At 55.1% G+C, this 69,248-nt stretch overlaps 3 protein-coding genes across 11 annotated transcripts; 1 reads left to right on the top strand and 2 right to left on the bottom strand.

The window, feature by feature from the left end:
- Window positions 1-12,307: 12,307 nt before the first annotated feature.
- On the top strand, window positions 12,308-12,829 carry GP9 (glycoprotein IX platelet). Its single transcript, XM_057706312.1, has one exon. It carries the CDS (start codon window positions 12,308-12,310, stop codon window positions 12,827-12,829), a length of 522 nt encoding a protein of 173 aa, XP_057562295.1.
- Window positions 12,830-14,168: 1,339 nt separating this feature from the next.
- RAB43 (RAB43, member RAS oncogene family) lies at window positions 14,169-40,616 on the bottom strand. 3 transcript variants are annotated; one of them, XM_057704975.1, is made up of 4 exons: window positions 32,407-33,018; window positions 31,652-31,709; window positions 20,258-20,441; window positions 14,169-17,900 (listed from the first exon to the last, which is right to left on the bottom strand). In XM_057704975.1, exons 1-4 carry the CDS (start codon window positions 32,484-32,486, stop codon window positions 17,650-17,652), a joined length of 573 nt encoding a protein of 190 aa, XP_057560958.1. In that variant the 5' UTR covers window positions 32,487-33,018; the 3' UTR covers window positions 14,169-17,649. The 3 variants fall into 3 exon arrangements, with proteins under 3 accessions (XP_057560958.1, XP_057560957.1, XP_057560956.1); XM_057704974.1 differs by lacking the exons at window positions 31,652-31,709; window positions 32,407-33,018 and adding an exon at window positions 40,319-40,616 and having other exon boundaries at window positions 20,258-20,435; XM_057704973.1 differs by lacking the exons at window positions 31,652-31,709; window positions 32,407-33,018 and adding an exon at window positions 40,319-40,615.
- A 5,640-nt stretch (window positions 40,617-46,256) lies between these two features.
- On the bottom strand, window positions 46,257-63,709 carry ISY1 (ISY1 splicing factor homolog). 7 transcript variants are annotated; one of them, XM_057704966.1, is made up of 12 exons: window positions 63,287-63,709; window positions 61,740-61,762; window positions 61,160-61,211; window positions 60,147-60,212; window positions 59,921-59,963; window positions 56,718-56,830; window positions 53,603-53,720; window positions 50,937-51,059; window positions 49,324-49,454; window positions 48,958-49,055; window positions 47,136-47,222; window positions 46,257-46,817 (listed from the first exon to the last, which is right to left on the bottom strand). In XM_057704966.1, the coding sequence occupies exons 1-12, from the start codon at window positions 63,287-63,289 to the stop codon at window positions 46,634-46,636; spliced, it is 1,041 nt and encodes a 346-aa protein (XP_057560949.1). In that variant the 5' UTR covers window positions 63,290-63,709; the 3' UTR covers window positions 46,257-46,633. The 7 variants fall into 7 exon arrangements, 6 of the variants coding, with proteins under 6 accessions (XP_057560949.1, XP_057560950.1, XP_057560955.1 ...); XR_009048709.1 differs by lacking the exons at window positions 46,257-46,817; window positions 47,136-47,222 and adding exons at window positions 47,370-48,079; window positions 48,299-48,532; XM_057704967.1 differs by lacking the exon at window positions 48,958-49,055 and having other exon boundaries at window positions 63,287-63,517.
- Window positions 63,710-69,248: the final 5,539 nt, after the last annotated feature.

Below are 69,248 nucleotides of genomic sequence, written 5' to 3'. Positions count from 1 at the left end.
TATGATGGCACTCACATACGGAATCTGAAAATAATACAAATGAACGTATATGCAAAAACAGACACAGATATAAAAAATAAACTTGTGGTTACCAAAGGGGAAAGGGTTAGCAACAAATTAGGTGCATGGGATTATCAGATACAAACTACATATGTATAAAATAGATAAGCAACAAGGATATACTATATAGCACAGGGAATATACCCGTTATAATGATGAGATAATATCTTATAATAACCTATAACATATAATCTGAAAAAATAATTACTACGCTGTACACCTGAAACTAACACAATATTTTAAATCAACTATACTTCAATAAAATGAAAATTAGAGCAGAAATCAATAGAATTAAAAATAGGAAAACAGAGGGAAAAAAATCAATGACACCAAAAGCTGATTCTTTGAAAAGATCAATAAAATCAATTAGCTTCTAGGCAGGCTAATTAAGAGAGAAGACACAAATTACTAATATCAGAAATACCAGCAGCAACCTTACTATAGATTCCACTGACGCTGAAAGGATAATAAAGGAAAACTATGAACTCTAAGCCCACAAAGCTGAACCTAAATGAAATGAACCAATTCTGTGAAAGACACAATCTGACAAAACCCACACAAGAAGAAATCTGAACAGACATAAATCTATTAAATAATTGAATCAATAATTAATAATCTTCCAAAAGAGAAACCACAGGCCCAGATGGGTTCACGGGTAAATTCTACCAAACATCCAAGGAAGAAATTTCTCCAATGCTTTACAACCTCTCCCAGAAGATAGAAGCAGAGGGAACACTTCCTAACTCACCCTATGAGGCCAGCATCACCCTAATACCAAAACTGTACAAAGACATTATAAGAAAAGAGAACTGGGGACTTCCCCAGCAGTCCAATGGTTAGCACTCGGCACTTTCACTACCTTGGTGCAGGCTCAATCCCTTGTCGGGCAGCTAAGACCCCACAAGCCACATGGTGCAGCCGAAAGAAAAAGAAAATAAGACAGTATCTCTCACGAACACTGACTCCAAAACGACAAAGGCAAAAGGCATACAGATTAGGAAGAAGAAATAAAACTGCCTTCATTTGCAGATGACATGATCATCTATGTAGAAATCCAAAAAAAATCAATGAGAAAGGGAATTAAAATGCAAATACAGTAAGATTGCGGGATATAAGTTTACTATACAAAAGTCAAGCGCTTTTATAATACTGGCAATGAACAAGTGAAATCTGAAGTCAAAACACAACGCCATTTACATTAGTATCCTCAAAAATGAAGCACTTGGATGTGAACTAACAAATGTATACAAGATCTATGTGAGGAAAATCAGAAAATCCCCATAAAATAAATAAAACCAGTAAATGGAGTTATATTCCATGTTCATGGACCAGAAGACTCAGTATTGTCAAGATGTCAGGTCTTCAAGCTGATCTCTCCACTCCATGCATTTCTGATCCAAGTTCCAGCAAGTTATTTTGTTGACCCTGATGATCTGATTCTAAAGTCTATATGGAGACGCCAAAGACCCAGAGGTGCCAACTCAGTGCTGAAAGAGAAGGACAAACTTGAAGGCCTGACAGTATCAGACTTCAACACTCACTCTACAACTACAGTCATCAAGACAGCTTGGAATTGTATTACCTCAACCAGTCAGAACGGCCATCATTAAAAAGCCTACAAATAACAAGTGCTGGAGAGGGCGTGGAGAAAAGGGAACCTGTGGGAAGACATTCAGGAGCCTTTCTGAAACCTTGAAAATGTTAAAGTATGTGGGCCGAGCGATGGGATTCAGAATGTCCTGCTTGAGCAGTGGAGGAGCTGAGGGTGCGGGGCGTGGAGACTATGGGGGCATAGGCAGAGGATTGGCTCTCTCTGGGGGCACAGCCCCTTTCTCACTGCACACCTCATATCACCCTGTTTGGCCCTGAAGGATGGCTGGTTAGCCAGAAACGGGTAAGATTCCTCAAGGGAGGAACAACCTAAGACAGGCACAGTTGCAAAGGGGCCAACAGGGGTGGGGCACAGACCCCTCATATCTGAGAGAGGTCTCCTGCCCCCAGGGCTGCTTTGCTCTCCACGCCCAGCTCAGATCCACACCTGCTCAACTCGGACCCAGGAGGCAAACAAAGATCATTGCCCCAGTCATGTGAGGCCTTTGATTGTTTATGGGAGTAACCTGGGAGTGTTAGCCAAGAACTCAATAAAAGCCATGTGGGATGAATCAGCAAGGCTCTTGATCCTAGAGGTCTTGAGTCCCCCGGTCCCATCTTTCTCTTCAGTCTGTGTCTGTGTGTTCTTCAAGCTTGCGGCACCCGTCACTCACCTCGAGTCGCCGAGCTGGTCTCGGCAGGAACCCTTCTACCCTTCCGGTGGGAATGTAAATTGGTGCAGCCACTGTGGAAAACAGTATGCAGGTTCCTCAGAAAACTAGAAACAGAACTACCATATGATCCATCAATCCCACTCCTGGGCATATATCCAGAGAAAACCATAATTCGAAAAGAAACACGCACCCCAATGTTCACTGCAGCACTATTTACAATAGCCAGGACATGGAGGCAACTTAAGTGTCCAACAACAGAGGCACGGATAAAGAAGATGTGGTGTATATATATATATATATAATGGAATATTAGCCATAAAAAAGAATGAAATAATGGCATTTGCAGCAACATGGATGGACCTAGAGATGATCATACTAAGTGCAGTAAGTCAGACAAAGAAGACAAATGTCATGTGATATTGCTTATATGTGGAATCTAAAAAAAGGGTGCACATGAACTTATCTACATAATAGAAATAGAGTTACAGATGTAGAAAACAAACTTGGGAGGGAAGGGATAAAAAGGGAGATTGGGACTGACATATACACACTACTATATATAAAATAGATAATAAGGACTTATTGTATAGCACAGGGAACTCTACTACATACTCTGTAACAACCTATATGGGAAAAGACTAAAAAAGAGTGGATGTATGTATATGTATACCTGATTCACTTTGCTGTACACCTGAAACTAACACAGCATTGTATATCAACTATACTCCAATAAAAATTTTCTAAAAATTAGACACAGACCTTATACCCTTCATAAAAAGTAACTCAAAGTGGATCATAGATCTAAATGAAAAATGCAAAACTTTGAAACCCCTAGAATACAACACAGGAGAAAATCGAGATGACCTTGACTATGGCTATGATTATTTAAACACAACAAAAGCATGATCCATCAGAAGTAGTTGATAGGCTGGATTTCATTAAAATTAAAAATTTCTGCTCTGAGAAAAATACTGTCAAGAGAGTAAGCCATAAGACCAGCCACAGACTGGGAGAAAATATGCACAAAAGACATACCTGATAAAGGACTGCTACCCAACATATACAAAGAACTCAAACTCAATAAGAAAACAATCTGATTTTTTTTTAAACAGGCAAAGACTCTGAACAGCCAAACCACTGAAGAAGATACAGAGATGGCAAATATGCAAATGAAGAGATGTTCGACATACGCCATCAGGGAAATGCAAATTAAAACAATGAGCGATCACCGCACATCTGTTAGGATGGCCAGAATCCCAAACACCGACAGCACCAAGTGCGGACAAGGCTACAGAGCAACAGGAACACGCATTCACTCACTGCTGACGGAACGCCAGTTTGCTGGTAGAAATGCCACAAGCAGCGAGAGCCACTTTGGAAGACAGTTTGGCAATTTCTTAAAAACTAAACATGTTCTTCCTGTATGATCCAGCAATCGTGCTCCCTGGCATTTACCCAAACGAGCTGAAAAGCTATGTCCACACAAAAACCTGCACATGGATGTTTACAGCAGCTTCATTCACAGTTGCCGGAACCTGGAAGCAACCAAGAGGTCCCTCAGTAGGTAAATGGATAAACTGTGGTCCATCCAGGCAACGGGATATTATTCAGCACTAAAAAGAAATGAGCTAACAAGCCATGAAAAGACATAGAGGAACCTTAAATGCAAATTATTACGTGAAAGAAGCCCCCCTGAAAGGGCTACAAAGCTGTATGATTCCAGCTATACGATATTCCTGAAAAGAAAAACTATGGAGACAGTGAGAAGAGCAGCAGATGTCAGGGGCCAGGTGAGGACGGAGGGAAGCACAGGTGAAGCACAGAGGAATTTAGGGCAGTAAAGATACCCGTGTGATACAGTGACGCTGGATATATGCCATTATACGTTGGTCCAAGCCCACAGAAGGTACAACCCCAAAAGAGAGCCCTCCACAAACTACGGACTCAGGGTGATGATATAGGTCCAGCCGTTGTAACAAACACGCCACGTGGGTGGGGGCGGTTCACGGCAGGGGAGGCTGTGGGCCTAAGGGCGGGGGTAACAAGGAACTCTGTACTTTCCACTCGGCTTTGCTGTGAACCTAAAACTGATCTAAAAAGTAAAGTCTATTAGAAAAAAGTAAAAAGGGAGAATGGGTACAGGATGTCTCCCGGCTGTCTTGGGGCGGTCTGCCCTGGCATCAGGCGCTTCCTGGACCCTCAGCCTTGCTGACCTGCAGCTTGGTGGCCTTCCCTTTTACCCAGTGGGGAGAGGCTAGGACCCCCTCAATCCCAGACCTTGACCTTGGATGTGACCTAAGCACCCGTTTGATGCTCTGCCCTGACCCAAGGTCAGGCTGCTGCTCCCAGGCCGGCAGAGCCTGGCTCAAGGCCTCAAGGAGACGGGTCCTGAGGAGACCACAGACTTCCCTAGAGAGAGGCCTGGGTCTGTGACCAACAGAAGCCAGGCATGGGGTTTCCTCCCACCTCCACCCTGACTGAGGAGGACACTGATGCGGGGCCATGCCCACAGCCACGCTGCCCACCCACTGAGCTGGGATTCAGGCCCCAGCCTGTCCGACCCAAGCCTACGCTTATGACCACTTGACCACCCTGTTGCCACGGTGAACATGCAGGGCCCCACTGAGCGCCAAGGCCTGCGGTCACTGGCAGGGAAGAGGGTCGGGGGTACAGCGTCACAGAAAGGTGGGGGCCGCCCCTGCTGAGCTGCAGGCTGGGGTGATGTCTCCAGGGAAAAACGTGGAGCCAGGGAGCTGACATCACAGCAAACAGGATTTCCTTGAGTGAGAAGCAGAAAAGGGCACAATTCCTGTGAAACTCACCAAAAACAGGGCCTCCCTGACATCTGGGCCCGAGAACCAGTCACGACCTGGACCCGGAAGTTTCCCCAAACTCGAGGCTCCCAGGAGCTCCGTTAACCAATTAATCCCTTTGCAGGTGCTTCTCAGGTAAAGCTGCACAGGTGTCCTGCAAGAGGCCATGCAACTATTTGAGTTTTAAAATTTCCTGATAAAATGTATACAAAGTCTTCGATGCTCTCCCTTTGAAATATAAAGCCAATTCCCTTCGGGTGTGAGCTAGACTTAGCGACTCCTTTGTAACAGAGAACAGCGGAATTGCCGGGATGCCCTCGGACGCCAGGTCATGAAAGGCCTGGGCAGCCTCCTCGCTCCTCATGTCAGGAGGACACCCAGACGTCCTACAGAAAAGGCCATGTGACAGGACATCAGTGTCCTCTGTCCATTGCCAGCAAGGAACCAAGGCCTGCAGCCAGCAGCCTGGCTCACACCTCAGAAGCGTGTCCTCCAGCCCCCGTCAGCTCTGCAGACGCGTGCAGCCCTGGCTGAGGCCCTGCCTGCAGTATCCAGAACGAGACCTGCCCAGCTAAGCCACTCGCCGGGGCTTGACCCACAGGAAGGGAGATGACCAATGAACGCATGTTACTGTTTGAAGCTGCTCCTCTGGGGGCTAATTCCTTACACAGCGGCACAGGTAGATACACGTCCTGGTGAAAACCATGCCTCCTCGGCACACAGCGGGACGTGGGACTGTTTCAGCAGGTGTTTCAGATGTAACCATCGGAGGCCTGACACGAGTAACCAGCACGTGAGGAGGCCGAGGCCCCCGGACACAGGGCCAGGGCCGGCCGAAGCAGCACTCGGGGGGAAGAGGCAGGCCTGACCGTGCCCCCTGCCACCAGCCGCAGACTGACACAGCGCACCCCGGCCGAGGGTCGGCTGGGGGCCTGGGGGGCCGGGGGCCGGCTGCCAGCAGTCCCGGAGGGGAGGGGAGGAGAAGAGTGTGTAGCCGGGGTTCCCCGTGCCGGGTGGGGTGCGCACAGTGGCGTCCCGCTGGACCTCACTCACAGGACCGCGCCCAGCCGCCGCCAGCACCAGCGTCAGGACAGCGGCCGCAGAGCCCCAGCCCCACGCCCAGGGCCCCGCCGCCGGCCCCGGGGAGGCAGCACCCCTGCCACGTTTCCGCAGAAACGGGAGGCGATGGGGTATCTGTGAACAGCCTCCACGCCCACCGCTCTCCGCTGGCCTTCTTCTAGAAAGGCTTCTTTGGGAGCGTTCAAATGGGCCGCACCTCGTTAAAAACGTTTTCTAGGAACTTCTAACTGACGTCCTCTCTCACCTGCTGGCAACAAAATCATGCTGTTCACCTGAAATCGGCCCCCCGCCAGGAAAGCATCCTGTGGTTTCACAGGCTGGCCCTGAAGAGCGGAGTCAAGGTGAGAGGGTCCAGACCCCCAGAGCAGGCGGCGGAGGGGTGGCTGGCCTCGCTCCCCTCCTTGGGGACGTGCCACGTCCCCCCACCACCGGTGCTCCTACCGACTGTCCATCTTCCCCAGAATCAGCTCGCTTTTTAAATGTATGTAAGTGACCTTAAGAGGGAAGGGCGTGTGCTAAGGTAGCTGAGATGACGGCCTCAGGCAGGGGGGCCCGGGTCGGGGCTGCGGGCCGCGGCCGAGCTTCGCGTCCCCGCACCGGCGCCCTCCGCCTCCCAGCCGCCCTCCACGCCGGCGGCACTCACGCCGCACGCCTCCTTCTCCCCATTTTACAGACGCGCACACTGAGGCACAGGGAGGCGGACACTCCCCAGACCACAGAGCTGGCACGAAGCGCAGCGGGCTCGGGGGCCCGGCCGCACGCAGAGGCGCGTGTCTGTAAGGACGCGGCGAGGGGCGGTCAGCCCGGGCACCCAGGCCCGCGTGCCCGGCGCGCAGCGAGCCCAACGCCGAGACGCCAGGTTGGCAGCAGAGAGAGGGCTTACTCACGAGCCGCCCGGGGAGACGCACATCCCAGCCCGCCTCCCGGACGGCGAGGGGCTGGGCGTCCACGGGATACAGCCGGGCGGCGCCGGGGACGGCGACTGCGCACGAGGAGACGCCGCGGTCCTCCCGCTCCGGCCTCCCCAGCGCACGCATGCTCAGAAAAAGGCCGCGGGCGCATCTTCCGAGGGCGGAGTTCGGCGCCTCTGATGTCAAAGGTCACGGAGCCGACCCTCTGCGCAGGCCCTGTCGGAGGGTCGGCGGTCCCAACCAGCCTCAACGGGCTCCAGCTCAAGCTGGACGCGGCCGCCTCCGAGGTCCTGAGAAAGCGACGGGGCGAGGCCTGTGCAGGCTCCCCGCGGCCTGGGGGACGGGCCAGGCGCCGGGCCCAGGCGACGATCGCCCTCGGACTCACAGACAGGGTTCCTGGGGGGGGCACCCCATTCCCTGGGCGCACACAGCCTGAAAGTTAGAGTCACAGACTTTTTTTTTTTAACTTTTATTGAGATACAGTTAAGAGACAATAAATGCGTGTATTTAGAGTGTACAATTTGGTATCCCAATCTCCCAATTCCTTCCCCGCCAGCCCTCCCCGCTTCCCCCACTTGGTGTCCATGTGTTTGTTCTCTACATCAGAATCACAGACTTTTTATCTCCTGAATGCGGGAGAGGGAAAAACTGCTTGGGGGTAGCGCAGGGTTCTGGGCCCCCAAAACAAAGGTGTCCCCAAGCACACCCCCCCTACAGTACAGTGAAGGGACGAAGGCTCTCCCTCCAGGTCAGGGGAGGGAAACGGGGCCCTATCCCTGTGTTTCTCATTATGTGTGTCTTGGGCACAAACCGCCTGAAACCGCCAGAGAGCCCCCCCAACTTTCAGTCACGCCCGCTCTGTGAACGGTGCCCAGGACACGTCCCGTGGGCTCCAGGGCACCCTAGCAGCTGCTGGGCTGATGGGCAGACACAGCAAACAGCAGCACCACCGACTCTGCTGGGGGAGCCGTCCAGGAGAGCTTCCTGGAAGAGGTCATGCCCCAGGTAGATCTGAAAGGATGGAGAGTGCCCGGCAGGTGTTAGGGGCGGGCTCCAGAGAGAGAAAGGCCTGCGGTGGAAGGAGGGGATGAGGATGACCCACCATGAAGCTTCCCATCACCAGGTGATGACAGGGACGCTGGAGAGGAGGCTGGAGAGGAGGCTGAGGAAGACCCTGCTCAGGAGCCGATTTTAAATGTTCTTTTTTTTAAAATATTTTATTTATTTGCTTATTTATTTGGTTGCCCTGGGTCTTAGATGTGGCAGGCAGGCTCCTTGAGTTGCGGTTTGCTGCCTCCTTAGTTGTGGCATGCTAACTCTTAGTTGCAGCATGCATGTGGGATCTAGTTCCCCGACCAGGGATCGAACCCAGGCCCCCTGCATTGGGAGCACGGAGTCTTAACCGCTGCGCCACCAGGGACGTCCCAGGAGCTGATTTTAACCCGAAGACACGGAGGATAAGGTCAAACCTCTGTCGCCAGAGGCAGAGCCCGGCACCCAGGAGATGGCCGTCCTAGAGAGAAGCGGATTGGCCGGAGCCAGAGGAGACGTGTCGACAAAGCTGACAAACGCTTGTTACACCTGCTCCGTGCCAGGCAGGCGTGTGTCCTAAATAGCGGTTAATGGCACAGAGTCCCTGCCCTTCTGAAGTTCACATCCATTGGGAGGAGACATTTCATAAATGCATGCAAAATATAAACATAAGATAATTTTAGGTCCTGCAGAGTGCTGTGGAAGAGGCAGAGAAAGCAGTGGCATTTGGAGGAAGATGTGAACTTAGGAGTGGGCTTTCCAGAAGGCCTGTGTTCTAGGCATCTGTAATCTGATGGTAAGGGTCCAGTGAAGGAGGAAGGGTGATGGGAGGGGGCCTCGCTGCAGGAGCCATGACCTTGAACCCGTGAAAGGGGCAGAATTCAGAGCTCAAGAGCAGAGTCCCTTGTGTTGGTTTTCTCTTGCTGTTGTAACAAAGCCTTGCAAATGTAGAAGTGACAGCAATGACGTCCCCTTCTGCTGCGTCTCTAGTTTCCTCTTCTGCACTAGCCGCAGAAGGCTCCCTGCAGCTGAGGGCTCCCACGTTCAGATCAAGCCTCCTGGAAAACCTCCCTCTTTTAGGGTCAGCTGTGCAGTGAGACAGCACGGGAACAGCCCTGAGGTCACATCAGATCCTCCGGGTCTGGGGATCAGGCTGTGGGATAGTGGGGGCCGTCCTAGGAATTCCTACAGGAGCAGGACCCCCGTGGGCTGTAGCAGGTGGGAAGGCAGGACGTGGGGGCCTGTGCGCGCGCACACATGCACACAGGACTTTTCAGAATAAAGGAGGCGTGAGCATGTTTACAGACAGGAACCAGAGCAGGGGGCCTCCGCCCACAGGGAGGGCACCCAGCAGGGGGCCTGACAGCTTGGAGCAGGAGCTCCCCGCCTCCCCCCAGGGAAACCGTGCGGTCAGCCAGGCCGGCCAGCGCGGGCGCCCTGGGACGGGGAGCCCCCCTCAGGAAGCCCAGAGGCCGCCCCCCCCCCCGGCCCGGCGCCACAGCGGCCTGTTGGGGGGAGATAAGGAGAGCAGGCCAGCCCCTCGTGCCCAGCATCCCGAGCAGAGCCACGCGACCGCTGGTGCCCTGCGGGGCATCCACAGGCGACAGCAGCTCCCCCGGGGCGGACCCTGCCCGGCCTATTTGCCTAAGGAAACGGTGCTCACGGGAGAGAAAGGACAGGACGTCTCGCTGGGCGTTGCGGGCGAGGACAGTTTTTATCATCTTCTTCCTGCTCGTCTGTAGAGTCCGGTTTTTCCATAATGAAGATGATTTCTTATTTGTGTCTTTTTTTGGGGCGTTGTTTTCAGTTGCACATGTTGAAAGTAAGAAGGAAACCTCAGAGGCCCAGGAGGAGGAGAGAGCGTGGGCCCAGCCAGAGGAGGTCAGGGCAGCTGCGGCCTGGGAGTCTCAGGACCAGCACGGGCCCCCCGTCCTGAACGTGAGCAGCACTCCTGGGGGCCTGGGGTGCCGGTGGGGCGGGCACAGCGCCCTCAGCTGCCTGCCGTCGACTTCCCGTGCAGCGGCCCTGCTTTAAGAACAAGGATCGGCTGGAGGGGGTGCGGGCTCCCTCCGTCCTGGCTGGGGTGATACCTGGCCCTGCTCACGGTCCAGTGTCCCCTCAGCACGGCTGCCCTGGGCCTCAGTTCCACTCTCCAGCCCGAACCCTCTGAGTCTTAGAGGGTCTAGGACCCCGCAGACTGCGGGCCTGAGGCCTTCTCCCCAGCTCTGACATTCTTGGCTGGCACCAGCCACGACCACGGGGGATGGCCACGGGGGATGGCCACGGGGGATGGCCACGGATCCCTGCCCTCAGCAGCCCCCCACTCCGGGCTCCCCTCTTGCGCCCTCTGGTGTTAGAACACCTTCTGCCTGTTCTCAGAGCATCGCTATACCCCAGGGGTTCCCGGCCCTCAGTCCCCCCAGCCACCGTGGGTGCAATGTTTGCCATCTCTGCAAATCCCTTATTGACTAAGTTAATATTTCATATTGCTGACACTTTTATAACTTATAATAAAAGGCATACATTAAGGTTTTAATTTTATAATACAGTTGTAATATTTTACTGTGTGGCTTGATTTTAATTCATATTTTATAATGTTAAAAATATAATTAAAGATGCATTTATCTTTTAAAGAGAACTTTATATGACTAACTTAGACAGGAAGCTGATGTCACTCCCCTGAGTAGAAAGTCGCTCTAGAAATAAATACAGTGCGCATACGACGATGGTCTTGACCTCTAGCTTCTGCAGAAGGATCCAAAGGTGTTAAAAGGCGCTGAAGATGCAGTGGTGCCCTCCTCCCGGAAGCCCTCCCCACACTCTGGGACCAGGGCTCCCTTGGTCCTCCCAGACGCCCTGGACCAAGGCTCACGGGGTCACTGCGGATGCAGTGGGATGCTCTGTGCCCTTCCATAAATTGGGGTTGACCTGCCGTTCTGTGTGCAAGTTCCTGGGACCCCGAGGGCCCCCACCCCTGGAGATAGGCTCTCTCGGGCTGCACGCAGGGATAAGCCAGGCTATTTTCACCATTTCCTTCCTCCCACTCAGGAGGGGCCACCAGCTGCTGCCTCACACAGGGCGGCCACCGCAGCCTCAGCCGGGACAGTTCAGGCCAGAGAAAGGGCACCCGGACTGCAGGCCTGACAGGTAAGCAGCCCTCATCACCCAGCACTGCCTCCCACCATGCAGGCTCCTCCTGGGGGGTGCGGTGGACCAGGTCCAGCAGGGAGAGAGGAGGCTGGCAGACGGGTCCAGCCACCGTCCCTCCTGGGGTGTGGGGCAGCGGGGATTCGCTCTGAGATACTGGGTGCTTGGCTGAGTCAAGATTCATTCGTTTATTAAACAAACATTCATTGGAAGCCTGCCGTGGGCCAGGCCCTGGTGGGAGCTTATCTTCGGAGGGGGAAACAGCCCCCACTGAGTCCTGGAGGGAGGGAAGGCCGTGAACTAGGCAGAAGACTGGGGCTCATGAGACTTGAGTGTGAGTCTGGTCTCTGACACGGAGCGCTGGGCAACCCTGCACAAGTCACTCTCCCTCTTTGGGCCTCAACTGTCCAGCTCCAAGTGTGAGCCTTGATCAACGGCTTTGCAGATGGAACCCCTTCTGGGTCCCTTCCCTGTCCCCCCACCCGCATCCTCAGCCAGCTGCTTTCCACACCAGGGACCGTGTGAGCGTTCACTCTGCTGTGGCCAAGCTGTTTGGAATCCGTGGCCGAGATGTGGTCTGTGGCGTGTGCGCCATGCACCGCAGCCCCGTGTGGGTGGGGGGAGTGTTGGGAGCAGCCTGGGAGGCCCTCGCCAGAGCCCTTCCAGCCTCTGGGGGCAGCGCCAGGCCTGGGATCAGTTAGCAGGCATCTGCTCCCCCCACCCCCGAGCAGAGGCTGGGGTCTGGGACGCACTAAGCCCGCTCCCCGCCCCCACCACAGCCACCCTCGCCGTCCTGCCTTCGGAGCATCAGGGGAGGGCCAGCCGGCCTGGGCCCCGCACGCGTCACTCCCTCGTCCCCACCAGCCATTTCACGGAGGAGAACGCCGAGGCCTGAGAGGGAGGTGAGTGGTCCCCTGTCTGGCCAGGTCCCGCCGGCCCTCGCGACGGGTGCGGGCCGCCGGGACCTCACAGCCCCCGTCCCCGCAGCCCGCTCCGCCTGATGTCCGTCTGGGCGGCCCTGCTGCTGCTCTGGGCGGCCGCCGGGGCCTCCGAGGACTGCCCGGCCCCGTGCGCCTGCCGCGCGCTGGACACCATGGGGCTGCAGGTGGACTGCAGCGGCCGCGGGCTGGAGGCGCTGCCCGCCCTGCCGGCCCGCACGCGCCACCTCCTGCTGGCCAACAACAGCCTGCGCTCCGTGGCGCCCGGCGCCTTCGACCACCTGCCGCAGCTGCAGACCCTCCTGGCGGAGCACAACCCCTGGCGCTGCGACTGCGGCCTCACCTACCTGCGCCTGTGGCTGGAGGACCGCGCGCCCGAGCAGCTGCTGCGCGTGCGCTGCGCCGGCCCCGGCCGCGCCTCCGGCCGCGCGCTCGGCCAGCTCAGCGGCTCCGAGCTGGGCGGCTGCGGCTGGAGCCTGCCGGGGCCCTGGGCTGAGCCCGGGCGCTGGTGGGACGCGGCGCTGGTCGTCGTGGCCGCGCTGATCCTGGCTCTCCTGGTGGGCCTGCTGTGCGCCGTCTCCTGAGCCCGGGGCCCCCGCCCGGGCGCCGGGCATGCCAGCCACCGGGAGCTCAAAATAAAGCAGGCGCTCAGCCTTCCTCCAGGCTCGGAGGGCTTTCCCTCGTAGCACCCGGGTCTGTCTCACCCTGGAAACCTGCGTCCACGTTTGTTATGACAGATGCTGATGAGAGCGTCTCTCTCCCCCAAGTTCCTAGTAAGATGGTGTGTCCCCACTTCCAGCCACCCCCAGGGCCACCATCTCTGCCCCCACCCACCCCCGGCCCTTCCCCAGCACCACCCCTTTCCCAGTTCCCAGGAATCCCGTTCTCACACCCTCCTGGCGGCTGCCACACGCAGCTGGGGCTCCTCGCACTCAGTGAGGGCAGGGGGTTCAGATGACAGGTGTTTCTTGTCCCTGGAAAGATGCGTGGCAGGTGCCCGGCGTGCGGCCCACCCGGTCCGTTCCCCCAGGGTCTCACGGTGGCTCCCTGAGATGGGATGCAGGCAGCACGGGAACCTGTCCCGCGTCTGAGGAAACCAGGGCTCTGATGGAAGAGTGCCTCATCCAAGGTCACACACCAGCCCGGGCAGACCTGGGGTTTGAGTGGAGGCTGGTGTGACCCCCCAGTGTCCGCCTGTCTCGGGGAAGACGGGGCGGGGGCCGCACACCTGGCGCCTGAGTGGCCGTGCCCTCCCGTCAGCGGAGGGTCCAGGGACAGAGCCTGATGACCTCGGGGGACTGTGGATTCGCGGGCTCCCTGGAGTCAGGGCCCTGATCCAGGTGCACAGCAGCCCTTTGGGCGCCTGCTCTGTGCACAGACCCAGCCCCGTGCTGGAGCACAGAGATGACCAAGGCCCATCCTGCCCTCCCGGGGCCTCGCAGACCCTGACTTGGAATAAGAGCTGAACGTGCTCGTGGCCGCAAGGCTCGGGCAAGAAACTCCCTCCCCTGAGCACGTCGGCTCATCTGAAACAGTCAGGGGTTGAGGGATGGTAACGCGTCCCTCGCAGGTTGCGGAAGCATAAGGGATGCTGGGCTGGTGCCCCTGGCGATCACCAAATTGCACTCCCCAACCTGCACGACTCGCCCAAGGTCGCACAGGTATCCCTGGCAGAGATGCGACCCCACCCCAGCTCCTCCCCGCCCGAGGCAGCGTCCACGCCTCCATCCAGGGGTCCCACGTTGGTCTGGGGCAGAGAGATGGCCTTAATGGGGCTCTGGGCAGCGGTCGGGCAGTGGGCAGTGTGTGGGCCTGGAGGCCAGTCGGGAGAGCAGGTCAGGCAGGTGGGACCTCTGTGGAGGTGTGGCCGCTGGAGCCGGCTCCGAGCTCCAAGCCAAGAGAACCAGTCTGGGCACTGCTGGCTTGTTGCAGAAACGTTTAATGGTTTAGGAATGTGTACACTCTGGCTCGCTAAGTCTCCATAAAGGCAGCTTTTCCATGTTTTAAAAAATAGATTTGCTATAAAGATTTATATATTCATAAATAGGCAATGTGAAAAATTCCCAAATACAACGGCATCCTTCGGCTGAGGCCCTCCCCACCGCCAGCCCAGGTGCCGGCTCAGGGGTCCCTGAGGCCCCAGTTCGGGGAGCCCTCCCAGGAGACGTAACTGAATTCAATATGAATTAGGAGCTTCCTCCAGCTCCGTGCCTGCTGGGCCTGTGTCCTTGAGGTCAACCCCCAGCCGCCCCTTCCAGATGGGACCCACCTCTCTGGCGCAGGGGTCAGGATCCCTGTCCCCTGCCTGCCCGCCCCCTCCTGTGAGCATAAAACACCAGCCTTCCTCTGGTCCTCCTGCAGCCCAGGCCACAGACAGCCCTCCTCCGCCTGGTAGCTGGGACACTTCCTGGCCCTCCTACCCGGCTTCCTCTCCCACACCCTGGCCCCTGACCCCACCTGCTCCTGTTCTTGGGTAACTTATAAACAAAGGAAGACATCGCACTGCCCTCCACGGGCCCAGAGGCGCTGGGAGACAGAAGAGGCGGGGCTGTGTTGTCTTACACACGTCCCCCTTGTCTCCTACCCGAGTCCAGGCCCCCTCTGACAGAGGACTAAGGCCCAGAGAGGTAGTGAGACCCCTGCCTGCCAGGGCACCCCAGAGCGGGCACCCAGCAGCACGCCCAGGCAGGCCCTGAGCACTGGCATCTGTGTCTGAGCACGAGACCCGGAAGCCTCCGTAGGAAGTGGCTGCAGCCCAGGATGGGGGAGCTCGCAGGCCGAGGGCGGGGAAGGAACTCATTCTTGCCGGAGTAGGAGGAGCCAGGGACCAGCCGGGCCGGTCCTCAGAGCTGTCCAGCCGGTCATCAGTGGGATTCCACGTGACACGGACTTAAGGGCAGGGTCGGTAGGTGGGGGGGCAGGAAGCGGTCTGCCTGGACAGAGGCTGCTCCTGGCGGCAGGAGGGTGCAGGCGAGGAGGAGGCGGAGCTATGTGAGGCCTTGGACACCCGCCTGAGGATGGACTGTGTCCCGAGGGCCCTGGGGCGCCTGGAAGATGTCAGCGTGGGGGAGGGACCTTTCATAGCGGCCCCCCTCACAGCAGCGCCAGGGCGCTTGGGGTGGTGGAAGCCCAGGCCAAGGAGGTCGGGGAGGCGTCCAGGGGAGGGGATGGGGCCCACCTGGGCAGGGGGTCTGGGAGCACGGTGGTCGGGTAGGGACAGAAGCGGGGAGCCAGAGGTGACCCCTGAGTTCTAGGCTACAGCCCCGGTGCGAGGCTGCTCCGTGTAGCGGATGGGTGGCAGGAGACCCGCTGGGCCCTGGGATTGTGAAAGGAGAGAGTGAAGCGCTGCCTCCTTGGTTCTGGGTGCGGAAGGGCCTCCTTGAGGCCACCTCCCCGGTGCAGGCAGCTCCTTCCCCTTGTGAGCCAGGCCTGTGAGGGTTCCGGGCTCCTGGCACGGGCCCGTCACGGGCCAGCTTCCGTCTCCTGTGCCTGTACCCGCCCTGGACGCTCCCGGCAGCCCAGGGCTCTCGCTGGGGGAGGCGGGGTGGAGGGCCTCCCTCTTTCCCTGAGCCCTGGGTCAGCACCTGTGCTTGCTGGAACTGGGAGCGCAGTCCCGGTCGCTGCTCCTTGCGTGCGCCTCTACCCACCCCCACCCCCGCCCCCCGAGCAGCAGGTCTGTGCGAAGCGGTCTTTGTGAGACTTCTCTCCCGGCTGGCGCTGGCCGGAACGCCCAGCTCTGACCAAACATCAGCCCCCACCCAGCAGAGAGGTCGTGGGGATGGAGGACCTCTGCCCTTGGCCTGAAGGGGGCCCCCGGGGAAACCCTCGGTGCAGGCACTTTGTTGTGCAGGTGGAGGGGCCGGGCCCATCCCATCAGCAGGGCCAGAGGAGGGAGGCCAGGCAGCCCTCTTGCTCCCGGCTCCCACCCCACTCCACCCTGCGAACAGGGGGCTGGTCCCCGCAGGGCAGAGCCCTGCTCAGCAGCTCCTGGCCCACGCAGGCCGGCACCCTTCCCCTCCAGGACCGGCTCAGCCTCCCCGGCGGGGAGGGAGGCGGCCGTTCTGCCCGGCCCCACCTCCCGGGGCTGCCCTGAAAGGTCTGGCTTCTGGCTTCGGCCAGGTCTGCCCGGGAGGTGTGGACGCAGACCAGGTGCCGGGGTGGAAGGTGGGGAGCCCGACGGCAGCTCTGCGGCCACTTCTGGGCTCTGAGAGGCCCTGGGCTGCGTCCCCCTGACGTGGCCTTGCCCGTGGCTCTGAGAGCAGTTGATTTCCTGGGGCCCCACACCGGGGGAGCCTGCGGGGCTGAACGGGGCTGATGGGAGGGACGGGGACTGGCGTGGGAAGATGACCCGCTCCCCCAGCCCGGTCGCTGTGCTCCTCTGAGCCGCCCCTGAGAGAACGGCGCTGCTTCCCAGGGCCCCAGTGATCCCAGTCCCCTGCTGTCCCACCGCGGCCCCCAGTGCGCGCAGGGGCCGTGGGGCAGGGTGGGCCCAGTCCCAGGACTGCCAGGGCCTCGCCTCTGCTGTCTGGGAAGTGGTGGGGTTGCTGGCACCCTGAACATGGCAGGAAGGATCTCTGCGGCGGGGGGGTGGGGGGGTCGGGGTGAGACAGGGTGGCCTCATGGGTGCACGCTTTTACTTTTCCCTTAAATGTCCACACTTCTATCTCATTCCTACTACCCTCGAGCTTCTACGAGCCAGCACTCAAGAATTCGCTGCTTTTGCAACCTGAGTGGCAAAACTTTGGGCCCCAAGCCAGAAGACACGCGCCGTGGGCCGTGACCCACCCTCGTCCCGATGGGAGCAAGACTCTCCGTGGAAAACGGGAAAGGGAGGGCCTGCTAAGGCAGCAGCCGGGCCTGGGCGCCCAGAGCCGAGAGCTGGCAGTGGAGGCAGGGAGGAGGCAGGGCTCCCCCGGGGCCCAGCTTGGACCGAGCCTGCTGGGCTGCTGCTCCCGCTCTGGGCTGCACAGGAGGCCCTGCAATGACCCGCGAGGACCTGGGGCGCAGCCACATCCCTGGAAAGCAACACCCGGTCGCAGCCTTGGGTGTGAAAAGGTCCAAACTAGTAAGCGCAGAGCAGGGGAGGCCCACTCCCGGCCCCTTGGCCGCGGTCCATGCTGCCGGGCTGGGGCCAGTCCCAGGACACGATGCTCTGGGTGGGGACAGCCACCAGCAGGCAGGACAGACCCCACCCCCTACCCTGGGCCAACAGGCCTCCTGCGAGAGGAATCCTGCTTCTTCCTTTCTGGAGGGCAGCGTCCCCATCGAGCATCCAGGCTGCAGGATGGGTAACTGCAGGCCTTCATCTTGCTGGCGCCCTGGAGGCCAGCGCTGGAGGGCTGGGCGAGGCGGCCCGAGGGCGGGAGGAGCTGGGGCGGCCCCGCCTGCCCGCCCTGCACCCCGGTCAGCACCCGCAGCCCCAGCTCTCGCCCACGTCCCTGCTGTCCAGCTGGATGTGGTCGGCACCCTTCTCGCTGAGCAGAGGGCCCCCGTGCCGCATGACCAGCTCCGTGGCCACCCTCACGAAGGCCTCCTCCACGTTGCTCGAGTCCTTGGCGGACGTCTCCAGGGCGCACAGGATGTCGTAGTGCTCCGCCAGGCTCTGCGCCTCAGCCAGTGGCACCTCCCGCAGCTCCCCGAGATCCGACTTGTTCCCTGCGGGGGAGCCAGGGCAGCGGTGAGGCCCAGTGCCCAGGCAGGCGCGGCTACCACGCCTGGGAGTCTACCTTTATTTTAATGCTTTCACCCCATCCTTTAGTCCCTCATCTTATCTCTTCCTTATCTCTGCCAGGGACTTGTACATTTTAATGCTTTTCCCTAAGAAATAGAAGGAGGAGGGTTTGGTGAAAAGAACAGGGCACTTAGAGCTGGAAGAAGACATGGGTAGAAATGCCAACTTCCTGTCACCTGCTGCGTGACCCTTGGGTAATTCACTCCATCTCTGAGTCTCAGCCTCCCCATCTAGGACGCCACCTTCTGCACAGCAGGGATTAAATGACAAGGTGGACATGAGCTGGCACCTGGCAGGCACTCCATCAGTGCTGCAGGTAAAGAAATCTGGGCTTGTTAATTTTTTTTTTTTTGGCTAAAATTGTGTTATCATGCTTATTATTTATGCTCTCCAATTTTCCTTTGGAATTTTTTAATTCTCTCTAAGATTACGGGTTTTGATTATTTTGCTTTCCTGATGGTAAGCGCACAGACCACAGCTGCCCCGAGAGCGCGCCTTTGCTTCTCCTGTGAGGTGCAGGTACGAGAGGTTTCACCGTGTTTCAAATAACCTGCTCAGTTGCTCCTCGGCCCAGTTTCTACGAGAATTTTTTTTAAGTCTCTAAGTGATTGACTTTTATGATGTGATCGTAGGGACAAAAAAAAGAAAATAGACACGCATCTATGAAGATCTAGGGACTTCCCTGGCAGTCTAGTGGTTAGGACTCAGCGCTTTCACTGCTGGGGCCCAGGTTCAATCCCTGGTTGGGGAACTAAGATCCTGCAAGCCACACGGAGCAGCCAAAAGAAAGTATCTAAACTTTCTTTGGTAACCGTGAGCAAGGCAGCAACCAGTTCCAACGTGTGGAACGTATCTGGATGCTGATTTCAACTGAAAAGAAAAGCACATGATATTTATGAACAATGATACATCTGACTGCAGATCAGCCAGTTGATTGTATTAGATGTCAGTATTTTTTGGATATGAAAATGGTTCTGTAATTATATATTTTTAAGTGTTTCTGTCTTCTATAGATACATGCTGGAACAACTGCACATGACGTCCTTTGGTGCTGGGAGCTGCCTCAGAATCACCCGGGGCGGGGGGCTGGGGCTGAGCTCAATGTGGACGGCACGCGCCGTCTCTGCTGCATCTGGGGCTCCGTACACGCTCCCTCTTTTGTATTTGTATAAAATGCTCTATGATAGAATGTTTTATTTTAGAAGTCCTCGATTGGGACGTCCCTGGCGGTCCAGTGGTTAGGACTCGGCACGTCCACTGCAGGGGGCCCCGGTTCACGCCCTGCTCGGGGAACTAAGATCCTGCAAGCCGCGAGGCATGGCCAAAAAAGTACAAAATAAAAAAAATAGACGTCCTGGATGAAAGGGGAGCATCAGGCCAGTGGGGAGCGCTCCCCTCCTGCCCGGGAGTCCAGCCCTGCTCAGCGCTCCCACACCCCAGCCCAGGCCCACCTGCACAAGCTCGCCTGAGAGGGATCAGCCTGACTCTCGGGACAAGGACCCCAGGGGCCACACACGTGGTCCGAAGCTTCCTGAGTCCAGGTCTGGGAAGTTTATGCAGGAGGAGAGGTACAATGGAGGTCACGGCATCCGCCCTGCAGCAGCGGTGCTCCAAGTGGGGTCGCCGTGTCCACGTCACCCGGGATCTTGTTAGACATGCCCCCTAGACCTCCCGAGTCAGGTGCTCTGGGGGTGGGGCCAGTGTCTGCGCTCCACCAAGACTTCAGAGTGACCCAGGCGGGAAACACAAGAGCAGCCCCCGCTGCAGTGTGGCTGACGGAGCGTGTCACTGAATCACGACTGGCCGTGGACCGGGATAAACTCACTTCTCTGAGCCTCGGCCCCGTCCCCGACACACGAGGAGCAGGCAGGGTCACGCACACACACGTGATGAGGACCGGGCCAGCCTCGACTGCGGCGCACCCACGTGGCCATGGCTTCCCGGCCTCCATCCTCTCCGTCCCACTCTGACTGTAACTGTACAGGCGATGAGCGAGATCCGAATTTTCTTTTCTTTCTTTCTTTTTTTTTTGGCCACGCTGCATGGCATGTGGGATCTTAGTTCCCCAACCAGCAGGGATCCAACCCACGCCCCCTGCAGTGGACGTGCGGAGTCCTAACCACTGGACCACCAGGGAAGTCCCTGAATTTTCTAGATCATGGTTCAGGTACTGGCTCCGCTCCTGCCTGGCCAAGCTCAGCCCTCTCTGTGCTCCACCTGCCCTCTGTCTAAAAGGGAGAGACAGACGAGACAGACAGACGGACGGGCACAGGCCCCTCACCGATGAGCAGCTGCACGATGCTGGAGCCCGCGTACTTCCTCACGTCCTCGATCCAGTGAGGCACGGACACGAAGGAGCTCCTCTTGGTGATGTCGTACGCCAGGATGGCCCCGTTGGCGCTGCGGTAGTAGCTCTGGGTGATGGTGCGGAAGCGCTCCTGGCCGGCCGTGTCCCAGATCTGCAGCTAAAGACACAGGGGTCCCGTGAACCCAGGGTGCACCCGGGGAGGCCCCCCCCCGCACTCAGCCTCTCTGTTCTGCCTCCGCGGAGCCAGGGAAGATGCTCGCGCGCAGGGGACGGGGAGGCTGAGCCCCCAGACCCACCCCCGAAACGCTGCTTCCGGGGTGCAAACCGCCGGCCACCCTCGGCCGCCGCCACGTAGGATGGACCAGGAGGTGGACAGAGCGGACAGGCCTCTGAACAGACTCGAGGGACAAAGGGGTGGCGGGCAGCGCCGACCCTGCCTCCAGAGCCCCCGGGGCCAGGCGGTGGGCGCTGCACAGCAGCGGGAGGCGCTGGACCGCGCGTCCGCTCTGCCCCGGGCCCCGGACTTGCTGCGGGGCCGTGTGCCGTGCCCACCCCTCCGGGCCGTGCGTGCCCGCTGCCCCCACCACGGGGAGGCGCCCTGCCCGCAGGCTCTCTGCTCTGCCTCAGCACTGCCAGGGAGGATGCTCACGCCGGGCAGGGAGGGCCTGGGCGGCGACAGGCAGGGTCCCCTCCTGGGGCCTCTGCCATCCGTCGGCCCACCCTGCTGGCCCCAACCCCAACCCCAGCCCGCCTCCTGCCCCGCTCCCCCGTCACCCGCACCCGTCAGTGCCGCTGCCGGGCCCCCCGGACGCTGGCCGTGGAGGAGAGGCGCCCGCCTGGCGGGAGCATCCCTGGCCTCCAGCAGGGGCAGCAGGCTGGCGGGAGAGGCCCCAGGCAGGGCGGCGGAGGCTGGGCCGGGGCAGAGCTGGACCGTCACTGTGCCCGGGCCCGGAGGCTGGGCCGCGGGCAGGCAGCAGGGCGGGCAGGTCCGGGGCTCTCGGTGGCTCAGGGCCCGCCTTCTCTGCCGCACAGACCACGGTGTCAGGGCCCTGAAGATGACCTCCCGAGCCGCAGGCCACCCGCCCGCCTCCGCTCGCACAAGCACTCTGGGTGCCTCTTATCCCGTGCACGGGGGCGCCCGGGGTGGGGACGGAGCCAGAGGCCTCAGACAGTTCCTGCGGGCGGGGCTTCTGGCCCCGGCACTGCAGGGGTGACCCCCTCTGCCTGGGCCTCACGAGAGAGGTCCGATGGTTGACGTGCTCTGGGCCACGAGTCATCAGACCAAACACCTGGCGTGAGACTTCCCACTTGCTCTGCAGGGTGAGAGGCTCCAGGAAGCAGGCCCCGGCGCACAGCTCACTCAGGTGAGACGTGAAAGGCAAGTCCCTCGGCACCACGCCGGCCTGGGATCCAGACAACCAAGAACTCACCCCCACACCCCAGAGGCAAGCGTAGATCACGAAGACAGAGGCCAAGCAGACACGGGAAAAAGCAACTTGGAGAAAACAGAAACTAGGCAGAGTTTCTCAAAACAATCTCCAAAATAATCCTCAGTGTTTTCAGAGATAAGAAATGGTCCATGAAATGATAAGAGAACACTTTTAAGTAGAGGGAACATTGGGAAAGGAAAAAAGAGCTCTTGAAAATTAACAATATAACATAAATGAAAAATGCAACATGAGGGTTGGAGGATAAACTTGAAGAACTCCTTCCAAGTAAGGAAGAAAAAATGCAAAGAAATGGAAAAGGGAGAAAAGAAATTGTGGAACCAGCCCAGAAGGTCCACCATCAGGATAGTAAGAGTTTTGGGAAAAAAAGAATAGTAAAATCAAAAACATACGTCAAGAAAATTCCCCAGAACTGACTGGAAGGGCCCATGGAGCACACACACAATGGAGGAAAACGGACCCACCCAGAACCCTCAGCTGTGGGAACTCCAGCACAGTGAGGAGGAAGAACAGACCCTACACATCTGCAGGGCAAAAAGAGAGAAAGGAAAACAGGCGTCAAGGTTTCACTCCAAAGAGCCACATCCCATTAGACATTCAACCAAACGATGCCTAAAATGACGGGGGCACATGACTCCCAGCCTAGACGTCCCCACCTCACCACTGCGAGTCAGGGGCGACAGTGTAACAGAGGCACCTTCCTGCCACCCTTTCTCAGGAAGCTGCTGACATCAACCAACATGAAGAGCATGTGGGATCCAGAAAACAGAGAATTCAACTGGAAAGGAAGGCGAAGGGAACCCCCAGGGTGGTGGGGAGATCCCAGGCCAGGCCGTGAGCCCGGACGCCGGCCCGTCGGGAGCCTCCCGTTCTGGCAGAGCCGTTGGGGCAGGCGAGTCGTCCCTCCCTGAACGACCGGTGCACTGAGAAAACCACGGGAGGCCGCCATTTTCAGGATGTAAACAACACGCAGCAGGAGACCGTATCCCTTGAAAGAAGCAAAACTCACAGAACGCACCTCACGATCGCCCGGACTCTCCCGGGCACGGTTTCCTGACCACAGGACAGGGGGCGGGAGCCCACGCAGGGCACGCAGGGCACACGGAGCCCAGGGGGCAGAGATCAGAGGCTGGGACGGCGGGTGTGAGGATGAGGAGCGATGCCGGGGGCGGGAGCGCCGGAGAGTCTACGTCGGGGGGCTCCGCGGGCTCCTAGCCCGAGGGCTCCACGCACAGGCTGGGACGCCTCCGGGGGTGAGAACAGACCAGAGGGGAGGCAGCGCGGTGCTGGGGGATGTTGCAGCCCAGGCACAGGAAGGGGCCTCCTCACCCCTGGCGCGTGACCCAGATACCGAGCTGAGCCGTCAGGAAGGCTGTGCCCTTGGAGTGAGGACCACGGCGAGGGGCGGGCCTCCCCACCCCTGCCCAGCACAGCCTAAAACCAAGCTCTCAGGTTTGGAGGCCAAATTCCGTCAAGGTCAAAGGCTACAGCAGCACGGTCAGACCTGCACCTCTGCCCTAACAAAACATGAAGACAAGCCACTCAGGCTCAAGGTGATCAGCCACTCGTTGAATTGGCTACTAGGACATGAGTCAGTGCTCTTCAAAAGAAGGTAGCACAACCCAGAGTCACTACAAGGTATCAACCAGTATTTCTAGCATGCAGTAGAAAATTGCTAAACGTGGAAAAAAAAAAAAGAGGAAAATTTGACTCCAAAAGAGAAAAGCGGTCCATAGAAAATGATGTCAAAATGGCCCAAGCATTGGATTTAGTGCACAAAGACTTTTTAAAGCATTATTTTAAATACGATCAGAGAATTGCAGGAAAACACGTTCGAAGAACTGAAACAAACTATGATCACTCTGAGCAAAAACGGAATTTCAATAGAGAAATGGAAATTATTTCTAAAAACATATTTTTAAAGGGTCAAAATTCTAGAACTTAAAAGCACAGTAAATGAAGTGGAAAATTCATCTGATGAGACTAACAGCAGAATGGAGACAGAAAAAAAGAATCAGTGAACTTGAAGAAAAATCAGTACAGATCATTTAATCTGAAAAACAAAGAGGAAAAAAAGATTGTAGAAAAGTGAACAGAATATTGAGCAAGATTAACCAAAGCCTGGACCATAGGAGAAGCCTTAATAAATCCCCGAAGATTATATTCTTACAGATCATCCCTCGAACCACAGAAATCGAGAACGCGCTGGGAGAGACTTCTTCAAGAAGATGGAACTGAGCGGAAGCAAGACATTGAGGGGAAAATTTACACAATACATTGGACAGATGGAGAGGAGAGTTACGCCAATTAGGGCAGAGTTTGGAGCTGAATTATCGGTAAATACATAGACACCCAACTGAAAACAAGATGGTCACTACTGCCAGGAAAAGGCAGTGCACATGGGAAGTGAAAAATAATGACAGCAGACTACATACACCACATGGCTCAGCTGTGAGCAGCGCTTACTTATCAGCATGTATTTATTCAGTCATTTCAACAAGCACTTACTGGATGCCCGCTCCATGTTCTAGGTACCAGAGACAGCAGAGGAAACAGATGCAAACTCCTGTGCTCAAGCTTATAGTCTAGTGCAGGAGACAGATGCTAAGTAAGGTAATAGTAAGTAATAAGGATACATATTTGTTTATACAGAAATACAGAATATAAATATTTTTATAAAATAAGTATTAAAATAATCAGTATGCTAGATAGTGATAAGATGGAAAAAATAAGCAGGGGAAGAAGTCATGAAGTACGGTGAGGAAGGAAGTTTCAGACAGGAAGGCCTCGCAGAGATAACTGTTGGGCAAAGATCCGAATAAAGTTAGCCAGCTGTGCAGATGCTGCGAGACAAGCATTCCAGGGAGACAGACAGCAAGGGCAAAGGCCCTGAGGCGGAGACGTGACTGGTGCGAGAAGCTAGCAAGAAGATCCGTGTGTTTGGAGCAGAGTGAAAAGGGAAAGAGAAATGAGGGCTGGCCGAGAAGTAGGAAGGAGGCCAGACGGGAAACGCCCTGGAGACCGCAGCAGGGGCTCTGGCCATCACTGCGAGTGAAAGGGGAAGCCAGGGAGTCTTGAGCTGGTCAGATTCACATTTAACAGCATCACTCTGATTACTGCAGGGAGACAGACCAAGAAAGAGCAAGGACATGGGAGACCCCTGGCCGTCCAGCGGTCAGAACTCCGCGCTTCCACGGCCGAGGGTGCGGGTTCAGTCCCTGGTCAGGCAACTAAGATTCCACACGCCACGCAGCGCAGCCAAAAAGAAAAAGAAGAGAAAGAGAGCAAGAGCAAGGACAGAAATGGGGAGACCAGTTGCGAGGTTATGGCCATAATCTAGGTAAACGACCACAGTGGTGGCCGTGAAGGTGGAGAGAAGTGACCCAATTCGGGATATATCCTGATAATGGAACTGAAAGGAACCTCAGGCTGATGTTATCAACATTACCACACAGCTCTACTGGGAGGACGCAAAGAGTGTGTGTGTGTGTGTGTGTGTGTGTGTGTGTGTGTGTGTGTGCGCGCGTGCGCACGCACACATGCGCGCACAAGCTCTGGGGGCTAGGGCAGTGCTGAGGGCTAAACCCTCACCTTCCAAAGCAGGTCAGCAGATGATGCCCGGGTACCGGGGTGGGGCGGGCGCGCAACACAAGCAGGAGGAGAGGAGAGCGCGGGGGTGACGGCCGCGGAGGCCGGGGCGGAGGTGGGCACCAGGAGACCTCCCTGTGACCAGCCCTGCTGAGCCATCGCACACGCGTGTAACTGATAACAATTAAAAACAATTAAAAACCAACACAACAGCCACAGATGACAGTATCTGGGCCAACCAAATTGTGAAATTTAGGCAGTAATGGAGGAGATATTTTTGGAAAGTAGGTCCTTCTCGTGACTGCTAATATTCTCATCCTACTTGCCCACATCAGAGCCAGGGAACGAGAAAGAGCAGAGCCAGTGCTCGGGCCGGCAGCCCGAGATCCTCAACCAGTCCCGTCACGTAGCAGCGTGGTGTCTCTGGGCTAAAACCTAATTCCGTTTCCATCTGTCATAAAAGGTGCTGTGAGGGTCCAGGGACAGACTCAGTGTGCTCAGCGCCCAGCACGGAGAAGGGGCTGGATGAACGCCTCCACTGAGCCGTGCTCCTGCGCTGGCTTCCTCTGGGGCTGGCGTTTCTAATACACGCCAGGGAGCCTCAGTGACACGTGGAACACATGAAGTGCTCAGAGAACACACCGGGCTGGGTGTGTGGCCACACACTTGTCCATTCAGTACACACGGGCGTCTGCCACGTCCCGGCCCCGGTTGGAGGGACTGGGGGTGTCGCGGGGAGTGAAACAGGAACAGAGCGCCCTTTCCAGTGAAAAGGAGGCAGACAAGGAGGATCCTTGCGGAGAGGGGTGGGGAGCATCCTGAAGAAATGATAACAGGAGGGGCTCCCGGATGGGGGCCTCCGAGGGTGCTGGCAGAAGGGGGCCCCCGGGCCGAGGCTCCTGCCAGTCGTGGGGACAGTGTTCAGCGGCAGGGGACAAAGGCCCGGAGGCAGGACAGAGCCTGCCACGCTGGAGACACAGAAAGGGCCGTGGAGCCAGCTGGCAGCAGAGCAGCAGCCTGGAAGGCAAGGTCCTCAGAGGCGTGGAGCCAGAGCGAGAGGGTGGGAGGCCACCGCAGGTCGTCTGGAGCAGGGGAACGTGTACCTCATCCTGCGCCGTGCGTCTCAGCAGCACCTTGTGCTCCGGCCACTGCCGTGGCAACCAGCCTCCCCACGGGCAGCCCTCGCGCCTCTCCGCCCCTGGCCCGGGAGGCCTGCTGGGAACCCCCGGGTGCTCAAGACCCACGACCCAGACGGGGAGGCACACGGCAGCCTGCAGGCCCACGCTCGGCCCGTGCGGGGCAGGGGTGCCAGGCCGGACCACGCCCCACCTGCCCACGGAGGGACCCACGTGAGAATGCAGCCTCCACAGCCCTTCCTCCCGTCTCTGTCCCGGAAACACGAGCTTCGTGCGAGCTCTTGCCTCCGGCTGTTCTTGGGGAGCCCAGCCAACGCCGGGACGTGCCCTGACTGATGTCGGTAAAGTTGCCAGCGGCGGGATGGAGGACGGTCCTGCCATGGGATGGCAGAGGTGGCCCCGTGGCTTGGCCCGAATGGCCTCAGTGTTCCAAGAGCTGGGAGCAGCCAGGCGGGGAGTGGCCCCACTTTCTGGGCAGCCAAGCACAGCTGCTCCCCCAGGCAGGGCCCGGGAGGCGGGTGAGAAGGCTGAGGAGTCTGACCACCCACCTGGGCTGCCTGAGAACCAGGCAAGCAGAGAGCATCATCCCAGGTCTGCCTCACAGGCCAGAGCAGAAGCGCCACGCGCCTGCGGCCGGGACCCGCGGGGGTGCGGGCCTCATGGGGCTGCAGGCAGAGACCACGGGCCCCGTGTCACGGTGGAGAAAGGCGCCAAGGAAGGTATCTCGGCATTCTGCTGGGTCCAAGCCCGTCTGTCTGTCTGCCTGCCTGCCTGCCTATCCGCTTGTCTGCCTCCCCGCCCCAGCCCTCGGCCCGCGCGCAGGAAATCGTGGGTGCGGAGTCCCCTCTGCCTCCGCGGCTCCCGCCCCTTCACCCGTGTCACCACGGCCACCGAGCTGCACCAGGCTCCCCGCGGACGGCCTCCACCCTCCTTGGCCCTGTCCGCTCCCCACACAGCCGCATCGGCTGCAGGCCCACAGGACCCGCCTTTCTGCCGCCGCCCACCCCGCATGTCTGCCTGTGGGCCAGCCCCTGAATACTCGAGTCCCATCAAGACCGCGGCCTGCAACGCTCCCAGACCCTCAGCACCCACCCCCACCCCACGTCCCCGCCTCAGCCTCTGTAGGCCTGGCCGGACACAGGCACACAAGCGCACGTCTTAAATGTGCAGCATCCCTCCCTCACGTGGGTCTCTTGTGGGCAGGGGCTGTGTCTGCCCGGCCCACCACCCAGCACCGCACTGGGCACCTTGGAGGGATGGGCACCTGTCTGCCCTCAGCGCCGGTCAGCGGCCCGCCTGGCCGCCCTCCAGCAGCCCGGACCCTACGCCCCGGCAGAGGGAGGCTCCCCGTCGGGCATTTGCATCCTGATGAGCTCAGGGAGTGTTTCACTACCCAGAGGGCAGCATCGGAGGCACAACACCTGCCAAGCTGAAACCACCACCCCCGGCCGCCCCCTTCCCCACCTGCAGGAAGTTCTCCACCCGCGCTCACTGGACAGACAGCGGCTTTGTCCTGCGAATCACACCCAAGCCCCGCTCCCCAGTGCCCGCCTCCTGCCTGCCTCCCACCGGCACACCGCCAGCTTCTCTGACCTTCCCAGCCAGGCTCTCTCGTCTGACAGTCAACTTTGGGAGAAATTCTCTGGGCTTCTGATACCCGGAGTGAAGTCCAGAGCATATTCTGGGCACTTACGGTAGGAGTGAGGCCCGGTCAGGATGGAAAAGGGCTCCCAGAGCACGGATGCTCAAAACAGGGGAGGTGTCCCCTCCAGCTCCGCAGGGTTACGTCACATGAGTTTCAAACAGGTGGGTGGGGATTTCAAAGGGAAGCACAGTCTCAGGTCAGGGACCAGGAGGCTACTTTCCCTCCTAAGCGCCACACCTAACGCCTCCCAGGTCACACTGTCCCCTGGGTCCCCACACCCACGATGGCTATCACCATTTTGTCATTACTTCCTTTTCTAGGATGGACGGCATTCATCTTGACCTTTTGGTGAACTCCTACCTAACCTTCAGGGCCCCAGTTCAAGGTCACCTGATCAGCGGAGCTCCCGCGACACACAGGCCTGGGCCCCACACCAAGTGGACTCGGCCCTCCTTCCTTCATGTCCACGGCCCTTTACTCTGGCCTCTGTAACAGCACACACCACAGAGGATGTCAACAGTCCCAAACTCAGGTGCCTCTGGGGGCCAGGCAGGCACGTAAAAATGCAGCAAGATGACAGAAAAGCATATCCTGCCTCAAGCAAATTCAATAAAAAGCAAAACAGCAAATCACCACTGTGCAGGCCCAACGAAACGGGCCTCACGGTGGTAATCGGCCTAGGGCTGGGTGCGCGGGGCTTCTGGTTTGTAAGTCTGTCCGCCTCTCACCACCGAGAACGGGCTCTGGCGGGGACAGACCGCATCTCGTTCCCTTGTAACCTGGCGCAGAGCAAGCACCTGGCCAGGAAGGAAGCCCTCTGAGGGCAGGTCCTGCAGTCAGGCCAGTGGGAGGGAGGGGAGGCTGGCTGGGCAAGGGCTGCTCTCCAGGGAGAGTTCCCACGTGCCCCATGAGAGGTCAACTTTGCTTAGTAGGTTAAATAAACCTAGTAAAGAAAATCAACTGCACCGCTGACGGTTCAGTTCCCAGAACCTGCGTCCAACACCATCCCTCCCAGTGGAAGCAGAAGAGGATTTTATCTGAACAGCCTTTCTGCCGCAAGATGAGGCCAGCAGTGGGAAGTTCCTTGCTTCTTCATAGCAGAAGGGACCTTGGAAAAATTAGTTCTCAGAACAAAACCCTGAAAACTGGTCGGACAGACCCAAATATGAGACCCCGTGCTGCTGTTCATCGTGTCTTGGGTTGTGGGCAGTCTGAACCAGGAGGTGGTCTGCAAGCCACTCGCAGACCAGCCGCTGTCACTTCTCTTGCCTTGGTCCCCCGTCAAGAGCTCAGCTGCGGGCTCAAAAACAAGCCTTGGCCGAGAGGCGGGTGCACTGCCAGGAGCGACCGTAAGACGCTGCAAAACCTCCGGTGCGTGAGCGGGTGAGACAGGTAGAAGGAGATGGAGGCCAAGTGACGGGCAGGAAGGCGAGAACCAGGGCAGCCAGACCGGAGCGGGGGCCACGAGGACCTGATACAGACACACCTCCGCGTGCCGGCAAGGCCTGCAGACGGACTGCTGGGCCGAGGTTCCTGCCGCCCCCTAAAGACGACTGCCCAGGGTCCCAGCATCACAGGCAACTCTCTGCGTCCCTCGTCACCACGCAGCTCCCACGGCAGGGCCACCACGGCTGGAAGAGAAAGGGAGGTTGGGACCCCCGGGTCCCTGTCCTGTGCCACCAGCCAGGGGACCGAGGATGCTCAGGTGGCTTCTGGCATCTGCGTCTGTCTCCAGCATCTTGGAGACAGTGGTGGCGGCCCAGGTGATGAAGGCGGCGGATGTGCTTTAAGCCCCTCCAGGCCGGCTCTGCCGGAGCTCCCGTCTCAGTGCCTTCCATCCTCGGGCAGCCCTGGCAGGTGAGTCTTAGGGCCCTTTACAAGGGGGGCCCGGGGCACAGGAGAGGAGAGCTCCGTCTGACTCCAAAACCCGTGCCCTTTGCTGTGTGCACGGCTCCTCCGGAGACCACGACCTGTGTTTTTTTTCTTCCATGAAACCTCCTTGATGACTTACTCCTCCTGCAGGAATCCGTCAGCCCGTCCTTATGTCCTGGTGGGAAGGAAAGGCCCAGCCTCCGCTCACGGATAACATGGGCAGCCTGGGCTCCCGGTGCAGCAAGGAGGGCTGGGGAGCCGGCGGCCCTGTGCTGGCGGCTGAGGTGGGACTCACCGGTGGCCTCCTCCCGGCCTGTAGCCCCTTCAGGCACAGTGGGGTACACAGGGTGAAACCCAGGCAGCAGCACGCCAGGCGGCAGTCTGTGCCCCTCAGGGCGGCTAAGAGCGGGGACCACAGCTCCTGGGGACACACAGGCCGGGCTGCTTGGACGGATGAGGGCGGCGGCACGGGGGCCCCTGGACTGGCCCTGTGGCTGGGCCCCCGCCCGGCATCAGACAAAGCCGACCCCTTCTCTCCTCGGCCCAGCACGACCAGAAGGCAGCTGCCGCACCCCACGCAGCCCCAACTCCCCTGACCGGATGAACGCCAGGCCCCCCACCCGCCTCCAAGGCTGTGCATGGCACAGCCCTGGAGCACAGCCCTCGTCTTTCCTCACTGGGAACCGTGTTCCTTCAGGGCCCAGCACGAAGCCCGCTTCCTCTGTGACCCGGGGAGGGGACCTCGCCATCTCTGTGCTCTGGGCGCCCGGCATGCAGCCCCGTGACAGCATGGCACCTGGGAAGGAACGGCCCAGATGTCAAATATCTGGTCGTGCTGTGGCCACGGTAAACACACGTGTGCTTGTCAGGCCGCAGGACTCGGTTCCTGATGCGGCAGTTCAGCCCCTGCAGCAACAGCACAGGCGGTGCTCACGCTGCTTAGGTGTTTGCACGTCTGTCCCCCCAACCAGATGCGAGCTCTGAGGCACAGGGACGCCTCTGGCGTGCCTTGCTCTTCGCTGGTGCTCAGAGCAGCGCCTGGGAGAGGGGAGGTACTCACGGAGCAAACCCTGAACCCACCGAGGTGCAGTTTCCGTCCCAGTGTCAGGTGGAAACTCCTGGCCGACAACCACAGTTAAGCTCCACAGAGCACCTTCTGAGTTTCTGGCACCTTCCCCTTTTCACCTCACTTAACTTGTCTGCTGCTCCAGACAGAAGGGGCCGGCTCAAGGCCTTGGCTCTTAAATGATACCCCAAGAGAGCAGAAAGGAGGTAAGAGAGCAAAAAGGAAGCTTTAACAATAAATGTGAGTGGAGATGAAACGTGGCGTCCCCTCGGTGGGAACCCTGCATCACGCGCCACCGCCGTGGAGTGGGGGCAGCGCAAACGCCACCCGCGAGTTGTTCTCGCCAAAACCCTTCCACCCAAGCCTCTCTCAACCTCTAAACGCAACCTCCTACAAGGGAAACGGAGACAAATCCAGAAAGCGACTCTTAAAAAGATCAGTCATCAAAACAGACGTGAGGCACCATCCTCACTAAAGCCACCCGGGACTCCGGTTCAAGGCAGAAACACTACACAAGACCTTTCGGAGGAAGCGGGGGACACGTAAACGTGGACTCAGTAGATGCTCATGGAAACACTGATGAGCTCAGGTGTGATAACACACTGTGCTTACTCTTAAAAGCTGTACGTCCAGGTATCCAGGGGTGAAGCAGCAGGATATCTTCAACTTACTTTCAAAGAAAAAAATTTATATTACACATACAGAAAGAGAAGGCAAATACAACAAAACATGGGCAATTGTTAAATCTACACAGAGCATACATGGGTCTCACTGTGTTATTCTTCCAACTTTTCTATATATTTAAACTTTTTCATAGTGAGAAATTGGGAAAAACAGAAGTATTAATAATATCCTGAGAATGAAAATGTTATTGATAAGAAGAACCAACCAGAGATCTTGGAAATGAAAAATGTAATTGTCAGAATAAAGGAACTAAAGGATGAAATGAACATAGAAATAGATACACCTGAAAAGTAAATCAGGGATCTGGAAGGTGGGGCAGGGGCTGCCGGGCCACAGCAGAGCAGAACACGCTGTCCCGACGGAGGACAGACACTAAGCCCAGCTCCCGCCCTCTGTAACTCCAGAGGACAGGGGGAGTAACAAGAAGGAGTGATCAAACAATACACGCATATTCCGCAGAGATTCAGGAACACGGCACATGTTTGTCCACGCTGCACGGCATGCGGGATGTTAGTTCCCCGACCAGGGATCAAACCCACGCCCCCTGCATTGGAAGCGCAGCGTCTTAACCACGGGACCTCCAGGGACGTCCAGGAACATGGGACGTTTCATATTGATTACACCTACTGAGTTCAGAGAGGATAAACGGGAACACGCCGTACCTGAAGGAATGCTTCACTCACCTGCCAGGACACACAGGGAAGGCGCAGTCAGGCACAGACGCACGGGCAGAGCGCAGGCGCCCTGCCGGCCTGGGGACCATGCGGCGAGCTTGCCTTGGTGGGGGTGGGGGGAGTGCTCGGCAGAGAACTAAGCAGGGCGAGGGAGCGATGGAGCATAACTCAGACCTCCAAACACAGCACGAGGGCCCCGCGACAGTGCGTGGCTCTACACACACGCGTGTCCGGACGGGCAGCCCCACAGAGACGGGCTGGGGGAGGGCGCAATGGGCGCGACTGCTGATGGCTAACAGGTTCTGTCTGGGTGATGAAACGATCCTAAAGCGGACCGAGTGAGTATTCAAAACAAAAGCAAAAAACACTGAATTGTACCCTTTAAGTGGGGGAATTTACGGTATGTGAATTGTATCTCAATAAAGATTTTTTTTAAAAGGAACATGGTGGAGTGCTACTTTGGACAGGATGGTCAGGCAAGGCCGACTTACGTAAAGCAAAACAATAACGTGTTGCTGTACAATCACACGTGCACACACATACACAGAGCAAACTGCCTCAGGCACCCTAGCACACAGGGGCCTTCCGGCCCCCTCCCCCTCCTCCCCAGCGGCAGGGAAGCCCCGAGCTCCCAGTCATCTCCCCCCGCTCTCCTGGACCCCACTCTGCAGGCTGAGGTTCCAGAGCCGCCGACGTCCTGCCCTGCGCAGACGTGCCCTCCCCTTCCCCCCGGCCACCTGTCGCCCTCACTGGCTCCTCCATTCAGCCAGTACTGGTCAAGGGCTCATCCTGGGGGAAACACCCCGAGCAACCTGCAGGGTCGGAGGTTATACGGAGGTATTCACCCTGTGATTCTCCCACACGTGTCACCTACAACACAAACATGGCAGATACGGACACGTCACAGCGGGCAAAACGAAGTTTATCCTGTGGTCCGTTTTTTCGTCATGAAATCATCCACTATTTGTGTCCCCACTACAGACTTAAAACCCGAGGGTAAAAAACAAGTTAAACCAAAAAAATCAGAGTGTTTCACTGGAAAATACACACAGAATATTTCTAATTTTTTAAAAAATCGGATTTTTACACTTCTCAGGCATAAAAAAAGGCAGAGGTGGCGACTACCTGGCTTGAAACTACAAGGAACTTTCCTTAAAGAAAATGGAATCCCTCAGCGGTATGGGCCAGCCTCTCACACGGTGGCCAGGAAGAGGATGCGAGGACGGGGCGTGACCTGCCGACCGCCCGCGGTGAGCTGCAGGCCACCTCTTCAGGCCTCCGGGATCGGGGTGAACCTTGTTCCCCACACACAGCGACTGCCCTTGGGTCCTTGAGCAAGGCCTGGCCTTGCACCTCATCCGGGACCAAAGGCCTCCGGACAGCATGGCAGGCTCCGCTCCGGTGGCCTCTGACCCTTCTGAGTCATCCGACCCAGCCTGTGATGCAACATAGGGAAACACGGGTGCAGTTTCCCAAGGAGACCACTGCGAGAAGGACAGGCCCTAGCGACACACCTAAGTTCCAGGCTGTTGCCTTTTAAACAACCTGTGTGGGACGTCACAAACCTGGTCGAGGGCTACGCTGACCCCTTCCCGGGTCAGCAGAGGGAGGCCTGCAAGGACAAGCAGGGCAGGTGAGACGCGAGGGGACGCACCTGCGACGCACAGAGACGGGCGCTGTTGGTGACTGACAGTCCTGCCTCCCGGCCTCCCCGCGCGGGCTGGAGAGGCCTCCGTCGACCAGCACTGGCTCAGCTCTGCTGCTGTACGTTCAGTGAAACAGCACCTCGCAGGCCATTCTAGAAGGCAGGCATTTTCTTTTGTTCACACCGGCCACAGGCACCCCTTCTCCCAATGAATCTGAATTAATACAGATTTGTTTAACAAGCAGATGGCACTAGGATGTTGTCTGACTGCTAATCAACATGTAAGAAAACATAAAATGCAAGTGAGACACGACGGGCTAGATATTACAACGGTGCCCAACCTTTCCGGGCGTGCGTGTGCGTCTGTGTGCACAGCCTGTTGGTAGCAGTGCAGGGCGTGCACAGCAGTGAGGAAAAGACACCAGACGAGCAGCCGGCAGGTGAGGTTCTGGTTCAGACCTGCCCCACGTGGCCTTCATCTCCCCATCTGTGAAATGGGGTCTCTCAGGGCGGGTTCAAGGACCAGGTGGAACAGAGCACGAGAACAGTGGTGAAAACTGGGGGACTCCGGGAGGGAGGACTTCCTGGTTACTACCAGGCTCTGTGATCCGGCATGCCTGAAGCCTCCCTGCGAGGGCCACACGGGGGCCAGAGGGAGGAAAGAAAACACAAACGGGCTGAGACACCCACGGGATGGACGCAGGGAAAGGAGGCAGGTGGAGGCCCCGAGCTGCGAGGAGGCCGGGCCTGGGTCACGCTGCCTCCCGCTGGGACCCCCGCGCCTCGCCTCTTCGTGTGGCAGACGCGGGGATTCTGCCTTCACTTCACCGCGAGGGAGGAGAGCAGCCGGGTCACTTGCACGAGGGCAGCCAAGCAGCTGGGCAGAGGAGCCCGGCTTCCCGAGCCCGGGCCACCACCTCTCTCAGGTGACCCACACCCGCGCCGGCTCCCGCCGCGGGTGCTCTGCTGCGCGGCGGGTCCCCGAGCTCGGGGCTTTCAGGTGAGCAGGGCAGAAGCGGTGATGCCACACGTCCCAGGTGACAGAGCCGAGCCTGCGACCTGGGGCCCGAGGCGCTACCGCTGGCCGTCCTCCCCCGCCGTCCCACCACCCGCGCTCCTCGGGACGGGCAGAAGCCTCGGGAGGCAGGTGCATTTTGCCACGAGGATGGTTGACACCAGCACCAAAACCAGATTTCTTCAGACAACCAGCGTGGCCCAGAACTTCCCTCTTATCTAACCTTCTATTTCTGATCAAAACTGGAAAAGTCAAACCAATTTCATCCAAATAGGAAAAGCACATGAGCAAGGCCAGACCTCTGATGGAAGGGCTGAGGACCCAAACGTTAAAAAGAAACCCTTGCCTCCCAGCCCAGCCCTGCCCCTTTCGGGCTGGGAGAGCCGCGGAGCCCAAGGTCCAGCCACGTGGGGGCCCGGGCACCAGGGCAGAGAACGAGCTCTGTGCAGGGGGGCCCTGGCTGCCTCCCCAGCACGGGGACAGTCACCCCAACAGAGGCCTGGCCGTGCGCGCGGCCCCTGTGAGGTGCACAGAGCAGTTTACATAACAGGCCTTTGTGTCATCCCAGATGAGGGTGGGGTGAGTGGCGCTCCGGGATGTGCTCAGCATTCAGAACCCGCTGAGATTTCCTGGGGGCCCGTGAGGTGGGGAGGAGCAAGGGCCGGGAAGGGGCAGGTGAGGAAATAATCCTGATAATAATCCCCAGAGAGGAACCTGCTGACAACAGCAGCAATCAAATAATCCCTCTCTGGCAATTCCTTGGTGTTACTCACAATAGCACCTTCAGGATAAGAAGTGGGCAGCACGGACTGCCTTTGCTTACGGGGACAGAAACGGAAAGGAGGGCTTGTTTTGATTTTTACTGTGTGCCCTTTTATGTCTATGAAATTTTGAAATTCTGAACCATGAGGATGAATTATCCAAAAACATACAAAGGGAATTTTTAACTATTCTGAGCGTGTCCACAGTTGCCCAACAACCCTGACAAGCAGGCAGAGCAAAGATCATTCGTCCCGTTTCGCAAAGGAGGAAGCCCGGGGCTCCAGGAAGGGACCAGGAACTGGCCAGTGTTGGGACCGGGCTGCATAGACTTTCAGACACCTAGTCCAGGGTTCTCCTTCAGAGACGCCACCACTGAGAGGCCAGCAGCTCCCAGAGTTGCCGCCAGGTTCAGCCTGCGCGGCTAGAGCCGGGTGAACACACAGCGGACCGCCCGGCAGCCCACCCCACGGCCAGAGTCTTCCCACCAGCGGGGCGGCTACCGGGGCCGCCCGGGGCTGGCTGATGTTCTGTTAGCTGACGACACCCGGAAACTCCTCGGGGTTTCAACCCTCACTCCTGAAAATCTAGAAGATGCCAAAGTCCACACGCTTCTCTCCAAGTGCGATGACCACAACTGCCTTTTCACTGGAGTCATTAACGTGCCGAACCCTAGGGTCATCGTTGTGAACTGAGAGGGACTCAGAAGGGTAGTCAAGCGTAACATTGGGCGCTGGACTTAGGAGCCAGGGAGACCCTGGGTTCGAAGCCTGGTTCTGCCTCTGACTTGTGTGTGGCCTTGGGTGTGCTGATCAGTTCCCTGATTTTGGCCTCAGCTTCCTTCCTGTAAATAAAAATCAATGAACAGACATGTACTGAGCGCTGTGTGTCTGCCACTGCTGGAGATGTGGGCATTCACAGGTACACAAGGCAGACTGGATCCCCGCACTTTCAAGGAGCCAACATTGCACGGGAGAGACCCACAAACAAGGCAATGTCAAGTCCTGGTAAGTGCTGTGAACCTGTCCCGTAATGGGATGGAGGGTCTGGGAGGTCAGGGAAAGCCTCTCTGAAGAGGTGGCCCGGGCACTGGCAGCCGAATGATGAAGCAGCCATTACCCGGGGATCTTGGGGCGGAGTGTGGCAGGCAGGGCGGCAGGTGCAAAGGGCCTGAGGCAGGCACGTTGGGAGGACAGAAGGCGCTAGTGAGGCTGGGGAGTGAGTGTGGGGCAGAGGCAGAGATGAAGTGGCCGAGGCAGACAGGGGGCCCAGCTCTCCACGTCAGGAGCTGGGATGTCATTCTGGTTGCAAGAGGAAGTGACTATAGAGATTAAGGGATCTGATCAATCTGTGATGTTCCCAACTTTCTATTTTGGGGGCAGCAGAACTCTTTCGTCAAAAAAAGACAAGCGGAACCTCACTATAAAACTAGATAAAAGGACCAGTATTGCTCTACTGGGTCAGAAGCTAGTTAAGGCCCAACCTTCTGACCCTGTGGCCTCTAGGCCTCCCCCTTCGGTCCACAGCACCCCAAGTGCACAGGAGCTGGAGAAGCGCTCAGTGGTCCCTCTCTGAGGTTCCTCACGCGCCACGGGAGCCTGCAAGCACGGGAGAGGAGGCTTTGAGATCATGCTGGGTGCTTGCTGGACCCCGGACAGGCCTGGGAAGGCTTTACACTAAATCCCTGATGTGGACATGCTTTCTGCAGAAACAACAATGATAAACTCTGGCTTGTCAAAGGCTCCGGTTAAAACCACACTGCTGAAACTATAGGGGCAGAAAACAGATCAGTGGTTGCCAGGGCCTGGGGTGAAGGGAGGACACTGACACAAAGGGACACGGGAACTTTCCGCGTTGATGGAAGGAATCTATACCCTGAATGTGCTGGTGGTGACAGGGCTGCATATGTTTGTCAAAATTCACAGACCTGTACACCTGAAATGAGGGACATTTACTGGGTATACGTTGAACTTCAATAAACGTGATCTTTTAAAAAATCACATTGCTGGAAAACACCCCAGAGATATTTTATGGGTGAGGAAAAATGACGTGCTCCTGCTGAGTCCACAGAGCCCAGAACCTGGGGCTGGAGAGGCCGTGTCCCCCCCGCCCCCAAACCCCAGTCACTCCACTTCAATTCACAGCCTCTTCAGAGTCCGGGCTTCAGGATGCTCTGGCTGCAAAATCAGGAGGGCCATCCTAGCCACAGGTGTTCACACTGACACAATCAGAAGCAGCAAGCTGGTGCAGGGGAAAGACCCCCACGCCCTGGAGTCAGAGACGCTGGGAGAAACCTTCCGCGTCTGCCACCTCCCGGCTGTGTGCCTGGGGAAGCCTGTCCCGCGTGAGGTGGGGTGAAGCACTAGAACGCAGCTGTAAAACAGCTGGCACACAGTGCACTCCCGAGGGGGTGGTCGCGGCCGCTCTCAGGGGGCTACCATGCCTACGCTGCTCTCCTGATCCCAGGCCCACCCGGCTGCCTCCCAAGAAGAACCTCTGGAGGTGACCAGCAGGAAAAGAAATCACCAAGTGCCTGCCCTGCATTGCATAACCTGTGCTGGGTACACAGTGCACCCGGGACTCCGGGGCTCCTCACAGGCTGTTATCTCGCCAGGTAAACAGGAACGCCCCGCCCCCTCCTTGACCACAGTCAGCACAGAGGGGAGGGGAAAGGGAGGGGCGCGGGGCCACCGGCTTGTCTGTGCCCATCCCTCAAACGCGCCACTTCCCCGCGGCTGCTGGCAGCGTCTCAGGGCACACACTCATCTGCGAACACACTCCACCCATCCCACAGCCCTTCCCTCGCCACCTGCTCCAAAGGGTGGTCCCGCATAATGACTCAAAGCTGCCTGCCACGCCTTGTTCTTCTTTCCTGTCCTAAGGAGACCCCAAACACACAGAAACTCAAAAGACTATTAAAAAGAAAGGGGGAGAGAGAGAGAGAGAGAGAGGAAGGAAGGAAGAAGGAAAAGAAAGAGAGAGAGAGAGAAAGAAAGAAAGGAAGAGAAAGAAAGGAATAAAGGAAGAAAGAAAGAAAGAAAGAAAGGAAGGAAGGAAGGAGGGAAGGAAGGAAGGAAGGAAGGAAGGAAGAAAGAAAGAAAGAAAGAAAAGGAAGGCAGAGAAAGAAAGGAAGAGAGAGAAAGAAAGAAAGGAAGGAAGAAAGGAAGAGAAAGAAAGGAAGAAAGAAAGAAAAGAAAGAAAGAAAGAAAGAAAAAGAAAGGAAGGAAGAGAAAGAAAGAAATAAAGGAAGAAAGAAAGAAGAGAGAGAGAGAGAGAAAGAAAGAAAGAAAGAAAGAAAGAGAGAAAGGAAGAAAGAAAGGAAGGAAGAGAAAGAAAGGAATAAAGGAAGAAAGAGAAGAGAGAGAGAGAGAAAGAAAGAAAGAAAGAAAGAAAGAAAGAGAAAGGAAGAAAGAAAGGAAGGAAGAGAAAGAAAGGAAGAAAGAGAGAAAGAAAGAGAAAGAAAGGAAGAAAGGAAGAAAGAGAGAAGAGAGAAAGAAAGAAAGAGAAAGGAAGAAAGGAAGAGGAAGGAAGAGAAAGAAAGGAAGAAAGAGAGAGAGAGAAAGAAAGAAAGAAAGAAAGAAAGAAAGAAAGAAAGGAAGGAAGGAAGAAAGGAAGAAAGAGAGAGAGAGAAAGGGAGAAAAGAAAAGGAAAGAAAAGAAAGAAAAGAAAAAAGCAACCCTTGGGGCAGGGAGTTTCTGCCTCCCGTGAGCAGTCACTTCAGAGGCACCGTGCGCACGTAAAGGCTGTTGGCTGACTTCCCCACGGTCAGGCAGGAGGGAAGCAACACCCAGAAATTATCCCCACTGTGCAGACGCAGAGCTGACCTCCAGGTGCCAGGCAACGGGGCAGCAGGCCCACAGCAGCCGCGGAGGCCGGGCCACAGGATCGGGGCTCACGGGACTCAAGCACCCCGCTCCTCCCGAAAACACGGAGATGCCAGGAGATGCCCCTGCCCCGTGCGGCCGCTGCCCAGGGCACCGAGCCGACCTCCCGGAGCTGGTGGGAACTCCGAACCCCCCAGGAGAGGAAAGGATCTTCCGGCGCAGTCCCTGGAGCCCCGAGCTAGAACAATGGTCCCTCGCGCCGCCGGGGAGCGCCGACACCCGGCTGAGGGAACGGGCTCACCGAGGACCGCCCTCGGCGACAGACGCATCCCCGGCGGGAGCCCCGGCCTCTCCCCCGCCTTCCGGGGCCCGCGGAGCTTTCGGTTCCCGTCGGGCCGCCGCCGGGGGCGGGCCGCGGCGCCCCGGCGCAGGAAAGTTCCGCCAGCGGGTCCACAAAGAGGCCGCGGGGAGGCGTGGCCCGGCCGGAAATTCTGCCCAGGAGTCCCGGCCCTGCGGCCCCAGAGCCAACCGCTTCCCGGCGCCCCCGCGGCGTGGGGTGGGGGTGGCCCTTGCTGCCGGGGTCCGCCCCGGGGGCCAGGGCAGGCCGGCCGCGCGCCCCCCGCGCCCCGCGCCCGCTCGCACAGGCCGGGCAGCGGCCGCCGCCGCGCGGCCTCCCACCTTGACGCGCTGGCCCTGGATCTCCAGCGTCTTCATGGTGAAGTCCACGCCGATGGTGCTGCCCTGGCGCTCCGAGAAGGCGCCCGTCTTGAAGCGCTGCACCACGCACGTCTTGCCCACGCTCGCGTCGCCCACCAACACCAGCTTGAACAGGAAGTCGTACTGCTCGTCCGGGTCCCCCGGGCCCGGCCCCGCCATGGCCGCGGAGCCCCAGCGCCGGCGCTCCGGACGCGGGGGCGGCTGGGCGCGCGCGAGCCGCGGCCGCCTGGCGACGTGGACGCGCCGCGACACCTGGGGAAGGGGCGCCACCGCCCGCCGCCCGCCCCGCCCCGCCCCGCCCCGCCCCGCCCCGCCCCGCCCCCAGCGCGGCCCCCGGGCCCGCCCCCAGCCCGACCGCGCCCTCGGGCCCGCCTCCAAAGAGGCGCCGTCCTCAGATTCGACCCAATCAGAATCCACCTTCGGACCCGCCCCGGCCGGACTCCGCCCCAGCGCTGCTCCCGGCCCCGCCCCCAGCCCGGTCCCGCCCTCGGGCCCGCCTCCAATGAGACGCCGTCCTCAGACTCGACCCAATCAGAATCCACCTTCAGACCCGCCCCGGCCAGACTCCGCCCCAGCGCGGCTCCCGGCCCCGCCCCCAGCGCGGCCCCGCCCTTAAGCCCTTCCGCAGCACCCACCTCAGTCCCCGCCACGCCGTCGCCGCCTATCTGTGCGATGCCTCCGCCTCCCCCCGCCCCTCCCCCCCACCGCCGGCCCGCTGCCTGGGCCCTCCTTCCTACCTGCCTGCCTACCTGGGTTCTCCTACCTGCCTGGGCTCTGCTACCTGGTCTCTCCCAGACCCCCGGAAAGGCGCGGGCTCGAGGCAGGGGTGGGGTCTCTGCGCCTGCTAGCCCAGCCCTCGGGCCCAGAAGGCCTCCTCCGGAAGGGACCTCTGGGGAAGGCAGACGGCTGGGTCGCCTCGCGGCTCCTCTCCCAGAGGATGGGGAGGCGGCAGCACCGCCCGCGCTGAGGAAGGGGAAGGCCTGGCGCGCACTGCAGGGAGGAGCCGGCTGCAGCCCCGGGGAGGGGCCGGGGTCCTGCTGGGGCTGTGTGCTCGAGGTGACCCCCGGGGCTCTGGGAGCGGGGAAGTAGGGAGCCCCGTGCGGTGGGAGGCTAGGTCTGGGGGATTCCCAAGCCCAAAGGCAGCCTAGCAGTGGTGGAAGCAGCTGCACAGCCGTCTCAGGATGAGCTGGCTCGGTCGGGGATCTGGGTCCAGCGGGAGGAACTGACCCACCTGATAAGACTGACCTGAGCTGAGGAACAAGGGAGGCTCAGGGGAGTCCTGTGGAAGGGCAGACCCGCTCCCCAGATGGCCCAGCGAACGGGGGCTCCTCAGAGAAATGAGACCGAAATGTCTGTAAGGAGCTTAAACTAGATCAAACAGGACCTATCCAGCAAAAGTCTCCCCAGTTACCCAGATGGAAGGGAACTGAGAACACTCCTGCCCTCTTCAGACAGTCCCCTCACAAAAGCGCTACAGAACTCCAATTCCATGTGATTTTAAAATGCGATCAATGCCTGCTCTGGGATCCATCAGGGAACAAAGCAGAGAAAAATCCATACCCTCTCCAGCAGAAAAGAGAAGACAGCCTTCCTGCAGCTTAAGGAGACCACAGAGAGCAAGTCCACCAGGACCAGGACCCTCAAGGACCCTGACCAGCTTTACTGGCCAAGTGGGAAAAAGATTGGACCAGGAGGCAAAGGCAGACCCATGGAGAAGGGGAAGTTACTGATCTCCGCTCCCATGGAAAACAACCAACAGCAGCAAACAGGAGCCCCCCAAGTGCCAGGGAAAGGAGCCCTGGGAGCCCAGCTTTGTTACATCAGGTTGGAGCCAAGGACATAGGCTCCATCCAAGGAAGAAGGAGACTGAGGACATGGGACAGAAGGCTTCCCCATGCTGGGCTGGCTCTGGGAAGGGGGACACATCAAAGTCCAGGACCCCAGAGAACAATGTCTGCCGCCAGCTCCTGGTGCCACCCACAGCACCAGGTGGAGAGGAGGAAGGGAAAGGTGTGTCCAGGAGCCAGGATGGGCCAAGGTCCCACTAACTAGAGGCATGGGGAGAGGAAGAAAGAAGGTCAGGCAGCTGTGGGTGCGCTGGACAAGGGGCTGGCTAGCTGAACTGGCCTTTCCACTGGCCTTGCCTGGAACAGCTTTGGGGTGGGGAGGGAATGTTGGCCTGGGTTTGGTTTTTGCCAGAAAATGCAGCCACCATTTGCATTTGTGGGGTGATGGAATTGCTCTAAAACTGGACTGTCGTGAGGGCTCCATCACCCAGGAGATTTATTAAAATCATTAAGTTGTACACTTGCAATAGCTTTTTACGGTATGTCAAGTATAACTCAGTAACACTGTTAAAAAAATACGTGCATTTCCTCTCTCTGGTGGTAAATTCCTGGATAGCACAGGGGCATTTTATCTGAAATGGAATTATGCTCATTTGAAATGGAATAATGTAAAAATGTTTATGATGTCTCACTTAATGCCCAATTTTTTTTTTTTTAATTTTTTGGCTGCACCTTGTGGCATATGAGATCCTAGTTCCCTGACCAGGGATCAAGCCCAAGCCTCCTGCATTGGAACCGCAGAGCCTTAACCACTGGACTGCCAGGGAAGTCCAATGCCCAAAATTTTGAATAATGCACATCCCCCAATTTTTTTTTTTTGCAATTCATTTTTTAAAGAACTTTTGAGATATAATTGACATACAATAAACTGCATATATTTAAAGTGTACAATTTGATATTTTTTATTAGTAATATATATATGGCACTCCCAATCTCCCAATTCATCCCCCCTCCGCAAGTTTTTTAAATGTGTCAAGGATTTAACATTTTTAAAGCTAATGGTGGGTGAGCGGAACGGATTTTCACTGTTTGTGCTACTGCCACACGGTGGCACCATCCCAGCTGACAAAAGGAAGCACCTGCTGTGACCCCAGCGTCCCCTCGGGTGAGAACTCCTCCAGGTGGTGAGAGGGAGCCCTTCTCCCCTTTGCTTCCTCCTTTCTTTCTGGTATCATCTTTTCCTTTCTTTCGACACTCACCATTATTAAAATATACAGCCTCTAACAATATCATCCGAGTCTTCTTTCTTTGGAGAGCTCAGGCTAGGGCTGCACATGTACCTCTGATCAGAATTAAAGGTGGAAACCACCACGAAGACCCGACGCCAGCCACGACACCCTGTGTTCTTAATGCAGAAGAGTGCCTGCTGCAAAACGTTAGAACATGAAAAGCAGCAAGAGCACAAAAATATGCCGCAGGAGCTGTGGACGTGGGTGCCCGGGGCTGGTGCGGGCTGAGGGCTGGGAGGGCTCCCCGGGACAGCCACCCGGTGGCCAGAGAAACGTCGGATATCCACTCTCCCCTCCCAGAGCTCCTAACAGGGGCCAAAGGAGCCCTGCCTGCTTCGTGCCAAGGTGCCAGGCTCACGCGGGAGGCTCCGACTGGACACACGGGGTCAGCAGGCCCAGCACCCCCGCCCCGCCCCCCACCAGCGCACTGTGGCCCCAGCCCAGGCGCTCTGCCCTCCCTGGAGGGTCGCCCTGGCTTCCTCCCCGCACCGCTTCTCGTGGGCCCCCAGCCCCCACCAGGTGGACCTGCTAGACAGGCGCGGGGGACAAGCCCTGGACCCTCGGGAGCCCCCCCACCTCTCCCACCGCCTCTGCTCCCCTCTCCCGAGGCCCCTCCCCGATGTCCCAGCCTCTCACGCGTGCCAGTCTTCAGAGTCCGACCTGGACCTGCCAGAGGGACCTGGGGGCACAGGTCATCTTCCTGGGGTGGAAAGCTGCGCTCTGACACAGGAAAGCGCCAGGGGCAGCCCTACAGGAGACCCTTCCTCGCCAGCCTCCTTTTTCTGGGAGGGGTGGGGAGGTGGGTGCAAGAGGGGGAGGCAGGAGGGGAGCCGATGTGAAGATCCCCCACCCACCCCGCGGACCTGTCTGCTCTTTCGCGGACCTGACGCCCCCCCAGGCTGGATCCTCTTGTCACCGCTTTCATCGGTGTGAGCAGGGGCGCCCCCACACGTCCTCTCTTGGGGCTTTGGGAGGAAGCGCTGAGATGCGGATGCTGGAGGAGGGTGGGTGGGGCCGGGGCGGTCTGTGAGGAAACGAAACGGGGGCCCGCCCAGGGCCGACATTCCCGGGCTTCAGGGCAAGAGAACGGTGGTAATCTCTTCCCGGTTTAGAAACCGCTCAAGAGCCAGAGCACGTAGGCTCAGGGGACAGAGTGCAGGGGGCGGGGGTGCCGGGGAGGGCACTGGGAGGAGGACACTAAGGGGCCGGGGTGGGGCTGCGGTGGAGTCTGAAGGCACAACAGGAGGAGGCTGGTGTGTCGGACGCACGGCAGGGCTGGGGGGCGCACGGGAGAGGGAGGGGGAGGGACGTCTACAGGCACACCTGTGTTTCGGAAACTGTGGGCAGAGCCGAAGCTGGGATACGCCATAAAGCGGATTTCGCCAACCAGCGCCTCCCGGGATTGTTCTGAGCTGGGCCACGGTGCCCACATCCCTGCCGGCGGCCACAGCCCCTGCTGTCCAGGCCTGCTGGGAGCCCTGCGGAGCCCTCCCCTCAGGCCGCTGGCAGACAAACAGCAGGGCCTGCGGGGGAGGAGGAAGCCTGGGGTTCCGCCATCCCTGCCAGGGACACCTCTGCGTCCCCGGCCAGCTGCTTCCCCATCAGATCCCCGGTTTCCTCGGACACAGACACTGACTCCTGTGCTGCCTGCACCCCACCCCTGGAAGCCACCGTGAGACCCTGGGGGGCCGGTCCAGGTGGGCCGCACTCCAGGCACCTGCCAACCATCTTCCCAGGGACAAGAAACCCTTATCATTTGAACCACCTGCCCTCACTGAGTGCCAGCAGCCCCACCTGCACGTGCCCCTTGGACGGAAACCCTGTAACTGGGCCACCCGAGCTGGACCCCCACACCCCCCCAGGGGCTCGGACCAGAGCCAGGCTGCCCCAAGGGCCCTCCCCCGCCTCTGCTCACCCCACGGGACTGCCCAGACCCGTGACGAACTCGGATGGCACCAGGTCCAGTCCTGGCCTTTGAGACAGGGAACCTGAGGCCGGGGCCCAGAGGGACCTGCTCCAAGTCCCCACTGGATTTGCTCCTGAGCCCCTTTCTGGGGCCAGGCCCGGGCTGGGTGCCAGGTCCCAAGGCTGAGTGCCAGGCCCCAAGGCTGAGTGTGAGCCTGAGCCTGCCTGGCCCCCGGGGATCCCAGCCCTCCGCCCTGACCTGCCCTGACCCTCGCTGCTCCCTGCACCCTTGCCCAGGGGCTCGGCCGAGGGGCCCCTCCAGCCCTTCCTCCAGGGAAGCTCCCAGCCCAGTCCTGGCCCCTCCCTGCCCCCGGTCATCTTCCCCATGACCACGCTTCACCCCACCCAGCCTCCAAATGACCCTCTCCACCCCCGGCTCAGGGGCTTCCTAAGGCAGGTCACATGCTGACAGTTACCCCCTCGCACAGGCTGGCACGGCTCCCACTGCCCTCAGTCTCCTCTCCTTCGGGAAGCCTGCCGGGACCACACGGCTCCGCCGACACGCCCAGGACCCCTCCTGAGGGTGGGGAGCCCCCCAACTCTGCCCGGATCTGCGGCCTCTGCTGTGGATTCTCCCCACCGGGAAGGAAAGTCTCAGCCGGGACGGCGGGTTTGGACTGACTCCCGGGCATCCTCAGAGTGCCCCCCACAGGCCGGCACTGCAGGCCCCAACGCTTCAGCCCTGGTCTGCAGCTGCAGGCGCTGGCACCGGGAGGACGGCCCCGCCACTCCCTCCGCTCCCAGACAGGCCGCGCTGGTCCCAGCCCTCCCACTCCCAGGCTGCGTGTTTCAGGCCCCCGCGAACCTCGCTCAGGTCCCAGTGCAGACACGGCCCCAGGACAGGCGGCCCACACCCAGAGGTTGCCTTTCATACAAAATTCTTTAATAAAAATAGGTCTCTGCAGAACCAGTCCTAGACAGAAGTAGCAAATGCAAACTCCTGCCACCCGGGCAGGAAGAAGCAAGAGCAGCTGTGACGTGTGGGACGTGGGCTCAGGATTCATACAGCTTCACATGCTTCAAAGGGAGTTACAAACACGTCTGCAGTTTTTAAGTCGTGTCACCAACTGGTTGCCCTCGCCACCAAACGACCGGAGGAGGCTACCTAAGACACACACGGGCTGACAGGGAGCAGCCTGTCCAACACACCAAGTACACACACAAGTGGGTTCACACGTCAGCAAAGCACCGGGACAAGGCGACGCGGAGGCGTGCAGCAGGCAGGCGGCCCTTGGTCAGCACACGGGTGAGAGGAGGGAAGGGAGGACGGAGGAGAAGCGGTGGGAGCCCGGGTGGCCACGCCCGCTCGGCCTAGTAGCCCAGGAGCCGCCGGGCCTCCTCGCTCTGGGCCTGCAGGGTCTCGCTGGCGTACTTCTGCAGCAGCTCCATCTTCCTCCTCCGCACCAGCGCCTCCTCAATCTGCGGGCAGCAGGGCGGCGGGCTCAGGCTGCAGACCCACGAGGCCCCTGCACCCACCTGGGGGCAGCCGGGAGCCCGACACCCCGCGTCCAAGGGCCCTGGTCTCCCCCGGGGGGCGTGTGAGTGACAGAGTGTGCAGCCGCCGCCCCTGAAGGAGAGGAAGCCCTGCCTTCTCTGGACGCTGAGTCCTAATCTGAGTGCAGTGACCAGCGCCTGGCGGTCATGAGTCGGAGGCGCCCGAGTGGACAGGGAGGACAAGAAAACCACGCAGCAGCCTGTGGGGCCCCGCGGAGGCCAGGCGGCCCCAGCCTGTCCTACCTCTTGCTGTGACGGCACCGGGACGTGAGCGATGAACTTCTGCTGCCCGTCCTCCCCTCCTTTCTCCTGGCCGCCCTCCTCATCAGACTGCAAAAGAGGACAGCCAGAGGCCGCGTGGAGGAGACCGTGGGGCTGGCAGCGCTGTAACAGGCACCGGCCTGCAGCCGCTTAAAAGCAGAAACAGCAGCGAGGAAGCTCTGTCCTCACATACACACCCAGGATGCAGCCTTCAGTACAAAAGCAACAGAACATCGGGTACTGTGCGACCTCTTGTGCGAGGAAGAAAATAAGAAGGGAAGCCAGTGACCTCCGTGAGAACCAGTGGACAGAGGACAGGGCTGTGAAAGAGGAGCTGTGTGGAATCTCTATATACTTTTGTGGGTCTTGAATCCTGTGAATACGTTATCTGTTTTTAAAATTCAACTTAAAAAAACGAACCACGTGTAGAAGGAAACACCCCAGAGAGGCTGCCTGTGAGTCAGCAGAAACCACGGTCACCCAGCAACGCCGTGGCCCCGGAGGGGCGGGGCGAGAGGAGGCCCGAGCGGGCACGGCCACGGCCGCAGGGCTCCGGGCCGGACGCCGGCCCACGCACCCTCACCAGCTGCCGGGTGGGGCCGGTGGGAACGCCCCAGGGGAACCTCTCCCCTGCTGCTGGTAAGACCCACTGGGCCCCGCACGCCGGGGACCGGTCTGGCTGTATCCACTGAGGCAACCCCACGGGTGGAAGGTCCACTCCTCAGGGCAGACTCAGCCCAGGAAGGCTGCTGTCGCCCCAGAGAATCCACACACGCGATAAGAGACACAGCACTGGACACGCGCGTCACACCACGTCAGTCTCCGCGGGGGACACCGCATTGTCACTGTGCACGATTCGCCACTGGGGACGCCGGGTGAAAGGACACACGGGACCCGCTGCAGCACCTCTGCAACCTCCTGTAAATCTATAATTATTTCAAAATAAACAATTTTTAAAATCCTTCGGTGGCTTTCACAGCTCTTACAATAAAGGAAAACCCCTCCCCGGGGGCAGGGGAGGCGCCCGAGCTCGGCCCACCTCGCCCCTCCCCGCAGCTTCGGCTCACGCCCGACAGCCCCCACCCGGGGCTCCAGCACCCGGCCTGCCCTCTGTTCCCCGCGCGCCCGTGGGGCTGTCCGCTCACGCTGTCCCCGCTGCCTCTTCGCTTGGTTAGCTCCTCCTCTCCTGGTCTCAGCTGCAGGGTCACCTCCCCAGCAGACCCTTCACGGGCCCTGCCCACACCGTCACAGCTGCCCTCTCCCATGGCGTCCACTGACCAGACCGTCACCCCGGACCTCGGGCTACGCGCGGAGCACGTTTGCTGCCCCGCCCCTCGAGTGGGCCAGGCTCACCGTAGCCACTAATTCAACACATATCCCTGGGAAGAGCAAATGCATTACCTGCACCTGGAGGAACTCTTCCTAGGGCACGCCACCGTCCTGCTTCAAATGCCTGCCTGGGGGCCCCAGCCTCAGGTCTGCTAGATGCTGTGTGATGGGGACTCAGTCACTAAGCCTCTCTGAGTCTGCTTCCTTGCCAGCGATGTCATGGCAAACCATGTGACATCAGAAAGAGCTCGCGCCATTGTCTAGGCACGGGTGGTCTCCTCCCCCTGCTCAGTCCAGCAAACCCATTCCACCCTGGACCTGCCCGGGGAGCAAGGCCTGCGGAGGAGCCGGGAGCAAGGGGGCTCTGCCTGAGGCATCACAGCTCCACCCCCAGCCGGGCCCTCCTGAGGAAGCCTCCTCTCCGATCTGGTTTCCCACGGTCACAGGGGCGGGGCTAAGACCACAGAAGAGCTACCTGCACTGACGCGGAGGCAGACACAATGAGGTCATGGGCTGAGACACACTGGCTTCCGGTGTGTTCATACATCCAAGAACGTTAAGGAGGGCCTGTCTCTGAGACGCAAGCAAGTCACCCCTGGTGTAAAGCGCTGTGCACCACAGGCCCTCACAGCCGCTCCTCCCAGGGACCCTCCCCGTGACTCCGGGAGGTGACCTGCAACCCCATCCTCCAGGAGAGGAGGCTGAAGCCTCAGCTGGAGGCAGGGGCAGAGCTGGGCCCTGACCCTGACCCCTGGTCTGTGCTTCCTCCTACCACTCTCCCACCCTCCATGGTGCAGAGAAGACGGTGCGTGCCAGGCGTCCCTTGCCACCCAGCCAGTACCTCCTCCTCGGTGACAGCATAGATGTTGATCTCTTCCTCCTCCTCTTCCTCCTCCTCCTCCTCTTCCTTTTCTCCTCTTGCCAGCCGGGCCTCTCTCTCTGCTTTCCACTTTTCCACTAATTCGGCTCTGACTGCAGACAGGGGAGAGCAGGCATTACTCACTCTGGCCTTTACGAACGCTTTAAACATCATGCAGGGTGAGGCCCAGGCCCCTCCTCTAGCAAGGGTCACCTTTATCCTGTCCCAGTGGGCGGGACGCAGGCGGGAATCAGACAGGAGGGCAGTGTGATCCCACAGCAGCTTTCAGGAGACACACCCACATCCTCACCACTTCAACACCCTGAGTTTCCTCAAAAAACTAAGATGAGAACTACCATATGATCCAGCAATTGCATTCCTGGGTATATATCAGAAAAAAACCCAAAAACACTCATTTGAAAAGATACATGCACCCCAATATTCACTGCAGCATTATTTACAGTTGCCAAGATCTGGAAGCAAAGTGTCCATCAACAGATGAATGGATAAAGAAGATGTGGTACATATATACAATGGAATATTACTCAGTCATAAAAAAATGACATTATGCCACCTGCAACAACATGGATGGATCTAGAGATTATTATACTAAGTGAGGTTACGTCAGACAAAGAAAGACACATACTGTATGATATCACTTATATGTGGGATCTAAAAAAAAAAAGTAACAAACTAAATATAACAAAAACAAGACTCACAGATATAGAGAACAAATTTGTGGTGACCAATAGGGAGAGGGAAGGAGGAGGGGCCACTTAGGAGTAGGGGATTAAGAGGTACAAACTATTAGGTATAAAATAAGCTACAAGAATATATTGTAGGGACTTCCTAGGTGACGCAGTGGTAAAGAATCCGCCTGCCAATGCAGGGGACACGGGTTCGAGCCCTGCTCTGGGAAGATCCCACGTGCCGCAGAGCAACTAAGCCCATGTGCCACAACTATTGAGCCTGCGCTTTAGAGCCCGTGAACCACAACTGTTGAGCCCATGTGCTGCAACTACTGAAGCCCATGTGCCTAGAGCCTGTGCTCCACAACAAGAGAAGCCACGGCAGTGAGGAGCCCGCACACCGCAACAAAGAGTAGCCCCCACTCACCGCAACTGAAAGAAAGCCCACGTGTAGCAAAAAAGACCCAACACAGCCAATAAAATAAATAAATAAATAAATTTTAAAAACCTATAAAAAAAAAAAATAATAAGTTCCTTGAAAACGGACATGTGGACCCAGTGGGGGAAGGGAGGGTGGGATGAACTGGGAGATTAGGTTTGACATAAATACCCTACTGTGTGTAAAACAGATAGCTACAGGGACCTGCTGTACAGCGACAGCACAGGGCGCTCAGCTCAGTGCTCTGTGACACATAGTTGGGTAGGATGGGGGGGGGGGGAGGTCCCGGAGGAAGGGGCTGTGTCTATGCGTAAGGCTGATTCACTTCCTGGTGTGGCAGAAACTAACACAACAGTGTAAAGCTTTTTTTTTTAAAAAAAAAAGTTCCTTAAAAAAATAAAAATGAAAAATAAACCCCGTTTTCAAAGAAGAGAAATGAAGCCAGATGCCACCAGCTGCACACCTACGTTTCTTTTCATATTCCTGTTCCAAAGGCACAATAACACCATCGTCTTCATCTAGGTAACCGTAGTACTCAAAGTCGATCGCCTTCATAAGCTCAGCACGTGTCTTTCTTGGAGGAGGAAGAGCTGAAAGAAAGAATTCACCAGCTCAGCTGAATACCCGGGCAGTCACACTCAAGCCTCCTCCCCACACAGCGCGACGCAAGCACACAGTATGTGTCCATGAAAACGTCGTGAAATAGGCACTTCTCTACACCAGTAATGGGATTACCTACGTGCTACTACCCTTTTCAAAATCAGTGTGGAAATCTTTGAAACAACTGGTCCATTTAGAAGTAATCTATCATAATTTATAAAACAAAAACAAAGGCTGGCAAAGCTTCATGGACAGAGATATGCATCACAGCATTATTTATACAATAGTGAAAACATGAAACCGTGGACACCCAAAGACTGCAAACTGCAAGACGTCATGCAGGGTAGGGGAGGGGCGTCCTGCAGCCTCAGTAATGCTGCTTCACAGGGTGCTCTAACGACACAGGAAATGCCCTAATATTTAATGGGAAAACGTAAGAATACAGATAAGACAACAGAAACCACAAACAAAAAAAGATAAATCAGAAATTCCTGAAGAAAATACTTTCAGACTAAAGACTACTATTCAGAATATTTAGTAATACTTGAAACTCAAAAAGGAAATGACAACCGAACAGATTGGTCACAGAATAAAAGCTGATAATTGAAGAAAAAACTCATATGAATGAAAATTTCCATTAGCGACTAAATTCAATTGTCAATTTCACTACTAATCAGGGAAATAAGACATAAAAATAATATATTGTTTCAATCACCAGATCAGCAAAAGTGTTATAATTGTGAAGATCTGGAAATAACTAAAAGTCTACCAAAGGAGGGATGGTTAATGCCTGAGACTCTAACCCTCCCCATCACTCGGCATTCTAAGGCGAACAGTCGGAGGACATGGACGGACCATACACAACCCTGCCCACCCGTCCACCACGTGGGCTGCACCCAGGATGGGGCTGAAACCTGGTGGGCTCGAGCACCGCAAGCATTCTGGACACAGGATGGAGCTGTGATCCAACCAAAGCCTGGGAATTTTGATTGAACTGTTTGGCGGGAAAAAAAATCTGTTGCTCAGAGAGGACAAAATGTAAGTCAATGATGGACAACTTGCCACCACAAGTGGAGAGTGAGACAGAGACAAAAGCTCACAGGCCGGAAGCCGAAACCGCAGCATGGAGCAACGTGACCTGGAACTAGCCATTCCTGAGGGCAAACTCCTCAGTCGTGTGAGCCTATAAACTTATTTAGGCTTTTCTGCCTGAAGTAACTAGGGCTGAGTCACCTGTCACTTATGCTGATGTAATTCAGCTGATAAGCGAGGAAGAGCCTGGAAAAGGCCTGGAAGGGAACATTTCAAACAGAAAATAATGGTGAGGGGTCGTCTCCAGCAGGGCACTGGGATGGGGGTCAAGGGGACGGTGCTATTTTTCTTTCTTTTTTTTTTTTGCCTCGAGGCATGCGGAATCTTAGTTCCCTGACCAGGGATCGAACCGGTACCCCTGCAGCGGAAGCATGGAGTCTTAACCACTGGACTGGCAGGGAAGCCCCTGTGCTAATATTTATATTACATACATCAGGACTAACGGGCATTTTCTTATTTAAAAAAAAAAAATCGATGACTGGAATAAATAAAAATAAATTTGGAAACTATGTAAATGCAAAAAAAAAAAAAAGTAACATATACAGCACAACCTCACTTTAGGAGCCTTAAAAAACTGGATGGGAATACACCCCAACAGGTCAACAACCAGCACCTGTAAGTTGTGAAAACCTTTTTTCTGATTTTCTGGATTTTACGGCTTGTGTACAATGAAATTATACTGCTGTCATAATAAACGGCATGACATTTAAACTCTGAATTGTCTGGAGTGGCGTGAGCGAGGCACGCGCCACCAGCTGCGGGCCGTGAGCTTAGGAAGCAGCAGGCCTCCATGGAGGCAGAGCTGCACGTTTAAACAAACAGGAAAACCGCCTGGGAGGAGACAGCAGAATGCCAGCAGTGGGAGGAATCCTGGTCTCATCCTTCTCTGGTGTCCACACTTCTTTCTATAAAACGCTTGGACTGTTTCCTGAAAAGTCAGAATTAAGATACACGGTAATTCCAGACCAGCGGTTTCCAACGGCATCTTGGAGGCTCCCAGGGCCATGCAAAAGGGTGAGGGTGCCCGGCTTGGATCCACTCTTCTCCACTTGTGCATTTCGGGGTTCAGCCCGAGGCGTCATTTGTCCTTCAGTTTAGAGTTTTTTCCAACTAAACAAGTAACTGAAAATGAACCTGACTGAACTGCAAACCGGGAGACTCCTCGTTCACACTGAGACGGGTGCGCATAGAGCCTGCAATCTGGTGCCTGTCAGTTCTGGGTTCCCGTTCCCGTCCCGACTGTGTGCCCCGGGCTTGCGACTTCAATTCCCGGTGCTCGACAGCGTTTCTCATTTAAAACCTGAGAACAATAATCCTCTGACAACACGGGGCTGCTGCGCGGCCAAGAAATAACACAAGAGTCCCTGCACACGGCACAGCTACTCTCACGACCCACACCAAGAGCTCTAGGCTAACACCCTCACTAACACCAGTTACTCACGTTCTTTCTCAAACAGCTCTCTGACGCCAGGCAGGTCTTTTGCTGCTCCGAAGTACTTGTAACCTCGATTTCCTGGGACTTCTTTCCCTTCGTGATCCAGCATTTTAGGGCCAACTTTCTTATTGGGAAGGAAAAAGAGAAAACGGACCTGATCTTAAACCCACTATTTCCATGTCTGCAAATATATTTAAGATAATAATGCTACAGGCAGGAAATATTAATGTACACAGAAATGTATGTAGGTACCTTTTTAAACCCTTAAAAATCAACCGAAATACTTAACAGTAAGAGGATGATTTAATTAAATTACAGCATATTCATGATAGAATATATTATATAACTTCACATATGATGGTTATTTGACTTATACTGACTTAGAAAAATGCTTGCAATGTTAAGTGAAAAAAAGCTTTAAAAAAATTGCAAAAAACCTAAATGACAAACAGTAGAAGACAAATGAAATATCCAGAAGATGGAATTCTCCCCATTAAAAATGATGAGGGATCCCCCTGGCGGTCCAGTGGTTAGGACTCCACCCGTCTTCCACTGCAGGGGACACGGGTTCAATCCCTGGTTGGGGAACTAAGATCCCGCATGCCGCACAGTGCGGCCCCCCCAAAAAACATGCTGATGTTGACAACCGCATATAGCGCGTGAGCACGGGTGAGGCTCTGCGCTGCAAGGGCAAAGGCCGTAAAGGGTGAAAATCAATTAAAACAGCCAAATGACTGTATCAAAGTTAAATATCATATAAGAGAACATTCTTATTCTTAGGAAATACACACAAAAGTATTAAGGGGGACAGGAACATGATGTATTTAAGCCTCAAATGGTTCAGAAAAAATAAATCTCAAGGGACACATAGAAAGTGATAACGCAAACAGAGCAAAATGCGAAAAGCTGGTAAATCTGTATAAAAGATATATAGGATTTCTCTATACAACTTTTGGAACTTTCTGTGAGCTCAGACATGCTTTTTGAAACGATTATATATATGATTATTTACTGACATGAACATATGCTCTCGACACACTGTTAAGTGAACGAAGCATATAGTTAGAATAATGAGCCATTATCTGTAAAAAATAAGTATATATGCATAGAAAAAATCCTAGAAAGATAAGTAGACAATGGGTGGTCATTTCTGGGAGGTAGGAAAATATATAAGGTGATCTATACCACACATAGAATATATAAAACTTTTTTATATTTTAGAATTTTTATATTTTTATTATGTATCCTTTTTTTTGACATAAAGGTATGTACTGTTCATATAATCAAAGCTACCATTTTGAAAAGAAATGTAAAACCTAGACCCAAAATCGTACATACGGGAGTATGACCGCAGTTACGGGACTCACGGGAGAACGACGGAAGGAAACACGCCAGCAGCCGCTCCTAGTTACAAGGATCATGGCCGCACGGTGCTCTGCTCTGTACTTGCCTGAACTTAATAACCACCTATTACTTCTTCTCTCATTATTGTACTAAAATACACGTAACAAAATTTACCATCTTAACCATTTTTAAGTGTCCAAGTCAGTGGTATTAGTACATTCATAATCTCATGCAGCCATCACCACCATCTTATAAAACTCGAAGTGTGTCACTGGTTTTTTTTGGCCGCGCTGCGAGGCTTGTGAGATCTTAGCTCCCTGACGAAGGATCAAACCCGGGCCACAACAGTGAAAGCGCCAAGTCCTAAGCACTGGACCACCAGGGAACTCCCTAAATGTGTTATTTTATACATAGAAAATGAAAATGAAATTCTTTAGCATAAAAAAGACTCTAGAAGGAAACAGATAAAAACATTCCTAGTGGGGCTTCCTAGGTGGCGCAGTGGTTGACAATCCGCCTGCCAAGGCAGGGAACACAGGTTCGAGCCCTGCTCCAGGAAGATCCCACCAAAAAAAAAAAAAACATTCCTAGTGACTCTGGGTGGTAGAACTTAAGAATATGGTACATATTAATTGTATAACCCTTCCCCGAGGGGCAATAAACCTCTGCACTAAAGCCTCCTGACAAGAGCGAAGTCGCTGGCACAGGACCACCGAGGGTGCAGGGAGAATGCCTCTGGCACAGGCGCTGCAGGAACAGGAGGGCCTTTCCTTCTGCAACGGGAAGAATAAATGCCTCATGTTTGGGCCAGGTACTAACGTGAGAACTCTGGCTTTGTGTTAAGACTGTCACAGAGTTGACAAGACCAACACACAGAAAAACCGCATGTACGTCTCACGTAACACATTACACTCTGACTAGCTACTACTGGTTCACAAGCCCTGGGTAAATGGGGCAGGGCCTGGGGCAGCAGTCTTCAACTTTGAGAACTATTTGTGGGTCGTGAAATTCATTACATGGGTCACAATCACCAATTTTTTCTAAATCAAAAGAGAACAGAATAGAAAATTTCAAAGGGCAGCAACATATACCAAGTATCTTTTCAGCACATTTTTGTGTCTACTGAGGTGTGATATAGTGACTCTGTGTGTGTGTGTGTGTGTGTGTGTGTGTGTGTAATGGGTCATGGTCCGAAAAGCTTGAAAGCCACTGTTATGGAGTACTGCATTTAAAGAATCCAAAGAGGGACTTCCTTGGAGGTCCAGTGGTTAAGACTCTGCACTTCCAATGCAGGGGGCGCAGGTTTCCTGGTCAGGAAACTAAGATCCTACATGCTGTGTAGCCACCAAAAATAAAAATAAAAATAAAAAAATAAGAAAAGAATCCTAAGAAAGGAAAGAAGGGTGTGTCCCCAGAGGCCCCCCCACCCCCACCCCCACCCCCGAGTACAGAAGCCAACAATGGAATGGTTGTCTCCATCTTCAAGGAGTTCAGAGAGGAACATGAGGGCCCAAGGTCACTGCAAGCAAGAGGCCCAGAGAGACAGAGCGGCTCCCTCTGGAACACCTGGCCGGTACACATTCTGAGGCCTGTGCTGTGGACCTCTCAGCACCCCTGGCCCCGTGCCTTCCCATTTCCTGTCCACACACAACAGGCCCTTCCAAGCTTCCTTTCACTTCTGGAGTGCCTACTCTGTGGCAGGCCTGTGCGGGCTGCAAGGTGAGACAGGACGCACCCTGCCTGCAGAAAGCTCCCGAGGGGGCCGCTGCTTACTTACTCCATAGTCAGGACCACCCAGCTCCTTGATCCGGACCTCCCAGTGTCCTTTCTCTCTTAGCAGCTTGTTAATTTCATCATTCAGGTCACGAATTCGGAATTCACCTAGACCAGCTAGAGAACAATGATGTCCTATCATTTCTTGAAAACACCACTCGATGCCACACCCTTAAAAGTGAATGTCGGGGAAGGGGGAGGCAGGGGCGGGAAAAACGTGCACGTCAACACCTACGAAAGCGCACAACACAAAAATATTATTTCAACTGGTAAGAGAAACCACCCACACCCAGATCACAGAAGGGCAAGGATCATGAGCAGAGCCCCAGCAGCGCCGGAGGGGGGGACCCTGAAAAAGACGTCACCCTCGCTCGCAACCAAAGAAATAAGACTGCGGCGACCCTGCGGCTCCACTGCCGAAACAGCAGGATCTCGGGGTGCGCGCTCAGCACCCAAGGTCAGCCACGATGCCGGGAGGCAGCGTCAGCCCCAGGGCTGGCAGCAACCCGCGACGGTTCCGTCCCTTCAGGAGAGCAACGTCTCTCGCAAAGACTGAAGCCTGAGAACGGAGCCTAAGGGACAAGCCCAGGGAGTCTGCTGAGGCGCTGTGGATGGCGGCTGGGGGGCAGGGGCAGCTGCGGCATCCCGCCACGGACGAGGAGGGAAGGCGGCTGAGGAACCCTGATGCGCTGAAGTGACACATGGCATGGCTACCGCAAGGCAGAAGCCCTCCCCTTCTCCACTCCACGGCTTCTGTACCTTTGTTAAGGCACCTGACCACAGGTGTGTGCCCCTATTTCTGGACTTCTCATTCTGTTCCATTGGTCTGTGTGCATCCTTCACCAGTACCACATTACCTTGAATACCTTTAGCTTTACATTAAATCTTGAAAACAGGCATTATAAATACCTCAATTTTGTTCTTTTTCAAAATGGCTTTGGCTACTCTACCTCCTTTGCCTTTCCATTTAAATTTTAGAAATAGTTCGTCAACATAAACCAGAAAACGCTGCTGGGATTTTGACCACAGGTTTTGAAAAGAAAAAGAACTGACATCTTCCTATACTGAGTCTTCCCAACCACAAACACTTGTCTATGTCTCCATCTGGTTGGTTCTTTCATTTCTTTCATCACTGTTTCACAACTTTCAGCACAGACCACGCATATATTTTGTTAAATTTATATCCAAGTATTTCTTGCGTTTTGATGCTTTCGTAACACTTTAAAAAAAAGTTCTAGTTCCAAATGTTCACTCCTAGTACAGAGAACCAGAAATGATTTTTGTGTACTGACGTTCTATTCTGTGATCTTGCTAACCTTAATTATTCATTTTAGAAATCTTTCAGTAGATTCCTTGGGATTTTCTACATAGAAAATTATATCATCTCAGAATAGAGAGTTTTTCTTCCTTTCCAATTTTTGGGCTTTTATTTCCTCTTCTTGCTTTACTGTACTGGATAGGAACTCCAGTACAATACTGAATAGAAGTGGTGAGGGTGGACATCTCTGCCTTGCTCCTGATCTTAAGAGGCAAGCATTCACTCTTTGACCATTAGGTATGATGCTGCCTATACGTTTTGTGGTAGAAGCGCTTTATCAGGAAAAAAAATTTCCCTGTTATTCCCAGTTAGCTCAGAGTTTTTATGAATGAATGATAAATTCTGTCAAGTCCATTTTCTGCATCTGCTAAGATGATATGGTTTTTCTTCAAGATGATGGTACAGTGAATGAATTAATTTCTGAATGCTGTATCAGCTATGAGATCCCAGGATAAAGCCCACTGGCTGTGATGAATTCTCCTTTGTAAAAACTGCCAGACTTGATCTGTTGAGATTTTTATGCCTATACTCATTAAGGAACATCGGTCTGTAGTTTTTTCTTTTCTTGTAATGTCTTTTTCTGATTTTAGCATCAAGGTAGCACATAACTAAAATTTATAAAATAGATTAGAAGTGTTCCTTCTTAAATCTTCTGAAAGAAAATGTAGAATTGGTATTCCTTAAATGTTTGGCAGAAGTGACCAGTGAAGCCATCTGAGTCTGGAATCTTCTTTGTTGGAAGACTTTTACCTACGAGCTCAATTTCTGTAATAAAGATCCACTCCAGCTGTCTACTTCTTCTTGAACAGCAGCACCAGTGATGTCCGGGCCGCATAATTCTTCGCAGGATGCACGGTACAATGCTTAGCAGCACCCCTGGCCCCTACCCAGCAGATGCTAGCAGCCACCCCCCAGATACCACCAAGTGTTCACCACCTGGCGGGCAACACTGCTGACGGTTAAGAACCACTTCTCCTAAGTAAGCTTTGCTAGTGTGCGTCTTTCAAGGAGTGGCCTGTTTCATCTCAGCTGCTGAGTTATGGGCCTAAAGCTGTGTGTAACATTCCCTTATCCTTTTAATGTCCAGAGAGTTAGCAGTGACGTTCCCAATTTCATTCTTGATGACAGTAATTTGTGTCTTTTTTCCTTGATCAGTCTGACTGGAAGTTTATCAATTTTACTGATCGTCTTAAAGAAACTGCTTTTGATTTCTCTGTTCATCTTCTGTTTTCAATTTCATTGATTCCTTCTCTTTATTACTTCCTTCCTTCTGCTTACTTTGGAATTAATTTGCTCTTCCTTTTTAGTTTCTTAGGGTAGAAGCTTAGATCACTGACTTGAGAGCTTTCTTACTTTCTTTTATTTTAATGGTCTACATTTTCATCTAAGCACTGCTTTAGCTGCATGCCATAAATTTTTTTGTCCCCTGAATTCTGACTTTATGTTTTCATTCTTATTCAATTCAAAATCTTTTCTACTCTCCTTGAGGTTTCCTCTTAGATACAGGGGTTGTTTAGAAGTATGTTTAATTCCTAAATATTTAGGAATTTTTCAAGCATCTTTCTGTTATCGATTTCTATGTTGTATTATTATCAGTGAACGTACTTTGCAAAATTTTCATTATATTAAGTTTGCTAACATTTATTTTATAACCCAATACATGCCCTATTTTGGTGAGTGTTCCATTTGCTGTTAAAAAAAAAAGTGTACTCTTTTTTGTTCCATAAATGTCAACGAGGTCAAACTGACTGATAGTGTTGTTCAGCTCTTCTACGTCCTTACTGACTTTCTACCTACTCGTTCTATTGATTATGGGAGAGGAGGCTGATGTCCCTAAGGATAATTGTGGACTTGAGAATCGAGCACTTTAAAGAGACAGGCTAGCTTACCATTCTGAATTTGAGCCACTTTTTTTGAGATCTCTCCAATGATCTGTGAAAAAAATAAAAGGCAATACACTTTTATGACTTTTGAATAAGTCTGAAAGCATAAGATATATATTATTCAAAATTATTAATTAAAAATCCTTAGAATTCTGGTTTAAGAGTCATGCAGGTAATAACAGCACTCAGAGACTTGTTACTTCTGCTAAGGTCAGATTCACCCAGCTCGTACCTGCCGTCTCCACTTCTCGGCTTTGGGCAACTCAGTACATTCCGAGGCAAGGAAGGGTCTTCGCTCCTATAGAAATGCAAAACACACGCGTTGCTGCTGTACTGTATGAAATTACAAGCTTCGTGCAACATTCACAGCTGATTCAGCCTGAAGCCTGAAATGTCTAACAGTCTAAAGACATCTGCAGCTTCAGTTCCAGGGGACCTTCATCATGCCTTAAGCCTCACTCTGCAATCTCTCCTTAGGAAACAACTACACAGGCAACACATGCACTGCATTGTACCTGGTACAGGCAGCCACTGGAAACAACATAAAAGTCTAATACACCTGACCCCTGAGCAGCATGGGGGTTCCTCCAAGTGTAACTTACAGTCAGCCCTCAGTATCCATGGTTCCTGCACATCCACAGTCTCAGCCAAGCACAAACAGTGTAGTTCTGTAGTATTTACCATTGAAAAATATCCACGTATAAGTGAACCCATGCAGTTCAAACCCACGCTGTTCGGGGTTAACTGTTACAGAGAGCTGGCGAAGTACACCACCTGAGAAAACCACAGCTATCGGTGTTTAGAACAAACATACACATATATGCACGTCTGTATGTATACAGGCGTGTGTGCGGGGGGGTGTGCACGTACGTGCATAATTTTAAAAAACAAAACAAAAATACTTAACGCATGGTCCATATTACCCCCAACGTGGCTGAGTCCCGTGAGCTGCGGTCCTTTACTGGTTTCAGGTTAGAGCTGCTCCCCACAGCACACCCCGCTTTCTACTATTCAGTATCAGCCCAGCTGGGATAACATGGGAACCCGATCACCATATTACAAGCAACCAGATCACCACACTGCCCCAGCCACAGAGCTACACCCGGAGTTCAAGTGTACGGACTCGGAAGCCACAGGCAAGCACAGACGAGAAAGAGGAAGACTAGGAGTCTGAAGTCTGCTCAGGGGGGTTTTACCACACTTGTTCTTAATACTTTAAAACTCATGAGGAAGATTTAAACCAACCTTTACTTTTCCCTCTTCCAGCTGAGCCTGACGAAATCTTGCTAAGGCCGTCCTGCCGGGAACAGAGAAGACTCCATTAGATCCTGCTCAAAGATCTCTTATCACTCAAGTTCCTGGATAAGTCTGCTCACGACCATACTGAATGCCATCCATCACTCATATACATATATACACAATGCAGTCAGGAAACCACAGAGAAGTTAGGGGTTTCCACGTGCCGAAGAGTAGGGCTTATAAGGATTTGTGTCCCTTTTACCCATACGGCGTGGAAGGACGGTGGGAAACTACACATCAGGAGGCTGTGGTGAGCAAAACATCCAAGCTGTTACAAACACTAATATTATGGGCTGTCACTCTAACAGCCCCTGCACCACCCCAGGTGACCAAGTGTTCACCCAGTATAAGTTCTGGGAGCCGTCAGAAAACACTATGGGGAAAACAAACATATGAGCAAATACATAAATATTATTTCAACAAAGGTAGAGAAATAAACATATACCAAAAGATCAGACAGAGAAAGCGCTCCAAAGTGGTAATTAAGCAGCATAAAATTTACAGACAAAATTGAGTTGACACTTACATGGCCTTTTCCGCGTTTCGGGCCTAAAAGGAGAGAGAAAGGAAGAAAAATGCCCACGTTTAAAAGAGCTTTTTCCTCTTACTTTTTAGAAAAAAGTTCCATTTACTTTTTAGAGAAAAGTTTCACAAGGACACAGTCACAAGCAGAATGCTTGAACTAGTACCTGAACACAGTAACAACAAAAACCAAATGATGTCCAAATCGCTCCCCCCCCCACCCTCACTTGGATTTAGCTACTCACTCTTCAGGATTTGCCAGACAACTGACCGCTTCTTCCCAGGTAGGCTGCCCCCCTTTGCCTGGGTTTATACCTACCACACAGTTTCCACCCAGCATCACAACTGTCTGTTCCCTGTCAGTGGAATTTGAGGAAGGAACGACTGGCTTTCACAAAGTGAGTCTTAGGTAAATACTGTCGCACTAATGTCAAATCTATTATCCCTGAAACACTGTGTCAGGCAGGGAACACGTTTTCTGGGTTGTAGGGTCAGGAGAAACAGTACTTGCTGAGTCAAGGACTTGAGTTTCACTCCCGGCTCTCCACTTACCATCCCTGAGAAGTAATCTCTCTAAGCCTCAGTTTCCCCACCTTTACAGCAGGGATCATACCTCTTATCTCACAGAGATGCCGTGATGACTTAATGAGATGAATACATGAAGACGTCAGATATGCAGTTTATAGATGCTCAGCAAAAGTGAGCTTGATATAAATCTTTCTGACCCTCCCTTTCAGTGGACACAGAAACATATTTGTCAAGTGCCTGGTAGAGAAATGAACACCATATCTACTAAGGAATAAAACAGAGAGGCTCCCCAGAAGCCATCATCTCGAAGACTGAGGCCGTGCCCTACCTCACTCATGAAAGCCTACAGATTCTGAGTATTTAATGTTTCTCAGTGCTTACTGCATGCTTGAAACACCATGCTGGGTACCAGGAACTTGGCCACGGTTCTTCCTTTTGAGGGAACTCACAGAAACTTCCCCCCGAAAAAACAACGGATCCTGCGACAAGGGCATGCACCCAGGGTGATGGAAACCCACAATTAACCACGTGTGATGGCGACAGTTTGCCACAAACATCCAGGCCCAGGGCTCCTTCTCCCCTGCTAGGGAATGAAGAGAGGCGATTCCCTAGGCTCGTTCAGGAACAAGAGCCTCGAGGCCGAGCCGGCCAGCGTGGAGAAACTGACAGGGCATATCCTCCGAGGGCCGGAGCACAGAAAGGGCCGCTTCTGGCCCACCGGTTTCTCTCGTCCCGGGACCGTGGGCTCATCCATCCACACGGCACCCATCCCGCCCACCGTAACGTCTCACAGCGCCGCGCGCTCCGCGCGGGGACTCCGCTGGACGAGAGCGGGACGCTCGCCGCCAGGCTCGGGCGGCTTCCCCGCGCCGGCACTGCGCGCTCTCCCACCTGCGCGCAGGGAGCGCCTCCAGGACGCTCGCAGCGGCCGGACGCCGCGCCCGGCGCAGAGCACGCGGGGTGCGAGGACCCTGCCTCCAGCCCGGGCCCCGGCCCGCCGCCCTCGCTCCCCGCCCCGCTCACCATGCTGACAGGGAGGGCGCGCCGTCGGGCCGCGCGGCCCCAGCCCACCGAGCTCCGCTGTCCCGGGCGCGGACCCGCACGGGAACCGAAGGGCCTAGCCGACCGCACCACCAGCTTCTCGCTCGGAAGGATAACTGGGAAGGACCGGAAGGGAGGGACCGGAAGTGAAAGGGGGCACGGACCCGGAGAGGGAGAAAAATGCAGGCGCACTCCCGTAGGCGGCCGTCCCTGGTCGTCCAGACGTCGCGTCAACGCGCGCGTACGAAAGAGGGGGCGCTGGCGGAACTGCGCTTGCGCGGTGGAACGGACGCGTCTCCGACGGGTCCTGGGCCGCGGCGGGCTTTGCTCTCGCGATAACAGCGGCGAGATTGCCCGCGGTCCCTCTGGGCCCCGCGGCCGCGGCTCTGGGCTCGCCCCTGGCCTGCCCCGTCTGGCGGGGGAGCGCAGACACGCCCGGCGGGAGTCGCTCGGCCGCAGCCCTCTGCGCGGCCCGGCCTCAGCCCCTCCCGCGTGCCTCCCGGGCTTGCACGTGGGGCTTGTGCCGCGGCCGAGACGCTAGCCCCTGGGGTCTCGGGGTCCGTCCGAGCGGGGCCGTTAAGGAAGGAGATGCGGGGTCCGGGAGGGAGAAGGCCCTCGTCGGGGGGCTGGCGAGCGAGGGGCGTGCGCTGTGCGCCGTGCGGGGACCGGGAGGGCCTCCGACCAGGGCCGCGGCGGCGGGGCAGAGGCCCCCGGCGCGGGCGGCCCTGCCGGCTCCTCCCGCAGGCGGCCGGCGATGGAGCGGGCCGCGGTGGGGCGTCCAGCCGGCCCCGGCGTCGCGCCCGCAGGGCAGCGGGTGGAGCAGCCGGCGGGTGGGGTTCGGGGCCAGCCAGCCCAGACGGGGACTTGGAGTAGACACCAGGAGCTCGCGCCCGAAACGTGGCAGCTTTCCTCCTGAAAAGTTTAAGCCGGCCTGCTAGACGCCATGGTCCCACCTCCCTGACAGCCAGCTGTGGGCTTGCCAGTGGGAACGGAATGAAAGGGGTGTGTGCCACTTAGGCGGTGCCCCGGAAAGCATGGACGTGCCTTGCCCTTTCCCCTTCTCTGCTGACTGGTGACTGTGGGAACAGCCACCGTGAAGGAAGGACGGAAGCACTGTGAGGATTGGGGGTTTCCCTTCCAGGCTAGCAGACCTTTGAGTTGCTGCAAGAGGCGTTGCCTGGAGCCCACTGCTCAATTTTTAATTGTATAAACCAATATATTCCCTTTAGTGTTGCAGCCAGTAGGGTCAGACTCTTTGGTACTTGAATCTCAGCGCGTCCTCATCCACGTATCTCGCCATGGATGCTAAGTGTCCTTCCTCTCTCGGCTCACCCTAATCCTGTCTTTGTCCATGTCAACTGTCCCTGTTGCCTGCAGCAGCCTTCCTCCCTCCAGCCACCTACTCCCCTGTTCATGCCTGCTTAGCATTTGAGACAGCCTGTATTCATAATCAGATTTCACCACTTATTAGCTCTGTGGCCTCAGATGACACACTCAACCTGTTTAATTTTTACTCTGCTGTGAAATTGACATAAGAGCATTTATCTTCCTGTTTTCATTTTTCCTCATCCATGAAATTGGGACATTTGCCTTACAATCTGTGGTTTTAAAGGAGACACTACACATAAAAGCTGCTCAGAACAGATCTATGTCAAGTTCTCAATTATTTCAAAAACAAAAACCCCATGCTCTGCAGTCCGATCTAACATGTGGCCTTACCTAACTCCCATGTAGCCGGCTGGCGAGGCTCAGGGGCTTGCAGGGCTTTGTAAAAGCTCTCTTCGCCTTTAAATCACCAGGTTTAAGATGGACAGGCCTCCCCTTGCTGTAACCCTCTCTTGTTTTTTATTTCCACCCCCACCCCAGGCATAAGTCTGACAGGGAAGATCTGATGGCTGAATACAGGGCAGGAAAAACAGGGCTGCCCTGCCTTCTTTTTGGGCCAACAGCCCCAACTGATACTGCTTCCTAGCGAGCCTGTATGTTGTAACAGCATTTTTGTAGTAAGTCTCTGTACTCACATCTGAGTATCAGTCATAAATCTATGTCTATATATCTTACCTATATATCCAGTTTTAAATTGCTGGCCAGCAGGGTGAATTTGGCCTACCTGCTGCTGTCACGTACATCATGTTATAAAAACTGGAAAATCTCACACAAAAATCCTGATTTGGGGCAACACTGAACCCATACTCCTGCAGAGTAACTATCAACACAAGTGAAAAATCCTAGTGTTAGACTAGTCCATGTTATCAGCAGGGCAGAGTAACATACATTTATTTGGGCGGGGGGAAAAAACCCCTGCTAACATTAAAAAGACCTTTTCCAGCTCTGTCTGGCCCAACAAGTAACAGAGGGCGTACTTTTGTTCCACAACTCATATGTCTCCCAGCATGCATCTAGGGCCTTGAAGACTAAAAGAACAAGGATTCAATGAAGAGCAGGTGTGGCAGGTGGAAAAAAATGCCCCCACACCTGGCCACCTCCCAATCCCCTAAACGTATGAATATATTACCTTACATGGCAAAAAGAACTTTGCGGGTGTATTTAAATTAAGGATCTTGAAATGGAGGTTATCCTGGATTACCCAATGGGCCCTATGTCATCACAAGGATCCTTATAAGAAGGCGGCCAAGAGTCAGAGATGACAACTAGAAGCAGAGGCTGGAGTGATGGGGCCCTGAGCTGAGGAATGCAGAGCACCTCAAGCAGCTGGAAAAGGCGACAAGATTCTCCCCTAGAGCTTCCAGAAGGAAAAGCCCTACTTTTTCCTTTTAGTCCCATTAAGACCCATCCCAAACTTCTGGCCTCCACAATTATAACAAATTATTGTTTTAAGCCACTAAATTGGTGGTAACTTGTTACAGCAGTGATCTGTAACTAATACAGATTTTGGTGCCAGGGAGCAGACTGCTGTTGCAACAAATACCTAAAAATGTAGAAGCTGTTTTGAACTGGGCAATGGGCAGAGGCCGGAAGAATGATGATGGTAGAAAAAAACCTAGAATGCTTTGCGGACTGTCAGTAGAAACACGGATGCTAACAACGCCGCTAGTGAGGCCTCAGAAGGCACAGCAGAGAATACATCACAGACTCTGCATAGAAATAGGGACACTTAAGCACTGCTGGTGAGGGCTCAGAAGGAAGTGAGGATTGTTATTGAAACTGAAGGGGAATCCTTATACAGTGGGAGAAATGTAACTGAATTGTGCCCTTGTTATCTGGGGAGCAGAACTTCTATACCATCAACTTGGACATTTAATTTAGGGGATTTTCTGGTTTCTTTATGACGCTTATAGTAAAATGCAAGAGCAGAGATAAATCTAGGGAAGGACCTGGATTTAATAATTTGACAAATTCTAGGCCTATCCACACTGTAAAAGATGCTAAAATTAGGAGATTCACTATCAAGGGAAGTGTGCTCTGGAGGAAAAGCAAAGGCTGTCTCAGAAGCATCAGGACAGATGGCTTTTTCAAGAGATTAGATGTGTGACCCATGGGTCCCCCTCCACCATCTCAGCAGAAGCCAGGAGTAGAGATGGGATTATCCAGAAAAGATCCATGGAGAAACCTCTTGTCTAAAGGAGTGAACTCCCATGACATACACAGGAGACCCCCAAGATTGAACATTTTACACCAGCAGAACCACTGCCAGCTTGGACTGCGCAGGACAAAGAGGGGACAAAACTTAAGAAGGCTGTTTAACTCCCAAAATTCTAGGGGCAGGAAACAGGCTGTTGAAAGTACGCAGCCATAAACAGGTGCTACCCTCGTGGAAAAGAATAAATGGCTCCTGGGGAGGCAGCTCAAGCCCAGAAGATATGCTCAAGGTTTAAAACCTGACAGTGTTTGCCTTGCTGGACTCTGAAATTGGTTGAAACCAGGGACGCTTTTTCCTTCCACAGCCTCCGATTGTGAAGGGCAGCGTCCTATGTCCTATTACTGGTGTCCTATGCCTCCCACTGATTTGGGGGAGCAGGCGACTTTAAAAACAAATTATAAAACCACAGACAGGAGTTTTGCCCCGGAACGGAACACACCCAGAACATACCTTAAACCTATACCCGACTTAAGACAGTGAGATTCGGGACTTTGGAGCTAATGAAACTTAGATGAGACTTGGACTCCTGATGGGTTGACACTGGGTGATGTTGGGATGACGTGAATGCATTTTGCACGTGAGATGGCTGTGAATCTTGAGGGGACAGAATCCAGCCCAAGGTAGTAGCATATCCTCCCCTTATGTACATGTCCTGATCCCCAAAATCTGTGAATGTAACCTTAAATGGCAAAAAACCTTTGTAGGTGGGAAGTTAATACAGTGGTTGATTCCCTGTAATCAGAATGGAGGCTGCAGCATTCTGTTCTTAGTACAAAGCAAGGACTTGACAATATGAGAATAAAATTTAAAAAAAGTAATTCATGAAAGGCCATGAGTTTATAATTTTGCTAAGTCAAAAGTTTACCAAAAAATAGTCATGGATACTTCTAGTTATACAAGTGTGTACCTGTTTTGCCTGTGAAGAAGTGCACGGAAACATCCATATCAAACAATCCAGAAAATTTACAAACTATACAAAACACAAAAAGGCCTGCTCAACACCTGTAGGCCTAATATAAAAAAAAATATTTAGATCACTCCACTTCTTGAAAGAGAGGTTCCAACATTTAAAATGCGTGAAAGATGGAAATTAAGAGACCCATCATGTACTAATGCATTAAGAGGAGCTGTTCTGAAAGAGGGTTCAATCTCACTTCTAATATCTCAGGTTTTAACCAGCTTTGGGGCTTCTGTGTCCTAACCTAGAGTTAACCATCAGGAACTCCCACATGCATGAGGAGACAGCATTCTTTGGGGTCTAATAGGAGTATTAACACCCAAGAAAAGAATAAAAATGGAGTATGACAGAATCCTTAGGAAGGGTATGATTGGAGCATTCCAAAGTTATAAGAAAAATTTTAGTTATTAATAAAACATAAATCTATTACTTTTATAGTGTTTCTGTTTAAAATTTTCAAAGCCAATTCACATTTCTAATCAAAGGTTAAATTGTGAACTAATTTGGAATCAAGGTCTAAACACCCAAGAAAAAAAAAATTTTCAAAATGTGGCCCAGGTTTAGCCAAAAATGCATTAAACAAAGTTCAAAACAGTGAACGGCTCCCTCCAGCAGCCACGCACTGCAGAGCCTCTATCCAGGAAAGCAGAGCCCAGGCGCTGCCACTGCCCCGGAGGCCCAGGCTCTCCTCTCATTTCCTGCAGCACAGCTGCCCCCAACTCCCCAGCTGACCCACTTCACCCACAACACCACCGCCTTCCAGCCCTGGAGCGAGTGGCCGGACACTGAGTGTTCCTGAACGGGCTTGTCCTTCCCATTTCCGACCTCCAAACACGAGAGGTGCTCCTCCCAAGTGGCCCGCAAGTGGGTGGCACAGCAGGAAGATTTTGAAAACAAACAATAGGTTTCATGGATTATTCTACTAAGTGCTGGGCCGTTTACCAACGGCCCATGTCATCCACCATAGTGATTCTACAATATAGGTTTTTTCTCACTTTACAGATGAGCTTACAGCTACTTGCTCATTTTCAAATATGAGCAAGCCAACTGACCTGGAGCCTAGGTTTCAATATGGTCTGACACCACAGCCCATGCTGCCTGCATGACCTACAGAGCTTCAAACACGAGCAAGGCCCTGCTGCTAAAACCAGAAGGGTTTCGGCGGCCCAGGCACAGAGGTACCAGTAGCCCTTGGGGGAGGTGGAAGATTACTTAGCCAGGTTTTAGATGTCCCACATAACTCCTGGGGTCTGCGACTGCAAACTCTTGACCTCTGCCTTATCTTTCAGGTTCATGTTGTAAAATATCTCACCCAGAATATTAGTGGATAAGCAAATGGTCTGTTTGGAGATGAGCGTCACCTCATCTGTGGTAAACAAACCACA

Source organism: Hippopotamus amphibius, chromosome 13 (assembly GCF_030028045.1).
Source record: "Hippopotamus amphibius kiboko isolate mHipAmp2 chromosome 13, mHipAmp2.hap2, whole genome shotgun sequence".
NCBI classification, from domain to species: domain Eukaryota; kingdom Metazoa; phylum Chordata; class Mammalia; order Artiodactyla; family Hippopotamidae; genus Hippopotamus; species Hippopotamus amphibius.
Note: the sequence above shows the minus strand (reverse complement) of the source record. Positions and strands in the feature narration are given on the sequence as shown.

Bases quoted from the DNA above. Each gene is read 5' to 3' on its own strand.
- ISY1 (XM_057704966.1), bottom strand. The intron at 53,721-56,717 runs GTAAGTAAGCAG...CTTCCCAATAAG, and splicing joins TGGGTGGTCCTGACTATGGA to AAAGTTGGCCCTAAAATGCT. The intron at 51,060-53,602 runs GTGAGTAACTGG...TCTTTCTTTCAG, and splicing joins AGAGCTGTTTGAGAAAGAAC to CTCTTCCTCCTCCAAGAAAG.
- GP9 (XM_057706312.1), top strand. From the start codon at position 12,308: ATGTCCGTCTGGGCGGCCCTGCTGCTGCTCTGGGCGGCCGCCGGGGCC.
- RAB43 (XM_057704973.1), bottom strand. From the start codon at position 40,516: ATGGCGGGGCCGGGCCCGGGGGACCCGGACGAGCAGTACGACTTCCTG. The intron at 20,442-40,318 runs GTGGGAGGCCGC...CTGTGTCTTTAG, and splicing joins TCCAGGGCCAGCGCGTCAAG to CTGCAGATCTGGGACACGGC. The intron at 17,901-20,257 runs GTGAGGGGCCTG...GCTCCCCCGCAG, and splicing joins CATCGTGCAGCTGCTCATCG to GGAACAAGTCGGATCTCGGG.